Raw genomic sequence first — 72089 nt, forward strand, 5'->3', positions numbered from 1 at the left:
AAACATTTTAAAATAACAACTCGCAACAGAATATTAATTAAACAAACACTTTGATATAATTCTTCAATAATGAAGTGCTCTAATAAAATAACATGATTCAGCTCATAACTCAAACAAAATAAATCGCGTTGTTTCCGATGTTATAGACCAGAGCATTAAACCAGCTAGAAATAACGATAAACTAAATAAACAAAGATGTTCACTTCAACCATGTTCAGCAAGGCCTTTTGGCCTTCTCGTCAACTTCCATTCCAGTTTCTTGTGATACTTCAACCATGTTCACTTCTACACCGATATTCTCAGTAATGCCCAAATCTTGCAACTTAACTGCAAGGCCCTCAGTGACCTTGGCCATATTATCAACCTGCACGAAACCCTCAGTAGTTTATGTTGTTGTTAAAATTTAGGTGGAATCTTTAATGATTCCCTCAGCAAAGCCTTAAGCAGCTTCGACCATCACCACTTCTTTGGCGTAGTCTTTAGTGACTTCCACCATGTTAATCAAAGATGGCTCAGTATAGTGGGCTTCCGTCAATTGAAGAGGATCAGCATAAATTCTCACCTGAGGCTTCGATTTCTCCCCAAACTTGAGCCTTCCTTCTTTAATTGCATTCTGAACGAGATCCCTGAAATGAAAATATTGAGAAGTTTTATGGCCCAAAAAATTATGATACTTACAAAACCCCCTATTTTTCCATTGCTCTAAAGGGGGTATCTTAGCACCAGGAGGTAATATCATCTGGCCATCTTTGACTAATAAATCAAAATTTTTGTCACATTTGGTGACGTCGAAAGTCTAAGTTTTCTTAGGAAATTTATCGCCCTTATCAGGTTCGACTGGGTTTTTACCATTCGAAGGTGCCAAAACCTTACAAGAATAGGGTATCCTTGCTTCAGTTCAGCAAGGTCGATTTAGCTTTCGTCAAAATAAAGGATCATCATATAACCCTTGGCCGCCTTAATCGAATTCGACATAGGCTATTTTCTCCTTTCTATTACTCTTACTTGCCCTAGCATTTTCAATATTTAGGTGTTCTATTTCTCGAACCCTATAAGCCAACTGGGCCATATCCCTTAAGTGTTGGGTATCCAACTTCTTTCTAATGGAGTAGTCAAGGCCTCTAGCGGCCATTTCGACCAACTCATGTTCAGGCGCTTGAGTAAAGCATCTAACCTTGAGCAAATGGAATCTGTTTAAGTGATCATTTATTGGCTCTGTGAATTTTTTCTTGACACTTGCCAATTCCTTTAGACTAATCTTAGTCTGTCCCATGTAGAATTGTTCATGGAACAACCTTTCCAATTGAGCCCAACTATGTATCGAATTCGCTGGTAATATCGTGAACCATGTAAAGGCATTTTTTGTTAGTGAACTTGGGAAGTATTTTATCCTAAGATTTTAATTGCTGGCAATTTTGCCTGACTTTATTAGGTATCTAGCCATATGTTCGACAGTGAACTCGGTAGTGTCCCTAGAAAACTTGGTAAACTTGGGGAATTTCCACCTAGGGGGTACATCTGATTGTAAGATATACTCATTCAATGGCGAAGTGTAACTTGGCCTATGAAGTCCAACATTTACATCATTGCGTGTCGTGATTCTTTCGACCATGGCAGCTAGATTGTTATTTGCAGCCACATCATCACGTTAAATCTGATGTATGACTTCATCAGCATTTTGGTTCTTATTCACCATTATTATCCTAGATTCCCCCTCCTTTAGAATTTTTGGTTCCTACCTAAGAGGTTCGATTCTAGGTTGTTCAACTGCTGCACCCTGATTCGCCACATTCGTCTGAGGTGTATTTCTTTGATTTTGTTTGATTTGGTTAATTGTCCGGTCTTCTCCAAGGGTTACTCCTTGATTTTATCTTACCATTATCTCTGAGGATGTGGTGGGGGTTGTGGTACACCAATAAACTCAACAATACGCGTCATTTGCGCTGCCATTTGTTGGTTTGTTTGAGTGGTGTTTTGGATCAAATGGTTAAAGATGGTACCCGTACCCAGTGTGTGGGCAAGCATTTGACCATTTCATGGTTACTTTCGTCTATTTGCTGTCTTATTACCGCTGAGAATTATTGGTCAAATTGGGCATTTGGGAAGAAAATCCCGTCCCTAAAGGTTGGCTAATTCAACCCGTATTGTTAACAACAAACCCATATCCTTGTAACGGCGAAGTTATATTTATTATAGTTCTGAAAAAAGTTGACGTGGTATTGTGCAAACCTGCCATAAACGATGTTGGCATGCCATAAGGCTGTTCGCGACCACCTAAAGGCATAGTAAAACCAGGAGGATCGCAAGGCCTTTGTGAAACATTTCTCATTGGTGGGGGGTCACTGATGGACCCTGTGGCCCTATATAAGTTAAAATAGGTCCAGTTTGGGAATTCGAATACACTAGCGTCGAACTCGCTGTATTCGGTATAACATCAGACATAGGCGATGAAATTATAGTTCCCCCTGTCAAAGAGACTGGTAGTGGTACTTCAATATTGTTTAGTGGAGTTTGATTACTTTGCTGACTTTGACTAGCCATTTTCCTAACGTATCTTCTCTTAGGTATTTCCACGTTGTTTGTGGCTAATTTACCACTTTTTAGTCTCATGCAACGAACTCTAATCAAAGAAATAATGAAGAACTTTCTAAAAGATTTTCACAAGAACAAATATTGTAATAAAAAGCACTTGTCCCATTGGGCGTGCCAATTTGTTTACCGTGAATAATTGGTAAACAATCTCTGGTCTCCAACGAAATGGTTTACTCACAGGATCAACCATTGAATCCTAGGACATGTGCTTTCGTATTTAGATTATGTTCTTTGGAATTAAGAACACTTTGACAGCGTTCATGATCTTGAATATTGTTTGTTTTAATCTAAGTTATCACAATGTAACTTTGCAGAATTGTAAAGAAACGCAGTAAAAGCATTTGAAAGTAAATTGCAAGAAGTAATGAATTCTAGAAATGTAAAGTAAATTGCAAACTAAATAAAGTGTGGCGTTTACACGTACATTTCTCAATGACTCTTTCTCAATAACGTAGATACTTTGAGTATTTGTGGGATTTTGTACAAATGATGGAACACTTGGATTCCTAACACTAAGACTCCTATATATACTAAATCGAAATAACTATTATCAACGTTCTTTCTCTCAGAACACGACACGTTTCGCTCGACATGTCTTTCTTTCACCCTGAGGCTCCACGCGTCTTCTTTTGAAACTAGATAAGGACGAAATTCAGTTATTCCTTATTCAAATTCGAACCAAATTTGTCAAACACAGTGTGCTATTCGTCGAATTGCATCTTAAACTTAGAAAATATTTATAAGTTCCATCCAACAATTCCCTCTTGTGTAGAGAAGACTTCGATTGGCCTTTTCCAATAGACTTTCTCGTCGAAAGCTCATAACATCACTAAAGATGTCTCTTTTCTTCCTTAATACATTAAGATAACCTTGGCATCGAAAACTTCCAGCTAACACTATTATAATACTACCTATGTCCCTAATTATAAGACTCTCTTGATTTTTTTCTTGTTCCTTTTTATAAGACCCTCTTCAACTTTCAAAGTGCATTAATTATTTTTTTCCAAACACACCCCTAATTATATCACATCTTTTTCTGCAATCAATAATAAATACACATGTACGAAAATCAATTATTTCTCTCTCCTAAGAATAAATTTGTAAAATTATACAAATAGTCAATAAATTTAATACTTCAACCAACTTTCTTAATTAGCGTAATTTTGTCTACGGGATCTTATATTTAGGGACGGAGATAGTATTATACATTTATAATTTTAACCAAATTCATATCAAAGTTCGGTGTCCAATTAAATACACGAAGGGTACCAGAAGACAGAGTCTGCAACTCTACAGGCGAAACCTTCCTAAGATCGTCAATATATCTATCATATATATTAAAATAGACTCTAACATATTGGCCAAATAAAATCATTTTTTCCACATAATATTACTTTTGCCACATCAATCATAATCTTACGTAGCATCTTCTAAAATGTATCTTCACTTTTTTCAAAAGTCAAAATCACATAGAGACTTGAGGTCACGAGTTCGAATCCTAAGAAATGCATAGAATATATTAATCTAATATACTTACATGTTATCATAAAACTTATAAAGTAATTTTTCTATTTTTCTTACAATTTATTTTTAATTATAAAATTAAAAAGCAAAAATTATATTAACTTAATAAACTACTTACATATTCTCATAAAAGTTATAAAACAATATTTCTATTTTTCTTTCAAATATTTTTAATTAATAAATTTAAAATAAAAGAAATTTTACCTATGTCTTCCATATAGTATATCTTAAATAATTTTAATTTCTTTTATTTTCTTAAAAAAACAAATTGTTATACTACTCTTTCATCATAGCATGTACAACAACAAAAAAAAAAAAATAATCTTATGACAAGTCAATTGTTACTTTAACATTTGATATTAAAATTACTTTGCAATAACTTAAATACTGTATAATACATATATCATTTTCTTATATATCAAAAACATGTTCGGGATTCAACTCATTACAACATTTTATTCTAATTTTAAGAAATATTCTGAAAGATATAGATTTAAAACTCGTGTTGAACTAATGATTCTAACAACACAATAATCAATCCAACTAAATATACTTAGTTGATTGAGTATATTTTTTAAAATTCACCACTTATTAAAAGACAAAATCACTTATTGAGTTTCTATTTGAAGTCACAAGTTCAAATTCTAACAAAATGAAAAATTATATAAACTTAACAACTATTTACATATATATTATTTTCAAAAAACAAATCTAACACTATTTCTATTTTTATTGTAATTATTTTAAAATTATAAAAATAATAGAAAAGAAGTTTTAAGATATCATTTTAATATAATGTCATTAAAATAATTTTAAATTCTTTTTATTTAAAATATTAAAATTTATTATACTTTTTTATTATACTACTTACACCAAACAATATTTAATGAGAAGCCTATTGTTGTTGGTTTTAACATTTATTTTAAAATCACATTTTATATATATTAACACAAACTCTAAAGAGGGAAAAAGTGGTTTGGTTTGGTTAGCTATTTTGTGGACTTTGTGGTTAACTAGAAACGGTTTTTGCTTCCGGAATGAAGGATGGGTTGTTGATAACGTGATTTGGAATATCAAGTCCTTATTGTGGAAGTGGTCTTTTTTCGGAGAAATTACGCACCCAATTTATAGTTTTTATGAGTTTAGCAAAGAGCCCTTGTTTTACCTCTCTTAACTCTAGTTGGTTTGTAATTTTTCTTTGTTAGCAGGTTTTTTGTTTTATTCCTGCTCTCTTGTGTAATCAGGTTTTGAGAACCCTTTGTTCTCGTATTAATTCCATATTGCTTACACAAAAAAAACAATTATTTTTGCCACACCACTCTTATTCTTATATACCATCTTCTAAAATAATTATACCTTTGTGAAAGATAATTTAATTTTACACCAATAAAATCGCATCTAAAAAATCATTTTAATTATTTCAATTACATAAAATACGAAAAATAGATTAAACATATCCGCACAACGCGCATATCATATTCTAGTTAAAATAAAATAAAATAGAAAAAAACCCTCCCAATAAATGTGACATACAACTAAGGGTGGGAATAGGCTGAGCCCACTATGCCAAAAACGTGAATTAATAGCGCTTTTCTTGGCTTTCAATAGCGCTTTTAAGTGCTATTAAAGCTCTCAATATTATAGGTAGGTAACCTATAATAGCGCTTTTCTTGGCTTTCAATAGCGCTTTTAAGTGTTATTAAAGCTCTCAATATTATAGGTAGGTAACCTATAATAGCGCTTTTTAAGCGCTATTGAAAGTGTTAGAATGAGAAAATTTTGAATAGGATTTAATAGCACTTTTCATAGGTCGAGCTAGGTTTTGCCAAACTTGAGCTTGTCCTGCTAAAAAATTTAAAGCCTAAGTTTGGCCTGTAGTCTGTCATATGCTTATTTTATTACATGAGCTTGGCCTTTTTGAAAGCCTGATTGTTGTATTAGCCCACTTAAAAAGTCTATATCGTTTGAACATAAGTAAATAAACAATTAAACTAATATTTAACTAGACTAGAGAAAAAAAAATACAATGAAACAAAATGTTTATTTGCATTGATTTATCCGAGCTTATCTAGTAGCATAAATTTTGTGAGAAGATTTGTTTAAGAGAACTTATGAAAACACCATATGACATTATCTGTAGGATTTCTTTTAACTTATTTTCATAGGTTCTTCAAGATAACTAAATTTTACATTTGTATTTTAATATAAAGTATAAAATATAATATATATAAACAATAAATTCATTCATATTTATTAAAATAGGTCGGCCTGGTAGGCTTATAAAGCTTTTTGTATAGTCTTTGGCTTAACCTATTTAACTAAATAGACTTGTAAAAAAACCTAAATTTTTTCTATTAAAAAAAATCTGACCTGACCTTGACATGTATAAACTAGGCCGTACACCTCTGTTAGTTGGTCAGACTTATTCTCAACCTTACAGACAACCCAGCTATTTTCTCAAAACATTTCAAATAGCATTTAATTTTCCTTATTGTTGATCAATTTGTTGGAGAATATTATCATTTCTTTAACCTTATCTTTTCTTCAATAATATCCTTTCATAAATTATTTTTTATTGCAACTTATCAAAACCATCAACATAAAGTGTCAAACTCAATGGTTTGTTTAAAAGCATGTCACACGTATTCTTTAAAATTTGTTTGAATATCTTTAAAATCAAATCTGCTATTAAGTGCGAGATCTCACATTGGACCACCTCAAAACAAAAGAAATACAATTAAACTATAGCCTGATAGGATGATTAAAACTTTGAGAAGCAATTGCCGTTCCTAGAATTGAAAATAACCTAATGCAAAGGCCATGGAAATCCAAAACCTCGTTCCTTCGCAGTTAAGCCTGATAGATACCATGTTATTATCAAATAAATTATTTAATTAATTTTTTAAATTGAATTATTTTTCTTTAAACTAAAATTCATAGATACCATGTCATCAATTTGATACCATGTCATCAATTTGATAAGTATGATTGTGAGATCTTTCTTTAGTCTTTAATGATATACTGTAGATTTGTTGACAATTAATACTATTTTAAAAGTTTATCTTTGAAAAAAGTGAATTTATTTTTATTTTTATGTAATATATTCATTAATGCAATTAAGAAATAATTATGCTATTTAGAAAAAAAATAATGCAATTAAGAAAATAATTATGCTATTTAGCAAAAGAATCAATGCAATTAATAATTTAAAATTTATCCATACTAAAAAAAACTTACCTATAAAATATTACAACTTTATGCTAATTATTAAATTAAAAACTATTAGATTTGACCAATGAAACAAGGTTGAGGTGTCAACCATATCCACTATTCAACATAAAGTAATCAAACTTTTCACTCTAACTTATTCTTCTATAAAGCCAAAGCATAGTCAAGAAAATAATAAGAATTAAAAATGGCAGCATTTTATTTCAACGTGTTTCTGTTACTCTCTCTTTTAACCATCACCATTGTTACACCTATCAATGGTTTTAAACCTCTTGGTGTTCATGAAGTTTCTGATTTCAATAGGAGCAGTTTCCCAAAAGGCTTTGTTTTTGGAACAGCCTCTTCTGCATATCAGGTACCAACTCATTTTCTTCTATTATGGCTTTCAATTGTAGAAGTGTAATTATTAACTTATTAACATTAACCAGGTTGAAGGTGCAGCATTTGAAGATGGAAAAGGACCTAGTAATTGGGATAACTTCACTCATAAATACCCAGGTTGTTAGTATGATTTATAATCACACCGTAATTATGGCCTGATACGATTGCAGTTATTAGATTTCTCATAGTTATTAATGAAATGGTTTGCAGAAAAAATAAGAGATAGAAGTAATGGAGATGTAGTCGACGATTCCTATCATCGCTACAAGGAAGATATTGGACTCATGAAGGATTTGAATATGGATGCTTATAGATTCTCCATTTCTTGGTCTAGAGTTCTACCAAGTATGTCTTTTTTTGTTAATATTTCTCATTTGGACATTTGTGATTTATAGTAATGATTCTAAATTTCTTGTTAACTATTTGCAGAAGGAAAGCTTAGTGGAGGTGTAAACAAAGAGGGAATAAAATACTACAATAATCTCATCAACGAAGTATTGGCTAAGGGTAAAGATTCATCGATATTTATTTTATATTGTGTTTTATATTGTGTTTGAATCATATCCATGTCGTTGTTTATCATTGAGAATAATGCAGGTTTGCAACCATACGTTACACTTTTTCATTGGGATGTTCCGCAAGCTTTAGAAGATGAGTATGGCGGTTTTTTAAGTCGTCACATTGTGTGAGTGATGCCGATTTTCCATCTAGAACTATTTCTTTGTGATTATAGTTTTTTTTTGACTAAAATATGGAAAATTCGCAATCTTGCAGAGATGATTTTAGAGACTATGCTGAACTTTGCTTCAAGGAATTTGGTGATAGGGTTAAACATTGGATTACATTGAATGAACCATGGAGTGTGAGCATGAATGCTTATGCTTATGGAAAGTTTGCACCCGGTCGATGTTCAGATTGGATGAAACTGAATTGCACCGGAGGTAATTCAGGGACTGAACCATATTTGACTGCACACTACCAACTTCTTGCTCATTCTGCTGCTGCAAATTTGTACATGATCAAATATAAGGTCCTCTATTGTTAAAATCGAATTATTGGAACTGTTGGATAGTGCTTTTTTTAGTTTGAACTTATTGGAACTGTTACTAATTAAAATAGCAAAAAATGCAGTCATCTCAGCAAGGTATAATAGGAATTACCTTACTCTCGCACTGGTATGAGCCGGCCTCTAAAGCGAAAGAAGATGTTGATGCTGCAAAACGAGGTCTCGACTTCATGTTTGGATGGTAAAGATTAAACTCAACTACTAATAGGAAATCAGAGACGAGTATTTCATTATTTTGATTGCATTTGATTTTTGCTGTAGGTTTATGAATCCGCTCACAAGGGGAAAATATCCAAAAAGCATGCAAACTTTGGTGGGAAAAAGGCTACCAAAATTCACAAAAGAAGAATCAAGAGAACTTAAGGGGTCTTTTGATTTTCTAGGCCTAAACTATTACTCATCCTACTATGCCGCCCATGCACCTCACTTGCGCAATGACGCGCAACCAGCCATACAGACTGATTCTCTTATTAATGCTACATGTAAGTATCAATGAATTGCTAAACAGAATTAAAAGAAATGTAACTTTATATATTCTGAAATTTCTATCTAAGCATGGTTTATTGATTTTTAATGACAGTTGAACATAACGGCAAGCCCCTTGGCCCAATGGTATGTATTTCATCATTTGTAGTTTTTGTGTTCCAAAAGATTATTTCTAAAATATAAAGATAACTTTATTTATAATTTTATGTAGGCTGCTTCGAGTTGGTTATGCATTTATCCAAAAGGATTTCGCAATCTTTTGCTTTACGTCAAGAATACATATAGGGACCCCGTAATTTACATTACTGAAAATGGTAATACTTCTTATTTTCTAAGGTATATTGTATGCATAATATTAACAAAGCTAATGAGAGTCTGACAATATAAATTGATAGGTCGTGACGAGTTCAACGATCCAACATTATCTCTTGAAGAATCTCTCTTAGATACTTACAGGATCGATTACTATTATCGTCATCTTTACTATCTTGAAACTGCAATCAGGTAAGTTATATTTTATCAGAAGAATCTCTAAGCCTTTAGTTATTGTGAACAACATTCCTTAACTCTTGTTTTATTGACCTTTTTACATAACAGGGATGGTGTGAATGTAAAGGGATATTTTGCATGGTCATTGTTGGATAACTTTGAATGGGAATCTGGTTTGAGCTTGAGATTTGGACTCGTCTTCGTTGATTTTAAAAACGGCCAGAAAAGACACCCTAAACTTTCTGCCGAATGGTTCAAGAATTTCCTCGTTAAATCTTAGACATATATTACACATGGTTTCATGAAAAGAATATTTTTTTTTGTTGAACATAGGATTATCCCACTCCATTTAATGGGATAAGATTTAGTTGTTGTTGTTGAAGTTAGGATTACAAAAAAGTTAAATAAAGGTCACTCACATGTAGATCTTTGTGAAATAAAAGAATTGTCAATAAATGAATTCAAAGTTTGTTAAATAATTTCTTACTTGCGCTCTTTGACTCCAAAGAAATTATATATATTGCGATATAATGCCTTAATATGGTAATTACTAGTAGATGATGATAGAATACTTGTAACAGATTGAAGAAAGTACTGAGAAAAATATGAGACAATAAAAAAAGAGAATGATAGAAAGAAATAAATTATATTCAGTTATTTTATATAAATACTATGTATTTATATAAGGGGAATAAGAACTAACTTTTCATCACAAACAGCAAATACTTAGTTACTTGTCATACAAGTAACTCAACTAACATAACTGCTTTTTAACTAACTTGCACTAAATTATCGTATACATACAAGCTCTTTGTTATATATTGGTTGCGCGTGTCGAAGAAGGAATCGCGCGTCAGAAAACATTTTAATATATAAGAAATTGATGTTTTATTTGATTTATTTATATAATCCTGCTTTCGATTAAAGGTCTATAAGGCCTATTAGGATTTTTGTTTGTTTTATATATTTAAAAATCTTTGCCGTAACCATAAGGATTATCTTTTATTATAATAAAATTTAAAGTTTTCTTTTTCTGGTGGATTCTAGCTTATATGACAGGTTTTGCGCTTCCAACTCTGAGTTTTGTATATTTCTTTTGAGTTTTCGACTGCATCAAGTGGCATCAGAGCATGTTTTCTTATGTTCTTTTCATAGCTTAACAACCATGGGGGATCAACCGGTGACCAGAGCAGATCTTGAGAGAATTACCACAGTTTTTACCACGGATCTAACTGGTTTGACTGAACAAATGGCGACTTTAGGAAATTAGGTGAACAACGCCAACTAGGGATGACAACGGGGCGGGGCGGGAACAGTTATTACCTCCCCCAAACTCAAATCTGAATCCCCAAACAATCCCTGTTCCCCGCCCCAAACTCAAACGGTGATGGAGAATTAAAACTCAAACCTAATCCAAACGGATTCGGGTTGAGTTCAGGTATCCCCGTCCGCCATCATCCATTTAGTGAAATCAATTTTTTAATAAAAATACTTATTTTTTTCCAAAATTAAATTACTTAATAAATAATAAAATAAAACAATTTAAAAAAAAAGTCTTACATACATTTCAAATATTTTAAATAATAAATACAAATTAAAATATCAAACTTTGGCCACGTATTTAATATTCTAAATTATCAAAAATATATAATAATATACACAATGAAATAAACGGGACGGGTTCGGGGTGGGCACTAGTGTTCCCATTACCCAACCCGTACCCATATTTTGTAATCGGGAAAAACCCAAATCCAGTCAAAGCGGGTTTTCCCCGCCAACTTCAGGGTGGGTTCGGGTGGGAATCCTTGGGTACGGGTTTTGTTGCCATGCCTAACTCCAACAACAACGGGAATCAGCGAAAAGACAGGAGAGAGGAACCGATTATGGTTTCATAAGGGTGGAAACAACTGTGTTGAAGATTTGAGTTATGAAGAAGAATCCTACGAGGAAGAGTTTGATTGTGGAAATCGACAGAACAACCATGAATATCGAGTGAAAGATGATATTCCATTATTCTTCAGAACGATGGGAGTGGAGGAGTTCCTTGATTGGCAGATTGACATCGATGAATTCTTTGATGTTATGGGCGTCCCTGAGAACAAGCAAGTTAAGATGGTGGCAACCATGCTTAAAAATATTATAGTCGTCTAGTGGGATGAACTTGTTGTTCAAAGGCAATGGAAGATGTCATTAAGAACTTAGCGTAGAATGAAACAATTGATGTTGGAGCGGCTTTTACCGGAGGATTATGAACAGATTCTTTATAAGATGTACATTGAATGTGTTATGCGCAAGAGAACTGTGACATAACACATAGCGCAAAGAGAACCTCTTCAGAGTGTATCTTGACCACATGGTAGCAAATGATATATACTTCCAGGAGTACGTAGATCACTGACATACGTGTCTCTTGAACGACATAGTCTTGCACTCAGGATAGTTGGCTTGTATTAGGTATTATAAATATTATTATTGTATGTTACTTTGTTATTGTGACTAAATTATGGATTGATTTTTTCATATATGGCATTTTCATTTGTATAGTTTAATTTGTATAAATTTATTATGATAGTATAGTTTTAATCACAAAGTCTATTACATCGGTGTATTTCATAAAAATAAAAAATAAAATTAAAATTAAAATTTATCGTCAAGGAAGAATACGGAAGTGTTTCTCCGTAACCTGATACACAAATATATCTTTGGATCAATTTAAGGAAAAGTGAGTGTATCTAAAATATAAATGCATGGGGTGCGTACATGATTAATATGGAAGTGTATCTTCAGATCAATTTAAGGTACTCAATTAAGAATGTATGGGGTGCGTATATGACTAATACGGAAGCGTTTCTCCTTATCAATTTAGAGCAAAAATGAGAGTGTGGTTCTTATATGCATGTATATGGTGTACAATAGATGCGTCCGGAAATACATTTTCAAACAATATTTTAAAATTTCCATAGAAGTGGCAGAAACAATTTAGTTTTTTAACTTGTAGTCTTAGAAAGCAAGTTAACGAGGATCTAAAAATAGATAAAAATAAAGAATTACTAGACTTTTTTTTTAAGCAAGATGATATAAAAGGAAGAGAAAAATAAAGAATTACTAGACATCGTTGACATATCAACCTTCCTTCCTTCGTTGCATTTCTCTTAAAATAACTGTCGCAATATTAACTCAAGTTTGAAATGCGCACATCATCACTCTTCCCTCGGTTCTGAGATCCTTCGATTTACCTTAAAAGTTGATGACATTATCTCATCCCAACACTTTCTATTTCTTCTCCAACAAATCTTCCATAAAAACATCACAAAATTGTTCTGATCACGCTGATTCAAAATGTGAATATCTTCTTAAGGGAAACATTATTAGCTTACATTCAATTTTCCATTGTAAATAATCATAATTAAGACTTAGATTAAGATGGCAGCATTTGATCTCAAACTGTTTCTGTTACTCTCTCTTTTATCCATTACTACTTGTATCGATGCAACTTCCCGAAAGCCTTCGAGTTTGGAACCTCTTCTTCGCCGCTTTTCTGATTTGAATCGGAATAGTTTTCCCAAAGGATTTGTTTTTGGAACAGCCTCTTCTGCTTATCAGGCACCAACTCTATATCTTTCATTTTCTTCTATCATCTTTCAATTAATGTGCATTGTAGAATTGTAGCTGTTAGATGTTTAATTTTACGTACCGATCAGTTTCATGTTATTTGAATTTTTTTGTAGTCTGAAGGTGCAGCATTTGAAGGTGGAAAAGGACCTAGTAATTGGGATAACTTCACTCATAAATATCCAGGTTGTTAAAGCACTGTAGTGTGATTTATAATCACATCGCAATTATGGCCTGATGTGATTGCAGTTATTTCTAAATTGAATTGAATTTCCTATTTACATAGCATGGATGGATTTTTCCTAGATATTAATGACATGGGTTGCAGAGAAAATTAGAGATAGAAGTAATGGAGATGTAGCCGATGATTCCTATCATCGCTACAAGGAAGATATTGGACTCATGAAGGATTTGAATATGGATGCTTATAGATTCTCCATTTCTTGGTCTAGAGTTCTACCAAGTATGACATTTTTATGCACATTTGTGATTTGTAGTAAGCATTATAAATTTTGTGATTTGCACATTTGTGATTTGCAGAAGGAAAGCTTAGTGGAGGTTTAAATCCTGAAGGAATAAAATACTACAACAACCTCATCGACGAGCTATTAGCTAATGGTAAAGATTCATCAATGTTTATTTTATATTGCGTCTGAATCATATCCATGTGGTTGTTATTCGTTGAGAGTAATGCAGGTTTGCAACCATATGTGACACTTTTCCATTGGGACGTTCCCCAAGCTTTAGAGGATGAGTATGGCGGTTTATTAGGTCGTCGTATTGTGTGAGTGATGTTAATTTTCCATCTAGCTAGAACAATTTCTTTGTGACTATTTATGAAAATGTTGCAGAAAATATAATTTGTTGATTAACATATGGAATTCGCAATCTTGCAGAGATGATTTTAGGGATTATGCTGAACTTTGCTACAAGGAATTTGGTGATAGGGTTAAACATTGGATTACTTTGAATGAACCATATAGTGTGAGCACGAATGCTTATGTATATGGAAAGTTTGCACCGGGTCGATGTTCAGATTGGTTGAAACTGAATTGCACAGGAGGTGATTCAGGGACAGAACCTTATTTAGCTGCACACAACCTACTTCTTGCCCATTCTGCTGCAGCAAATTTGTACAAGACCAAATATAAGGTGGTAGATCATGCTTCTTTTTTTGTATGAACTTGTTGGAGCTGTTACTAACTAAATAAACAAAATGCAGTCATCTCAACATGGTATAGTAGGGATTACCTTAATCTCACACTGGCCTGTGCCGGCTACTACAGCGAAAGCAGATGTTGATGCTGCACAACGATTCCTCGACTTCATTTTTGGATGGTAAAGATTAAACTCAACTACTAATAGGAAATCAGAGACGAGTATTTCATTATTTTGATTGCATCTGATTTTTGCTGTAGGTTTATGGATCCACTCACACGAGGCGAATATCCAAGAAGCATGCGAAATTTGGTTGAAAAGAGGCTGCCAAAGTTCTCAAGAGAAGAATCAAGAGAACTTAAGGGGTCTTTTGATTTTTTAGGACTAAACTATTACACATCCTACTATGTTGCTGATGCACCTCACCTGCGCAATGCGCGACCAGCCAAACAAACTGATTCTCTTATTAATGTTACATGTAAGTACCAAGTTAATTAAATGCTTTCACTAGTATTTATATCTAAACATTGTTTGTTATTTTTTTTAATGACAGTTGAATATAATGGCAAGCCCCTTGGTCCAATGGTATGTATTTCATCATTTCATTAGCAGCTAACTTACATAAGAATGCTTTTCATTTGTAGTTTTTGTGTTCCAAGAGATTATTTCTAAAATAGAAAATAACTTTATTTATAATTTTATGCAGTCTGCTTCGAGTTGGTTATGTATTTATCCACGCGGATTTAGACAGTTGTTGCTTTACGTCAAGAATAAGTACAACAATCCCTTAATTTATATTACTGAAAATGGTGATACTTCTATCGTACTTCTTATTTTCTAAGATATGATATGCATAATATTAATAAAGCTAAGGAAAGTCTAACAAAATAAATTGATAGGTCGTGACGAGTTCAACGATCCAACATTATCACTTGAAGAATCTCTTTTAGATACTGACAGAATTGATTACTATTTTCGTCATCTTTACTATCTTGCAACTGCAATCAAGTAAGTTATATTTTATCAGAAGAATCTGTAAGCCTCTAGTTATTATGGGCAACAAATTTTTGGAGCTTAACTCTTTTGCTTTTGTTGATCTTTCTGCATAACAGGGATGGTGTGAATGTAAAGGGATTTTTTGCATGGTCATTGTTGGATAACTTTGAATGGGAATCAGGCTTGAGCTTGAGATTTGGACTCGTCTTCGTGGATTTTAAAAACGGCCAGAAAAGACATCCAAAACTTTCCGCGGATTGGTTCAAAAATTTCCTCATAAAATCTTAGACATATATATTTTACATGCTTCAGAGTTAACCATGCGGCGAGCCTCCTTCAGAGTGTTGAAATGGGTTCTTTGTTTGTTGGTTTTAAGTTAATATGATTTTGTTTCCTATATTTTACAGTTTGTTTACACATTTGGCTTATTGAGCCTTCGAATATATTGTGATTTTCCTATTGTTGAGTTTACAGAATTTTCATAAATATTCTTTAGCAGTATACTACCCTCAAATATATACTGTTGCATCAATGTGAAAGAGCAAGAACTCAATCCTGTAATTTCATATTGTATTACGATTAACGATCAAATTCATATCATATTATTGGAGATCAACATGACATCAAGCTGTAACTCTAATGTTTTTTAAGAAAATTCTTAAACCAATGGGCAGAGAGTTTACGGTGTCTTTTAAGATTATCTTTGTAATCGACAAAGTTGATTCCAAATCGCACGGTGTATCCGGCAATCCATTCAAAGTTGTCTAAAAGTGACCATGCAAAATATCCTTGTACTTTCACGCCATGCCTTCACACATATAAGAAATTATAGTAGATAAAATAAATCAATATAAAATAAAATAAGAAGAGAGATGGTTCTACTTACTTGATTGCAGATGAGATATAATAAAGATGACGATAAAAGTAATCAATTCTATAAGTATCCATAAGTGCCTCTTCGAGTGATAGCGTTGGATCATTGAACTCGTCCATACCATTTTCTGTTATGTATATGACAGGATTGTTATACTTTGTCTTTGTGTACAGCAGTAGTTCCTGAATCCCCCTTGGATAAACAAATAGCCAAGGCGAAGCAGCCTGGACATAATGTTGTTTCTAAGTTATTCGTAAAACAAACAAATCATATAAACGAAGTATCTGATTGTATAAATGTCAATACGTGTGTACGCGCAAGTGTGCACACATTCGTATCCCAGAAGTAACGATAACTGAAATAAAGTCTTACTCACCTGTGGTCCAATTGGTATCCCATTTCGCTCAGCTGTCATAAGTCATAGTAGGATACATTTTACATCAAAGAAAGGAATTATCTTCTTTTCATTGAAAAATAAAATTCAAGTTGTGAACAAGGTATCCCTACTTGTTAAATTGACATGAGTATCCTTAAAATAGGTAGATTTGCTTGTGTCGTTATTTGAACGTGGTATATTGGCAGCATAATTTGAGGTGTAGTAATTGATTCCGATAAAATCAAATGAGCCGGTAAGCATCTTGGATTGCTCTTGAGTGAACTTTGGTAAACGATTTCCCACAAAAGACACCATGCATAGTGGATACTCTCCTGTTGTCATTGGCTGCATAAACCTGCAACATAAAACTATTAAGAAGCTCGAAACATAACATAAACATACATATAAATGTCGTGATTCGTGATTTTGCAGACAATTATGAACAAATGCAGTATTACGGTTGCAGGGTCAAGACAAAACTTGATAGGAAATGATAGGCATTACCATCCAAACATGAAATCAAGAGCACGTTGAGCAGCTTGATGATCTAGCGTGTCATTTGAGAACGGCAAAAACCAGTGACAATTTAAGGTGATGCCTATTGAACCATTTTGAGAAGCCTGCTTCCATTATTCCGAGTAAGATGATTTTATGGACAATCATAACAAAATTTCGATTTACGGCTCTGTACCTGATAATTGGTTCTATAAATTTTGACAGCGGCTGCATGAGCAAGAAGTTGGTGGTGTGAGGCCATGTAGGGCTCTGTACCCATACTGTAAGAATGTGGCTCATTAAGAGTAATCCAATGCTTCACTCTGTCTCCGAATTCCTTGAAGCATACCTCCGCATAGTCCCGAAAATCATTTCTGCATATAGAATTCAACAGCAAAGAAAACATGAAAAATCAAACGATGTCATAATGCTCTAACATGGATCATGCATATAGAAATTTGTTCTGTGAAACTTACACAATATTCGGGCTCAAGAAACCTTCATACTCGTCTTGTAAGGCTTGGGGAAGATCCCAATGGAAAAGGGTTACAAATGGTACTAGACCTGTATCAACAAGTCCATCAATCAATAATATGGCATATACTAACATAGTATTCCCTCCTAATGTAGTATGCTTTATGCATTACCGTTATTGAGTAGCTCATCGATCAAACTGTTGTAATATTTGATTCCTTCTCGGTTGATACCTGCGCTTACTTTTCCTTCTGCATATTTGTTCAGAGTTGTTAATGTAAACGAAAGATTCAACCATATGAAACTCTTTAAGGATGTGATTAAATTCAAACATTTGGTATTACTTGGCAATATCCTTGGCCAAGAGATGGAGAATCTGTATGCATCTGTGTTCATATACTTCATGATTGCAACATCATCCTATTAACATGTAAAAATTGTAAGCACGTATACTGGACACAAAATTCAAACATAATTTTATAATTTGCAAATTGGTCCCTATTTTTGAAACTTTAAATTTAGTACAGAAGTTTTAAAATTTATAAAAATGACCCCAAAATTTTAACAAATAATTATCACAATCTATTGGATGTAGCAGTACCTTATAACGATGATACTGATCAACAGCTACATCTCCATTGCTTCTATCCAATATGTTTTCTGTATGCAATTACACCCATTACTAAATACAAAAAAAACAAAAAAAACAAAAAGACAATTGACTGCCAGCATTACTGTAATCAAATTAATATAAAATATTAATTTGAATTTTAATGTATTATTTGAGTTGAGCACAATTTTGTAGAAAATTATTAGTTATGTTAGTTATAATGATAAAGTAAATGTTATTATTAAAATATTTTTATTAGTAGTAGTTAATGAAATAAGAAGATAAATTAAAATCTAATAAGTATTTTTTTATATTCTAAATGGAAAAACATTTTAAGATAGATATTGCAAAAGGATAGTGTATCTCAAATCTCATTATAGACTTTTCCCTTTCACAAAATGACAAATAGAACATGTGCAGTTTATTTACCCAAAAAAAAGAACATGTCCAATATTAGTGACAAAAGAGGAGTTCCATTATGCATGTTTAGTTCAGATTAGAAAAACATCTATTGATGTTTGGCTTTTACCCTTTTGGTTTCACCAATGACTTTGATGCACTCTGACAGACACATCCAATTTCAGTAACCACCCACTATTTTATTTTATTTTAATATTTAGTTTAAAAATCTGTTAAATCCAATTGCAATAAAAACAATTCCATAGCAACAATTTGACCACATTAGGAATCATATTAAGTATTTTTAAACAGTATTATTTTGGTCTTACATGCTAAAACCATTTGTTTTATTTTATTTTGAAATTAAAGAGGTTTATATACCAAAAATTATTGATTTAAGAGAAAATAGGAGTTGCACTAACTATGTAAAGTAGTTTTACACAGTCATTTGGTTGAATTGGCATAATAGTAATTTGTATTAAAGGACCGTGTAAAATTTCTTTTGTACACTAATTCCATTAAAATTTATGATAGTCATATATAAATAAAATTTAAAATTACATTCCTTCCTATTTTAAAGACTTGTTTTTTAAGTATCAAAAAAAAAATAAAGACTTGTTTTTAGAAAAATGTTTTTTGCATTTTATTTATTTGTAGTTTCCAAAGTACAAAATAGCATTATCATGTTTTATAAAAAATATTCCTAACTATTTATTTTTGATAGTTTAATTGTAAATTGAGAACATTAATAGTATATAGCTAAATGACTAAATGTACTAAAAAATAATAAATTATTTTGTTAAAAATAATAAAATTTAATAGTTTTTTTATGTGGATAAATAATCTTAACACAAGAATAAAAAAAATCTATTTAATATTATCAACCACATAAACGTCTTTAACAAAAATAACACAAAGTTTTCTCATCAATAATATTAAAAGAGAACAATTTTATATTTTGTTTTTTAATGTGTTATTGTTCAAGAGATAATTAAGAAAAGAAAGTACTAAGGAATAAAGAAATATATCTTCATACAAAAAAATATTATACCTGGATATTTATGAGTATAGTTATCCCATATACTTTGTCCTCTACCACCTTCATTTGCAGCACCTTCATACTACATTATCAACACAGAAAGCCATACCTTACAAAATAAATAACCTCCATTTCTCAAGCTTCAACACTATTACCTATACACAATCTATAGTACTCACTACATTCCCAAGTTTTTGTTCGAAATTTTTTAATGATCGAGCGTGTTTATCTTTTGGATAATCTTAGAAAACGTACCTGATAGGAGGAGGAGGCAGTACCAAAAATGAAACCTGTGGGAAAACTACTCCGATTTAGAGAAGTCCGGTCAACGAGTGTAGTAGGAGTAACAGCTGCCGCCATTATAATAAGAGTCGAGACACCAAGGTTGAAGAGATTTAGATAGCCATTAAATGCCATGCCCTTGTGAAACTGATTCTGTTCAATCACAATTACAGTTGCAGAGAATGAATATGAACTTGATTGTTTTTCAAGATATATGAAAGGGATATATAGGAAAACTGTGACTTGTACAAGAAAAAAAACAAGACATGTGTGAGAGAGTTGAAAATTTTAGTATGCTAATGACCACTAATTTGGAGTATGTTAGGTTTTTTTTAAGAGTAAATATTTGTATCCAATTAGGTAGATACAGAATGTAAGATGCAAAAACTATATTAAAAATATTTTAAAATAATTTCTAAAATTGAATAAATGTTATTTATATTTATCTGTTTGTTGGTATATGCAGAAAGATTGTCAGGGGTTGCAACTGATAACAAAATCCAGACTTAGAGACAAACCTGATAAACATTTTGGAATACTAAAAATGTAGAAGATCAGATTGATACACCCTTACAAGTTCAGAGAGAAAATTGTTATAAATAATATAGTTTCCTCTCTATTCTCTGTTAGTCTCATTGTAAAAAATAATTAGTCTCGTAAAAAATAAAATAAAAATTGAATGTGAAAATGAGAATATGTTTACATGACTGCGATTTACCGTTTACATTTGACATTAAATAATTTATATATAAAACAGATCTAAGTAAAACATTTTTTATGATTTATAACTTGTCTTGCTACATTAATACTATATTAATAAAAGAAAGTGACAGTTCTGTTATTAGTAATAACAGTTAAAATCCCATGTTACAAAATATCATAAAAAGAATGTTTAAGTACACTTTTGATCCTCGTGTCACGAAAATGATCATGTCTTTTTTAAATCTACGAATTTGGTCCTTACCTCCACTTACGCCCTCCAGAAATGCATATTCTCTAGGCATAACTGGGTTAAGATCTTCCAACAATAAATCAATAAACCACTTCCAACAGTACTCTTTTTGTTTCTTTAAAGTACTTCTAAGGGCATTTCGATTTAAAAGTGCTTTTAGATTTTTGGATATTCTTTTATTAATTACAAGTTTTTTTAGTAATTTTATATTTGTGTTATTTATTTAAATATTTTGTTTTAATTTTGTTAATAGTTATAATTTACTAAGAAATTAAAAACATATTAATTAATTCTCTTAATATATGGAATGGTATATTGAAAGGTTTGCATAAAAATAAATAGAATAAGAATATGAAAAATCAAGTTTAACAATAAAATTTGAATGACTGTAATTAACGGAAAGATATCTCTAAAATCTTTCATAACTATTGTATTTTTAATATTTTGGATGTTTCCAATTATTGTATTTATCAATTAAAATCTTACAATTAAATAATACATTAATTTAATTTTAAAATCTTCAAATTATTATTTTGAATCGTAAAAAATGTTGATAGTAAATTTAAAAATTTATTTCTTAAATTGGAAAATATATGGAACATTTAATTAGAAAGAGTATTACCCAACAAAAATTATTGCAAAATCCCAATTATAATTACTTTAGTTTACAATATCATAATTAATTTGACAAAATAAAATGTGAAACCTTTAGATAGATAGATTATTATTTGTAACAAATAGTGAAAAATGACGTTTCAAATTTGTTAATATAACACTAATTTTAAGGTAAAAATATAAATCGATAAATAAAATAACATAAATAAAATTTCAATTTTTTTTAATATGCATGTGATAATTTTTTATTAATCGATTATAAATGACTCAATTGTAACTTTTTCAGTTACAAATATAAAAATTAAACCTAGAGAAGTTTTAAATGAGTTTTAATATGTAATCTGACAATTATAATATATTATTCTATCTAATCAAAGAGTTTTAATATCTAATTTTGACAATTATAATTATATATTACTCTTTCTAATCAAAGAGCTTTAATAAATAATGGTTTATAATAATACAATTGCACCCTATATGTCGTGTCTCTTTTTAAAAAAATTGTATTAAATTATTATTAATGAATTGAAAATAAATCATATTATGATAATTTCACACTTATTTTTTATGCAAATCAATCATTTTATGATGTTTGTACATAGACTTTATTACTATAAAATAAATATTTCAGTCATTTACTAAATTTTTATTTAAGTTTTTCTTTTTAAAATTTAATAATAAATTAACTATAATTAAAACTACTATTAAAATGTAACAAATTATATCAAAATTTCAATTTATCAAAAAACTTTAATGTTTTTTTATGATAAAACGGTATCATTTATACTTATTAAAATGTTATATATGTTTGTATATAATAAAAGAACATGAGACAATTATGATAGAAATATACATAAATTTTTTATGAAAAATATAAATATATCATTCTTTTTACATTTCTACAATTATATATTATCATTTTATTTAATTAGTACACATAATATAAAGTTTTATCACCGCATCAAAAGTAAATTTTGCCTCTTTATATAAATGTAAAAAATAAAATACATTAATTGAAATAATTTTAATTATTATAATAATATACATTAAACGTAGAAACTTTTAAGCATTTGATGGGAGCTGTCTTACATTTTAGGTTTGAAAAAATGAGTTAATATCTCGAATAGGTTTAATAAATTTTATTTTTAAGTATGTTTAATTTCTTAATTAAAATTATATTTTTTATATTATATTAATATACATTAAATGTAGAAACTTTTAAGCATTTGACGGGAGCGGTCATACATTTTAGGTTTGGGAAAATAGGCTAATATCTCAAATAAGTTTAACTCATTTGAATTCATTTGGAGTTTGTTAACTCATCTGAATTGATGGGTAGATGTGAACGTATATATGAGATACCATGTATTGACTAATCATTTTAATGTCTATCTTTTAACTATTTTTTTTTACTGTTTTATAAAATTGAAGCAGGCACATGTTAGAACAGAAGCGTACTTGCAAAATTTTGAAGCGTAAACAATAGTTTAGTTTTTCAATTTAAAATATTGTTACTATAAAAGTAATTTGAGAGTTGTCTTTTTAACTTAATGTAATAATACTTATTATCATTTTTAAACAAATTTTATTCCAAGGTTAAATATTTAATTATTTAGATCCTTATTTGAGATATAGTATATTTTGAAATTATTTAGATTTTTATAGAAAGGTTAATAAAACAAAATCAATTGAAATTTTATAATTTTTATAAACTTAAGAAATAATTAAAACTTATCATAGTCTTTTCAAATTGATTTTATAATTGTAATCATGATAAAAATATTTTAAATGGTAGTCATGAAAATTTAATGATAAATGGTAATCATGAAAAATAATGATAAAAGATAAAAAATTATTAATATAGTCAATTTTATTTACTGAATAAGCTACAATTATTTTTATAAACGCGAATAAGTTATAAATAATTTTATGAAAGTAATAAATTTAACTATTTATACAATTATTTGTATAAATGAGAATAAAAAGCAGAATATGAAATTTTCATAATTTTTTATTTTAGAATTAATTTGAAAAAGCATTTTAAATTTGAGATTCATATATTTATTACACTATCCAATGGAGATTACTTAATACGATTATTTTAAATATATGAGAATAAATATATATTATTTACCATATGTTTTAATTTCTATTTTTTTATAATTGTACTTATTCAAATCTAATTACTCTATTAACATATTCATATTTTCATATTTGTTTAATTTTTAAATATTTTATCTTTTGCTCTTGAATCTTTTGGAGGGATATTTTCTTATATTTTAGATTTGTAAAATTTGAAATTTTACGGGAAGCTGTCATAAAAATAGAATAATAACTAAAATAGGTTTAATAAATTTTTAAAATTAACTCATTTGGATTCAACTGAGATTTATTAACTCATCTGAATTACAGGTAGATGTAAACGTATCTATGAGATACAAGCTATTACATAAATGCTTGATATATATATATATAAAAACTTTGCAAGTAAGAATTAGATACATGTAATATGAAATCCCGACCAGACGCGTGCGACATCACGTACTAGTTTATATATAAAACAGATCAAAGTAAAACATCTAGATTAATAAAAGAAAGTGACAGTTCTGTTATTAGTAATATGTTATTAGTAATAACAGTTAAAATTCCCTGGCTTCAAAGTATATAACTTTACTCATGTTAAAAATGTTTAGGAAAACTAGATATGCACTATGCAGTTACAAAATATCATAAAAGAAAGTTTAAATACACTTTTGGTTCTCGTGTTTTGATCAAGTTACGAAAATGGTTCTACCTTTTTCAAATCCACGAATTTGGTCCTTACCTCCACTTACGCCCTCCAGAAATGCATATTCTATGGTTGAATCTGAGACAAGGGATTCTTGGAAGTGGTTTATTGACCTACTATTAAAAGATCTTAACCCAATTATGCCTAGAGAATATGCATTTCTGAAGGGCGTAAGTGGAGGTAAGGACCAAATTCGTGGAATTGAAAAAGGTAAGACCATTTTCATTACTTGATCAAAACACGAGGACCAAAAGTGTATTTAAGCCTAAAAAAGAATTCAAATTATAAAAACAAATGGTAAAAGAGGATAAATAAGAGGTGCTTAGCTAAATCTGAATTCTTTTATTGACAAAAGATCTATATAAGAGTGAATTTCATATCACTTTCTTTTAATCCAAAATTCAGTAAGACAGAAAACTTTTTCTAGGAACTTTGCTGAAAATATACAAGTCCTAAGATTTTTTGAGGAAATTCTTGAACCAATGCGCCGAGAGTTTTGGATATCTTTTCAAGCCGTTTTTAAAATCCACAAAGACGAGTCCGAATCGCACCGTGTAGCCAGAGTCCCATTCCATGTTATCCAACAATGACCATGCAAAATATCCCTTTACATTCACACCATCCCTTCTATGCATAAAGGTCAATAAAAGTAGAAGAATTAACCCAAAACAAATAAATAACTAGTAGGTGAGAGACCATTCTGATAACACATTACTTACTTGATTGCGGTCTGAAGATAATAAAGATGACGATAAAAGTAATCAATCCTGTAAGTGTCTATAAGGGATTCTTCAAGAGATAATGTTGGATCGTTGAACTCATCATAACCTATAAATTGATTTTATCAGATTTTCGTCGGCTTTGTCAACATTGCAATATTCATATATTAAAAACAATATTACACTATACATAATATCTTAGAAATTAAGAAGTACAATAGTTGTATTACCATTTTCAGTAATGTAAATTACAGGGTTGTTGTATTGCTTCTTTATATAAAGCAATAGTTCTCGAAACCCTCGCGGATAAATGCACAACCAACTGGAAGCAGCCTACAAATAATCATAAATAAAGCTATCTTTATATTTTAGACATAATCTTTAGGAGCACAAAACATTCAAATGAAAAGAAATGATATGTAATATAACTGCCAATGCAATGATGAAATACATACCATTGGACCAAGGAGCTTTCCATCATGCTGATCTGTCATTCAAAAATAAAGTTCAGAAGATTCGATATTATTAGTTTTATTTTAATTCTGTTTGGTGATTTTTTAGAACTGAATTAACTAGTGAAAGCATATAATTGACTGATTATTACTTGTAACATTAACAAGAGCATCGGTTTGTTGGGCTGGTTTAGCCCCGCGTATGTGAGGTGCATTAGCAGCATAAAAGGACGAGTAATAGTTTAGGCCTAGAAAATCGAAGGACCCTTTAAGTTGCTCTGATTCTTTTTCGGAGAACTTTGGTAGCCGCTTTCCCACCATGGATTGCATGCTTTTGGGATACTCACCTTTTGTGAGTGGCTCCATATACCTGATGCAAAATGCAAAGTGCAGATAGAATCAAGGAAATACTCATCTGATTTCCTAATACTTTGCAGTTTGCAGAAATGGCACATAGCTGCATTTGAGCTAGAAATAGTCAAGTTTAATCTTTACCATCCAAACATGAAGTCGAGGGCTCGTTGTGCTGCATCACGATCTGATATCTCTTTAGAGACCGGCACAAACCAATCAGAGTTTAAGGTAATCCCTAGTAAACCCTTTTGAGATTCCTGCATTTTATAAAATAAAATAAAAAGTTATTTAGTTAGCAACAGCTTCAATAAGTTCACACTAAAAAAATAAGCGTGATCTACCAACATTAAGCAATTGTGCATGGTTTTGTAATGCTTGACCCTTCTATAAGAGATGTTCAAATCTCATGTATTTTAAAACCTAAAGATTCACCACAGAATTGAAAGATATTTTTCTTCTTTTAAAACAAACAAAGGACCTGATACTTGGTCTTGTACAGTTTTGCAGCAGCGGCATGAGCAAGAAGCTGGTAGTGCGAAGTCAAATATGGTTCTGTCCCGGAATCACCTCCTGTGCAATTCATTTTCAACCAATCAGAACATCGCCCTGGTGCAAACCTTCCGTTTGCATAGCCATTCTTACTCACACTCCTTGGTTCATTCAAAGTAATCCAACGTTTCACCCTATCACCGAATTCCTTAAAGCAAAGTTCAGCATAGTCCCGGAAATCATCTCTGCAAGCTCATGAATTACATATGTTAATCAATTAGTTAGATTTACTGCAAACTTTCCCTCAATAGTTACACAAAAAAAACATCTCTAGATGGAAAATGGTGTCACTCACACAATGTGACGGCTTAAAAAACCTCCATACTCATCATCTAAGGCTTGTGGAACATCCCAATGGAAAATGGTCACATATGGTTGCAGACCTACATTATTCTCCGATGAATATTTATGACTAATAACCACATGGACATGATTCTAATGCAACGTGAAAACTTAAAATAAATAAACAAATAACTTCGAATCTCAACCATTAGCCAAAATTTCGTCGATGAGATTGTTGTAGTAATTTATCCCTTCACGATTTACACCTCCACTAAGCTTTCCTTCTGCAAATAGCCGATAAGAAATTTATAAAAGTTACTCTAAATCACCAATCTACAACGACAAATATTAACCAAAAAAAAACTTACTCGGTAGCACTCTAGACCATGAAATAGAAAATCTATAAGCATCCACATTCATATACTTCATGATCCTAATATCCTCCTAAAATACATAGAGCAGTCTATCAGTACCACAGCTCAAAATATGTCACATATTTTTATATACCTTTGCGAAACTAAAATTTCGAATATACCTTGTACCGATGATACGAGTCATCGGCTACATCTCCAGTACTTCCATCTTTGATTTTTTCTGCATGCAATTTCATTATAAACATGAGAAATCCTTTACATATCACATTTTCAATTTAAACCTAAAGCAAATAATAAGAACCTGGATATTTATGAGCGAAAGTATCCCAATTACTAGGTCCTTTTCCATCTTCAAATGCTGCACCTTCATACTGCACAAAATCAAACTCAAATTACGCAAAATTGAATCTCGAATAACGCGGATTGAAAGTATTAGCAACGAAATTGAAGATGGTTGATGTACCTGGAATGCGGAAGAGGCTGTTCCGAAAACGAAATCTGGCGGGAAACTGCTACGATTGAGATAAGGAACGTCGTGAAGAGGAAAAGGTTCAGCAGCATCGATAGGTTTGACAATGGTGATGGATAGAATGAAGAATAACGGAAAGACGTTGAAATGGAATGGTGTCATGTTAATTGTGATTATTCAAAAACTGAAATTGAGTTTAAGTGATTATTATTATTATTATCATTATCATTTCTCTTTGTGGGATGAGGGGATTTTGTTTCCTAAAAATGAACTAATGAGTGTTCGTTTATTTCGGGAAAGTTTGTCACACTTTCCAAATTTAATAGTAATAGGATAGGATTTCCTCTTCTTTCTTTTTTTTTTTAAATCAAAAATTGGAAAAGGAATTTAAATAAAGTAGAATTACTATTAATATTTGATTTATAACAAGAAATTTTATCATCATTAGCACTCTAGTGTCCGTCTGTCCGCATTTTTAATGTGTGTCTGAGAAAATATATGCAACATTTTTTTTTTTATTTAAATTTAATTTTAAAAAAACACATCGTGTAGAATTTAATAGTAGGGGCATTTGTTTCAAGGATAACAAATTTATTTCAATGTAGGTTGGAATATTTTTTATTCCAATGTTTATTTCAAGTTTTAAAAAATTATACCTAGAAATTTTTTATTCCAAGGAACTTATTTTACACATAGTTTTGTCTCTTTCTATTCCCATTTTATAGGGTGGGAATCTTATATTCTCATGGGAATAATAATTAACCACCTATAACTTCTCATTTTCAACTATTTTAATTCATTTATTTTTTAATTTAAAATATAAATTACATATATTTTATAAATATTCCTAGGAAATTAGATTACTCACCAAACACATAGACGGGAATAAAATTTCCAACAATATTGTTTCCGGGAATAATTTTCCCAGGATTACAATCTTAATCTTTGAAACAAACACACCCTAGGGAATTATAAGGAAGTTAATAATAGTAGTTTAAATGGAAGATATTATATAAATTACTCACTATAAGGGTAAAAGGGTGTAAAAAAATAGGTTACACCAAAACAAAGTATTCCCTTTATATATGTTATAGATTATAGATAAAATATGTGTGTAGTATGCCAATGAAGGCTATTCCGGTAAGAAGTTGATCACCTAAAAGTAGTGGTGGAAAACGGACATGTCCATCCCATAAAAGCCAACAAAAAAACGGGGCGGACATAGTTGAGGGCGCGTGCCAAAAATCTTACCCTGCCCCGCACAAAAGTGTGGGTGAGGCGGAGAATGTCCATGGGCACAACATCTTTTCGGCCTAAAAAACATTAAATTGTGTTAATTCACATGCGTACAAAAGCCCACAAAAAATGGAGCGGGGCGGGGCAGACACATTAAAGGATGAAGGCCTAAATCCTTGACCTGCCCTGCACTAAAATGCGGGTAAAACGGGAATGCCCAACGGGCCGGACACATTTTGCCACCCCTACCTAAAAGGTATATTCAACTATTTTGTTTCGATGAATTCTCCAAATCATTTAAATTTAAGGTCATAAAAAAGAAAACGAATGTGTGTGTGACGTTTATGTATAATTTAGTATTAATGTTGGAATTCCACTGAAATAGCATTAACATCCATGGGAAAATACATGTATAGGTTCAATATTCCCAGCCTATGTCGATTCACTCGTTGTTAACCCTCTTGTCGGATCATAAAGTATACCACGTTGGAGAATCTTTAATAAGCAACAAGATAAATAATTCAACTTAAAGTCTTGCATAAGAGATTTAATTTAAATTCACGAATGAGGGACTCAACTTAAAGTTTCTCCTGGGACACTCATTTTAAAGTCTCATCTAAGAGACTCAACTTAAAGTCTCGTTTGAGGGACTCAACTAAAAGTTTCATCTGTAAGAACCAAACAAAATGACTTCGCCCTTTATAAGACCTCGTGCTTGAGAGACCATGCACTCGTATAAATCCAAAGGCCTAAGAAAAGGTAAATTGAAAGGGTGCAAGACAAGCCAATTTCGGGTGATTACATAGCCTGTACTCCACGCCACCCAAATTTGGGGTTCAAGTCGCCCACTAATCACAACATGCGCTCATTGGTTGTAACACCTTCCTTTTTACCGCATAACTTGGCCCCATGTTGGGCTTGGGTTAAATAACCTATCACCTACTTATGAAACGCGAGATTTAACATGTTTTAGACACTAACGGTATGGATACTCAGTCATATAGGAAGCCACGTTCTCTATAAGAATAGGGGAATAAAAGTTTTGTGGATCTATGTGCTTGTAGGTATGAAGACTACATCAATTTTTTGATTTGGCTTTGATGTTGATAATACTCTTAAGAGAAGTAGTCATTAGTCTTGTTGTTCAAGGCTTTCAAGTAATGGTGCTTGAAGATTGTTCAAGTGATGGGGTTTGACATGTTGTTGATTAAGTGATGGTGTTTGATATGTTGATCAAGTGATGGTGCTTGATATGTTGATCAAGTGGTGGTGTTTAACAATTTGTTGTTCAAGTGATGGTGCTTGACAAGTTATTGATAAGATGGTTATTTATGTGTTGACCAAGTGATGATGTTTGATGTGTTAACCAAGTGACAATGATTGGTGCTTAAAGCTCACTTGTCTTTGTCGAGTTACCAGTGTTTGTAAAGGTGTAAGACAAACTCTCAATTTTACTAAGGAAAATCACACACACACACACTTAAACCTCATTAGAAGTCTCTCTTGATTTTGTAAAATCACCTAAAATAGCCAATTGATTAGGGAACTTTCATATCGATTAAAAACAAGTTTTGCAAAGGATAATCGATTAAGCCTTGGAAGTAGTTGATTATTTCACTTTGTGACGCCTAAAATAGATCGGAAAGGTTCCTTAAATGATTGGCAACGACTTGGAATCAAAACCTTTCATTTTTTTTGAGGCATAATCGATTATTCCTTTGACATAATCGATTAAGAGGCTTAATTAGCCCCATGGATTATTTCCAAATTTATACCACACAGTGTCCTATAAATAAATGGCTTGTCTATAATTTGAAATCATCCAGAAAATGGATTTTGGCCCTTCTTTCTTAGTCTCAACTTTTTTTTATAAATCTCTCAGTTCTCACTTTAGTTTAGCCTTAGTGCTTTAAGAGTGAGTTTCTGCTTTGTGAGGATTATTATTTCTAATGTGGGGGCAAAGTTGCAAATTACTCAATAGTGTATTATTTTCCTTGTAAGAAGTGGTGTTTGGTTGTGAGTTAAACCATTAAAAACTATTGTTTGGTTGTTAAGGTAAACCAAGTAAAACCTTTCTTTTGTTGGGGAGGTCTCCATAGTTAAAACTCTCGGTAGGTTCGTAATCTTAGCCATTTGTTAAAATTTCTCTCGTGGTTCGTGAGTTTAGCCTATGGTAAAAGCTCTTAGTTGGTTGTGGAGGTCTCCGTACTTAAAACTTTGTCCGTTGATGGTTGCGAAGTTAGCCATTGAAAAACTTCAATCCTTGTAAAAAGAGGTTCATGAGCATTTCTTGTTAAAAGCTTTCAAGATAGTGGAATCTCTCAAGATGAATTCTTGGGGAGAAGACTAGGTCACTTCATTAAGATCTAACTTCTATAATCCTGAAGTTTGCTCTTATCCCTCAACTCTTTATTTTCAATAAGTTATTTCTGATGCAAATATGTTTTCTTTATTTCCGCTGCTTTTACTCTGTTTGTTTCATAAAAGAGTTCTAAACTTTGTTATCGTAAAACATTTTTTTTTTGAAAATGGATTTTTTTAATCCAACAAAATTTACCCTCCACCCTCTAGTGTTTGGATTCTTATATCCAACAAGTGGCATCAAATCCTAAAACATCTTTAAAGTTTAATTGTTCCAGGAGGAAAAAGATGATGACTAAAAACACTTCTGATTTTAAAAGTAGTATTTTCATGAATACACCTCCACCTTTTGATGGTGATAGGTTTCACTTATGGAAAGTGAGTTTTGAAATTTTTATAAAAGTTAACGATTTTGAAATGTGGGATATTTTAAACAATGGTCCGTTTATTCCTATTTTCTCCTTTAATTATGAGGTAGTAAATAAACCAGATTTTGATTGGACCGGAGAGGATTTAAGAAAAGTAAATAATTGTTATCAATTTCATCAAGAAGCTCTTTTGAGGAAGAAGAAGTATAATCAACCCTAGTTGTCTCCTTTAAATGAATGATTTTGATAGATGAACAATCATCCAAAAAATCATCATCTAATAAGTATGATGAGGAAGCTACCTCCATAAGAAATGAAGAAGAAGCTTCTTCAAGTGGGATATTTGAAGTAGCTTCATCCAACGAAAGAAGAGACAATGAAATAGCTTCAGTCAGTAGAATCATTGAAAAAAGAAGTAATGAAAGAGCATCCTCAAGCATAATTTTTGGAGTTTCCTCAAATGAAGAGTACGAAGACTAGTGCAAGAATTACTTCAACAACATCCCGGACATTACTTTCTGAATATTCATATGAGGAATTTCCTAAGGAACTATTAAAGACGTCTAAAGAGGATGAACATGTTTGCTTAAAAGTCTCTGACAAGGAAGAAGACTCTAAGGTAATTTCTCTAACTTATAATAAATTATTTTGGCTTATTGTTAAGCTCACTAAATAAAATGAAAAGTTAGAGAAGAATATTGTTGATCTTGAGGATTACGTCGAGAAATAGATAATATGTAGGAAACCTTAAGTAAACTTACTACGGGTAAAGAAACCTTGATTTAATTCTATCAAATCAAAGATCTTTCTTTAATAAAAATGGAGTAGGATTTAACCCAGATGGATCACTTGAAAATATAACTAGAAATTCAATGAAATTGAATCATCCTATTTACAAATGTTCTTTCTGAAAGAATGTTGCGGCACGAAAAATATTCGAGTGTATCGCACGCTCGGAATACAACAAAGTCGCCATCGATATTTATTTATTCCTAAGAAATGGGAAAATTTCGAATAAAACCCACAAAGGAAAAGGAATGGTCGTCGCAACCATGGACAGGTTCGGGAGTCTGTTGTGCGAGGGGAAGGTATTAGCACCTCTCGCATCCGTTGTACTCAACGGTACCCATTTGGTTAGTCATGTGTTTTAGTGTTAGTGTGAAAAAATTTCAATCTTCTACTTAGTGAGTGAGAAAAAAGAAAATACGAAAGGATTTTTGACTTTTTGGTTTATTAGGCTCGCCAAGACATCGCATCATGTGCCTATGTATTCTTTTGTGCCATAGGAAAGTTAGAGTTTCGTAGTTCTTCTAAAAAACACAAGTTTGTTTCGTTGATTTTAAGAAGAATAATATGTTAGAAATTTCAACTATTTGAACTTTGACTTGAAAAGGTTTTCAGAAAGTTGCACAAGGGCGAAAAAAAGTTTTATGAATTGAAGTTATTTTTTTTTATGTGGGTAACAAGTATTGGATCACAAGTCTGGAAATAGTGAGGTGAAACAAGGTCCACTTATCAGGGTTTCTAATGCATGGAGGACAAGTATTAGACCACAAGTCTGGAACAACAAACACTCTAATACTTGGAATTGGAGGAGCAAGCGGTGCTCACCGAATCTTTTTCACACCAAGTTTATCATGAAACTTTGATTATGAAATTGGTTTGCTAAAATTAGACTCTAAATAAATTCCAAAGTATTATCATGATGGAAGATATGGAGGTAAAGGTACTCAAGATTTAAATGTTAAGGCAATGTTCCAAGATGTAGTTCTTCACGCACATTTGTATATATTGAATAATGTTGATGAAGTTTAACATTACTTATCCACTGACAAAAGACTTATCAAGAAAAAATTCTCCCTAATGAATAAAAAATGGATGTTGACAGAGCATAACAAATGTTTCATAAGTTGGTTTAATGAAAGAGTTTCTAAAGATATGAGTGCATCTGAGACAATTAAACGAATGTCTTATATGCCTAAGTTTAATTAAGTAACTTGGAGTGCATACGATATTAGTAAATTTAAATTTTATACAAAATCTAAGGATGATCATAGCATCATGCAAAATAGTGGGGTTATGGTTGAGGTTGATCCATGTACTTTTCTAGCTCTAAAGATAAGAATCATGTAATGGCATGTAGAACGTACTTTGGAGTCATGGAGAATATTTAGGAGATTGATTGTGTTATATTTAAAATGGTTTTACTTAAGTGCAAGTGGATTGACAATAACACAAATGTACAAACTGATGATTAGGATTTACACGCGCTAACCCTTACAAGGCAACTTATATGAATGACCCATTCATCATGCCATCTCAAGTAAAACAAGTTTTTCATGTCACAAATCCTTTTAACAATAGATGATTAATTGCTACAAAGAAAAGATATTCTTGATATTAATGAAAATCAAGATTTAACTCTTGATATTTCTGAGACACCTTCTTTTCCAACACATGTATATATCACATATGAAGAAAATGATTTGGATGATGTGCATGTTATTCGTTATATATATATATATATATATATATATATATATATATATATATATATATATATATATATATATATATATATATATATATATATATATATATATATATATATATATATATTGAGATTGAATGATTAATGTTGTTGTTGCTATTGAAAGTTTAATATATTGTTGTTGTTGTGTTATCCTAATTGTTTTCAATCGTTGTTTAAATTATAGGTGTTTAACGACCTGATACCATTCACAAAATAATCATTTGTATATGTTTCTAGTTTTTTGAAGAAAAAAATGTGTGTCATTTAAATTGCTATGGTACAAAAGGGTCGTTTGTTTTGTTTAAGTTTTATTCTGCTTTAAAAAAAACCATTTGTTCTATTTAAGTGTTTTAGGTTATGTCTTGTTTAAAAAATTACAAACAAGGGTTTTACCTTCGATTGTTTCTTCAATCAGAGATAAAAAGACAACATATAGTTTTTCAATTCTTAAATTCAATCGAAGGGAAAAACGGGGCGCCCTTTGCAGATTTAAAAATATACAAATATTTTATATTTTTTAAGATTGAAAACATGACTACTTTCAGTTTTCTCATCAGTTGGCAGTTAACCCAAGAAGAAAAATGACACATTTTCTATGACACGCTTTTAATTTCGCCCTTAAAACTGATGTAAAATTCATTTTCAACTGACTTATTTTTATTAATAATAGTCTAATTTGTGCAAAATAAGTTAATACAACATTAATTTTTAGAAAAGGAGTTGATTATATATCCAACAACAGGATGAAGATAAAACATGAATTATTTCTTTCTATTGTTTGCAAAATAAAAGAAAAATGAAATTACAATGTTACATAGAATAACTAAATAAGATCAATAATTAATGATATATATTACATATAATTACAACTGATATACTTGTCATATTCAAACAATGAAATATTTAATGAAGTAAATATATGGTGCTTAAAAAGAAACTTGTAGCCCTATATATTAAATGGAATCTATGTAACGTTTTGTATCTGGTGTGAGAAAATTCTTGAACCACGATCCTGAAAGCTTTTGATATCTTTTTAAATCATTTTTGTAATCTACAAATATCATTCCATATCTCATGCTATAACCCTTATGCCATTCAAAATTGTCCAATAAAGACCATGCGAAATATCCCTTTACATTTACACCAGCCCTGTAATATTTTACATATTGAAAGAAAAATATAGTTAAATTTCATGCAAGAAATCAAAATTATTAACTTTATATTTATATAGAAAATTACTTACTTAATTGATTCTCTAAGATAAAAGAGATGACGATAATGATAATCGATTCTATAAATATCCAGAAGAGATTCCTCAAGTGATAATGATGGATCGTCGTATTCATTTATACCTACAAACATTATGAAAAAAGTTAAATTATTATCCATATTTTTAATAGGAAATAAAAAAATTTACATAAGAATGAAATTATTTATACATAATAAATATTTTTTTACCATTTTCAGTAATATAAATTAAAGGGTTGTTGTATTTTTCTTTAGCATATATCAAAAAATCTCGAAGTCCTTTTGGATAAACATATAACCAATCTGAAGCAACCTGAAATTAAGTAAACAAAACCAACTAACGATTACTCATTAGAAAAGTCATATAACACCTGTAAAAATTTTGGAGTTTTTTAGAGTTAAAAACTTACATTTACACCAATAGATTTTCCATTACTTGAGACTGCATGCATTCAGACAAATAAAGTATATCATTATTTAAATTGATAATATTGCTTAAATAGTAATAAATACTTAATAAATAACATACACCTCTTTTTTATATTTTTGAAATTTAGTTAATAGCAGGTTTAACCACGACAAAAAAAATATCGGTTATATTTAATCACGTGATAAATATTTTATAATAATCTATTTAAGTAATCACGTTTAACTGTGACAAATTTCAAATTAAAAAAAAAATGTCCATCAAATATTTTTCTAATAAATAATTGTAAGTTTATGTTGTGCTTACATGAAATTTGAGAAAGGGAATCTGTTAGGTAGCTAGCATTGGCATTTCTTAATTGAGGTGCATCAGAAGCATAACCAGAAGAGTAATAATTTATGCCAATAAAATCAAATGAGCCATTGACTAATCTAGATTGATCTTTACTAAACTTTGGTAATCTTGTTTTGACCAAACCTCTCATGCTTTTTGGATAATCTCCATTTGTTAAGGGATCCATAAACCTATAATCAAACAAATAAATAAAATAAATTTTCATATAAATATATTTATATGTGTTTTGTAATGAAATCTTTATAATCTTTACCATCCAAACATAAAATCTGTAGCTCTTTCAGCGGCTTTTTGATCAAGTTTGTTATCAGAGAGTGGCACAAACCAAGTAATGAGCAATGAGATACCTATCAAACCATTTTGAGATTTTTGATATTTGGTTTTGTACACATTAACAGCTGCTGCATGAGCTAGAAGTTGATAATGTGCAGTTATATAAGGTTCGGTTCCGGAATCACCGCCGGTGCAATTCGGATTCAACCACGAAGAACATCGGCCCGGTGCCATTTCGCCGTTTGCGTAGCCATTTTGACTGTAACTCCATGGCTCATTCAATGTTATCCAATGTTTTACTCGGTCTCCAAATGTTTTAAAGCAAAGTTCTGCGTAGTCTTGGAAGTGCTTTCTGTAGTTGAAGGTGTGTAAAGATGAATGAGAAACATTTTTTTAAATATTTAGGTTAATTGTTAAGTGAAAATTTTAAGTTGTTGTACTCACATGATGAGAGGGCTTAAGAAGCCTCCATATTCATCTTCTAGAGATTGAGGAAGATCCCAATGAAAAAGAGTTACAAATGGTTGTAAACCTAAAATTATTTTCACATAAGATTGATATATTAGAATATTCTAAAACGCAAAAGAAAATGTTTCGTATACCCGAGCAACATCTAATTAAATATATACAATTTAATTCAGCTGATCAGTTATTTACTTCAATTCAACGTGAAAATTATGGTAAATTCAACTATACCAATCAACCACATTTTACAACATGAATTGAATTAACAATCTGTTCAACTGAATTAACCATATTTTTACACATGATTAGTCATGTGTCGAAAAATCCTAAAAGAAAATCCAATAATAGAAATAAAGTTTGTATTCTCACCATTTGCCAACAATTCATCGATGAGATTATTGTAATATTCGATTCCATCTTGATTAATTCCTCCACTTAGTTTTCCATCTAAATAAATCAATGAAACATATTTAATAAATAGTAACCTTCTATTTCTGTATAAACTTTATTATATTGATTAGAAAATATATAGAAACTTTCTGAATATGATAAAAAAAAACAAGTTGATGATTACTACAATTTGACTTACTTGGTAGTATTCTAGACCAAGATATAGAAAATCTATATGCATCCAAGTTCATATCTTTCATAATTCCAACATCTTCTTTATATCGATGATACGAATCAACCGCAACGTCTCCATTGTTTCCATCCATGATTTTTTCTGGATATGTATGAGTGAAATTATCCCATATACTTGTTCCTCTTCCACCTTCAGTTGCTGCACCTTCATATTGATATGCAGAAGATGCTGTACCAAATATGAAGTCATTAGGAAAATCATTTCTACTCAATGGACCTATTTGTGGTGAAGTGTTAATTATCAATGAAGAAACCAAAGGTAAAAAGAGAGAAAATAGGAGATATTTCATGTTTGATATCATATAAGTGCTTATTCAGATTAATTGTTTTTTTGTGGTTATGAAAACAATGCAAGTATGGTTATTTATATAAGAAATAATAAAACTTGAGTTGAAGGCTTGTATTGTAAAAAATTTCTAAGTCAAATTAAAACTCAAACGCGGTTAGTTGTTTTGTATGACACGTTAGTTTTTTATTTGGTGATGATAAAATCAATGACTCATTAGTTAATTAGCTAGATAAATAAAATTGATTAAATAATTCAAGTTACGGATATATGATTATTTTTCATGATAAAATCTATGATTTTTTCGTATCACCTATGATATGACTCATTACTTATGAATTATCTTTATCTTAATACAAATTATATTTTAAATTTAGAACTCATAAATTTGTATGATAAAAAAATTTATTTGTAACATTTTTTTTATGATAAAAAAATTTATTTGTAACATTCTTTTTATCACGGGCTTATAGTTTATTTTATTAGCTTGTAATTAATTTTTTAAACGCTATTATAAATAGCATTTTAGTTTATAGTTTATAATTTATTATTTTTTCTTTTATTATTTATTTTTAAATTTTTTAATTATTTTAAATATATATTTAATTATTAATTAATAAATATTTTTTATGTCATTTAATATTTATCAGCTAGTTAACCCATTAATTTTATCAAATACTTTAATTAGTTTATAAGCTATCAGTCATCAACTATAAGTTATAAGTTATTAGCCATAAGTCATAAAATATAAGCTATCAGCTAACTTATCACATAACCGCTAATTTTACCAAACAAAATTTAAGAGAGAATAATTGTTATACATATAAAAGTTTTATACTACGAATGCATCACAATGATTGATATTCGTTACTTTAAATATAATTAAAATAAAAGTAAAAAATAATTTAAAATCTGACGGTAAAAATTGACAATGTAATTTTTTTTAAAATTGTTGGTGTATTTTAATTAAATTCAAAATATAAATTGGTATGTATTTTTTTTTTACTTTTTTTACACGGACTACATCTCGATCATCAAATTTTTATTAATATTTAATTTTTATTTTAAACATATATAAAATAATATTTATAAATTATGGTAATACTTTAATTATATAAAAAAAATTACACTAGAATGCGTAAGAATTAATCTTTTACTTTAAAGAATATATATTTAAGCTTCAACCCTTTGTTTATATATATATATATATATATATATATATATATATATATATATATATATATATATATATATATATATATATATATATATATATATACATATATATATATATATATATATATATATATATATATATATATATATATATATATATATATATATATATATATATATATATTTGAACTACATTAATTATTCTCATATTATTATAAATTTTAATTTCTATTAAAAATGAAAAAGGTCAACCTTTAGATATGATTTGAAGTAGATATTAAACATATGACTAGAGCCATGTTAAGAAATGGAAAGTTTCCCTTTTAAATAATCGCTTTTCCATTATTTATTATTTCTTAAGTGAGCCTTAGTTTTATAATATACTACATGTTCGTATATGCTCGGAACATCGTGTACCTTCATAAATCATATTGGAGTATTGAGGGATAAGATCCAGAGACAAGAGACGTGGAGACAAGATGTGTAGCACGTTAAATACGTAACATGTGTTAAGGTCATATAAAAAGCAAGAACACTAAAAACGCTAACTTTCTAATATTCACTTTAATAATCATTTTCGAAATCTCATACTCCAGAATAGCATGTTCTATGAGTGCTATAATTGAAATAAAATCTAGTTCAAAAATATTTCTGTCACATTAAATATTACTAAAGTCAAGTAGTACTAAATTAGTATCTCATTAAGATCTGTCTAATTCAATCGATGAGAAGGAGGAAGCAGAATTTTTATCAAAAAGATATAAAAATGAGAGAAATTTTTATTTTATGTATATATATATATATATATATATATATATATATATATATATATATATATATATATATATATATATATATATATATATATATATATATAGGCGGAGCCAGGACCCTCGTTCAGGGGGTGCAAACCTTTAAAATTTAATTAATAATTATAATATTATATATTCAAAAAATTACATCGTACTCAAAGAAATTACATATTCTCTATAATTGTCCTCTATGCGGTCTCAAGTTTTGAAACCGTTGAATAATCAACTCATTATCAACTTTAGAGAACACATCTTTCTCAATATAAGTTACAAGACAATTGTTCATCCACTCATCTCCTATTCGGTTACGCAATCTAGTCTTCAAAATCTTCATAGCAGAAAAGGATTGTTCAACAGTTGCTGTGGCGACAGGTAAAATCAATGCTAACTTCAAAAGCTTATAAAGTAATGGATAAACAATATGCCTTTTAGTTGCAACCAACTTTTTCGAAAGATCACTTATTCCTTTCAAAGATGCAAATTCAGCACTCGTACGCATATCAATTATGTAAGTCTCAAGTTGATTATCAAGCATCACCAAACTAGTCGGACAAAATTCACTTGGATAAAACTTTGCAAATTCCATCAATTTTGCCTTGTCAAAAGTAGAGAACAAGTTACTTGGACACAAACAAACCATACAAATGAGCAATCGACTATTTGTCTCATTAAAACGATTGTTAAGTTCTTGAAGCTGCATGTCCACAACAGTATAAAATAATTCAATGCGATAGTGATTCCTTATTGTGATAGAATGAGAATCACTTCCGCGCTTTGATTTACCACTAAAGAATATATCATCCATATTCGGAATGTCAATATCATGTTCAATGCAAAATAAACATACCTCTTCCAATAAAGGTTCCCACCCATCATCTCTAAGATTTTGTAATCTTTTCTTTGTGATGTTAACCAAGTTCATGGCACTGATGATGCCTTGATCTTTCTTTTGCAATGCTTGAGACAACTCATTTGAAGTACCTAAGACATTTTTCATCAAATGCAAAGTGAGTGCAAAATTAAAATTATCCATTAAAAGTAAAAGACCATTTGCTTCGCCTCTTGCATCTTTAGCGGATACATCATCTCTCAAAGTTTCAAGAACACTTGTAACAGAACTATACATCAATATCAAATTCACCAAAGTGGCATAGTGAGAACTCCAACGAGTATCAGCAGGTCGCTTGAGGCTAGTTTCTTGATTCAAACCTTTTCCACTAACAATTTCTCCATTTTCCAAAGCATCTCGAACCTTCATCATTTGTCCTTCATGTAGCATGTCATTCCTTTTGCAAGATCCCTCAACAACATTTAATAAAGTGGATATTAAGCTAAAAAGAGAGCAAACTTGAAGGTGATCTTTAGCAATAGCAACTAATGTAAGTTGCAATTGATGAACAAAACAATGTACATAAAATGCACATGGACTTTCCTTTAATATCAAACTCTTAAGACCAAAAATCTTTCCTTGCATGTTACTCGCACCATCATAACCTTGTCCTCGAATTCTAGAAGTAGTAAGTCCATGTTTGCATAACAATTCATCTATGGCCATTTTCAATGACAAGGATGTTGTAGTTTTAACATGAGCAATACCCAAAAACCGTTCAACAATAATTCCATCTTTGTTAACATAACGCAAAACAACAGCCATTTGCTCCTTATCAGATATATCCCTGGATTCATCAACAAGAATAGAAAACAATTCATCTCCAAGGTCATTAATAATTGCTTTGGTAGTTTCCAAAGCCGCCGCTTTAATGATATCTCTTTGAATTGATGGAGAAGTCATTTTTAGATTTTTTGGAGCATTTTCTAATACAACTCGTCTCACTTTCTTTTTTTTGTCAGCATACCATCTAAGCATTTCAAGGAAGTTTCCTTGATTATAAGATTCTATTGATTCATCGTGACCGCGAAAAGCCAACCCTTGCTTCAATAGATAGCGAAGACAATCAAGTGATGCTGTCAACCGCCTTCGATACAAGTCACGAGTTTGTTTAGATTGTTTAGATATCACAACTTCAATATGTTGATTTTGATTCATCAAATCTTCACATTTCTTCCAAGCAATGTTATGAGCACAATTAGGGCCTCCAACATGTGATGCAAGTTTAGCTTTTTTATTCCAACTTGTGAATCCCTCTGTTACAAATGTATCACCACCCGATTGCTTTCCAAAATCGGGTCTAAAAAGATAACAACATAAACAAAATGCGGCATCTTTATCTATACTATACTCTAACCAATTTCCAAATTCGTTAAACCATGGGGAACAAAATCTTCTCATTAAATTTCCAATTCTTCTTTGGGGAAAATTGTGTTGAGTAGGTTGACATGGTTCTCTTTGTAAATATGTTCGACGTATTATCTCTTGATTATTCGGATGATATGCTGACATTTTAGGACGTTTTCCAGGATCCGACGGCAACTCTTCCAAATTACACGCAATATATTGCTGCTGAGAAATTGAGTCTTGTTCTTCTGATCGTAATTTTCTTTTATAAAACTTCTCCATAATCTTCTGCCAAAAATAAAACAACTAAAATATAAGGCAAAATAATTCTAAACATTAACAGAATGGTATTAATACTAACAATCACTAACAAACACTAATATTATGTAACTAATATAATATAACTAAAGACTAAATAAACAAACTATAATTTTTTCCAAATTGATTCCTAGATAATATCAAACATTATATTAGACAGAGAGCAAACATGTTCAATTTATGCTATAAAACAAACCAGGTTCTTTAAATACTATAAACATGTTCAATTTATCATATACAGCTTAATTTTTAAATATTATATAGCTTCTTTAATAGCTTTTTGATAAAGACAACCAAACATTTCTCTCTAAATGTGTACCAACAATCATTTCAAGTCTCCAACAGGTTCAATTTATCCTATAAAATAAATCAATTTTATCACATTTAACATGTTGAGACTTGAAAGTATCGAAAATAATTTAGACAGAGAGCAAACCCAAAAACTCAGAGAGCAAACCCAAAAACTCAGTAGTAGTAAAAATAAATTACAACAATGGAAAAAGTTGTTCCCCAAATGAAAAAATTAGCAAAATTGTTCCAAACATAATCTGAAATCTTATAAATGTGGTAGATTCAAAAAAGGGAAAAGAAAATTTTACAAAACCCTAAAATAAAATTTTAAAATTGATTATCTTAATAGATGTTTAAATGATGTTGAATGCTTGATTAGAGAGTAGGAAGATGAGAGTTAAGTCGTGGTGGTGGTGCGGTGGCGCCGCTGCTTCCGATGAGTAAGAGAAGAGAAGGAGAAGTTTTCACGTTTTTGGGATGAGAGACTTAGAGAGAGAAAGAAGTGAAAATTATTAAATGAAATAAATAAATTTAATTTAGATCATTTGAGTGAGTCAAGGGTGCAAAAGTTTTTTTTCAGGGGGTTCAAAATATAAAAGTAATAGGAATATTAGTGCAATTAATTTTTAAACCAGGGGGTTCAATTGAACCCCCTCATTATACACTGCCTCCGCCTCTATATATATATATATATATATATATATATATATATATATATATATATATATATATATATATATATATATATATATATATATATATATATATATATATATATATATATATATATATATATATATATATATATATATATATATATATATATATATATATATATATATATATATATATATATATATATATATATATATATATTTTGATTCAAAATATGAGTTTTGGTATTAACAAATTCAGGGGGAGCTGGTTAACTTTTCTGAATTTGAGTTCTAATGGTGAATGTCCTGTATAAATTGTTCTATCAAAATACATGATTTTGTCATCATTAAAAAGCGGATATTGTAAGAATAAGATTGGTTCTGCATCTACCCTTAAGTTTTGATGATAACTTTACATGTTATCTTAAAGAACAATTGTGTACTCTAATGGTTTTTGTTTAGTGTGTAGCTTTTGCTAAACAGGTTCTGACTCTGGTAAGAAGGCGTGTGATGTCATCGGATTCTGAACTCAACACTCTGAAAGAGTACCTATGTGTGTTACAAAGAAAATCAAGATTCTGGAATGCTACTTCTGCAAAGGTTATAAGGAACACTAGTACGAGAGCTTCTGATCGGACTTTAGAAAGGAGGCTTTGGAGGCCTTCTAAAGGTTTGTTTCTGTGTCGCATGTTCTGAAGATGATGAAGACAAGGTTCTTCTAAACAAGTTCTGAAGATCTGAAGACATCTCTTCTTAAGACCAACTGCTGAAGACTCTGAAGACAAGGTTCTGCTGAACATGTTCTGAAGACTTAAAGACTTAGGCTCTAAAGATTCAAGTTCTAATGTTTCTACATCATGCTTCAATCAACATACATTCAGAAGCATCTGATGACTTAGAAAATCAAGAACGGTATGCGTGTGATGGTGAGCATAAAAGTACTAACGTTAATTGTGACATCTACTCTTATTGGGTGGCGTAAGGACAATTATAGCTGTACTTGTTATCTACCATTCCCACCATGACCGTTGGGGACTTTATAGTTGTACTTTGTATTTCATATTCTACCCTCAAACAGATCTATCCTTCTCTATAAAGGAAGCCATTGGAAGAATTTAAAATCAACAAATTAGTTCTACAAAACTACACCAAAGCATTGCAAAAACTCTGTTAGAGAAAATATTTGTATAGTTTTGTATTTTTAGCAAGGATCTTTTGTTCGTATCTTGCTTTCAACACTTTTGTGTTGTTGTACTTAAACATTGCGTAATCATCTTATTAGAAGCAAATTTGTAATACACATCTTTGTAAATCAACATTGGTTGATAGATACCTTGGGGGACTAACTGCTAGTCAGAATTCTCAAGAAGACTTTGGCTACGGTCATTGTGGTTTCATGATAAGGATCAACTGAACTTGTTGGAGTTGTCAATCAACAAGGTTGATCGGGCTTATTATGGTTGATTCCTTGGGGGACTAGTGTTAGTCAGAATTCTCAAGAAGACATTGGTTGCATTCATTGTGGTTATCTGTAATTGGTTTGATTATAGTGAATTAAGTCCTTATTGAGAAGGCAAAATTACCTTCGTGGATGGACTGGAGTAACTTCATTAACAGTGAACCAGGATAAAAGTAATTGTGTTCATCTATTTTTATTTACCTATTAACCTTGTGTTTTAATTTACGAAAAGATTATATTTGGTGCAACCCAATTCAAACTCCCCTTTTTTATGTTTCTCGCACCTTCAATTGACATCAGAGCTCCAGTTCTAGTTTCATACACTTAACTGTGTCAGATAAAGATTTAGACGAGTTTTATAAACACTATGGTTAATTCTACACCACAACCACCTGCTCCAGTTTCAAATGAAAGTTGCAATTCTAAACCTCTCATCTTTAATGGTGAAAAGTTTAAATATTGGAAATATAGACTAGAATGTTTCTTTCAAGGTCATGATGTTGATCTTTAGGATATGGTAGTTGATGGCTATATCTCTCCCATAGATAGAAATGGAAAGCATCTTGTAAGGAGAGCTATGACTTATCAACAAATGAAAGATTATAATAATCATCATAAAACAAGAATCATCTTGTTGAATGCTATTTCTTATATCGAGTATCAGAACATCACAAATAGAGACTTAGCTAAGTCTATATTTTATTCTCTTAAAATGACTCATGAAGGAAATGATCAAGTCAAAGAGACCAAAGCTTTGGCCTTGATTTAGAAATACGAAGCCTTCAAGATGGAAGATGATGAAACAGTCGAGACCATATTCTTAAGGTTTCAAACCTTAGTTGCACGACTGAGAGTTCTGAACAAAGGGTATTCAACGTCAGATCACGTGAAGAAAATTCTCAGAAGCTTTCCATCCAAATGGAGGCATATGGTAATTGCACTCAAGCTTGCAAAGGATCTGAACAACACTTTCCTAGAAGAACTAGTAAGTTCTTTGAGCAGTCATGAGATTGAGCTAGAACATGATGAATCTCAGAAGAGAGGAAAATTTGTTACGCTCAAATTCGTTAGAAGATATGAGATATCCAAAGCTCTTCAAGATGAAGATATCGAGGATTCAGAAGAAGATTTTGATGAATTTCAAGATAATTTGTCTCTGTTGTCCAGAAGGGTTAACCGTCTCTAGAAGAGAAACCAAGGCAACAAGTTCAGAGGTAATAGAAAGACTCACGGTCGCTTCAAGTCTACTTCTGGTCAGAGGAGGTCTAGTGGCAAAGAAGTCATTTGTTACGAATGAAACGAGCCAAGACACCTCAAATACGAATATCCGGAACTCCAGAAGGACAAGCCCAAGAAGAAAGCTCTCAAGATTGGTACTTTGATAATAGATGCTCTAGACATATGGTAATGGCTCAAATGTTATTGGTGGATATCATATCTTAGCCCACAGGTTATGTCAGATTTGGTGATGGATCTAAAGGTGAAATTAAAGGAGTTGGAAAATTAGTATGTGTTGGATCTCCTAACCTAGAAGATGTTCTTCTTGTGAAAGGAATAACTACTATTCTTATTAGAATTAGTCCGTTGTGGACCAAGGAATGTTAGCCAATTTCTCAAAGTCAGAATGTTTAGTCAAAGATGAGAAGGATGATATTCTGATGAAGGGTATTAGGTCTAAAGACAACTGTTATATGTGGGAACCTCACATAACTGCTTATTCTTCCACATGTTCAATAACCAAGGAGGATGAAGTGAATTTTTGGCACCAGAAGCTTGGACACCTTCATCTCAGAAGAATGAAGGAAGTCATATATGAAGGAGCTATTAAATGAATTCTAGAACTCAAGAATTAGGAAAGGAAAGTCTGTGGTGAGTGTGATATTAGGAAGAAAACTGAGATGTCAAACCTAATTGCAACATCAGACCACTTCCAAAGTGCTGGAACTTCTTCATATGAATTTAATGGGACTAATGTAGATAGAGAGCTTGGGTGGAAAGAGGTATGTCTATGTGGTTATAGATTATTTTTCGGGGTTTACATGGGTGAACTTTCATAAAGAAAAATCAGACACCTTTGAAGACTTCAAAGATCTATGTCAAAATATTCAAAAGAAGAAAAATAGTGTGATTGTTAAGGTTAGGAGTGACCATGACAAAGAGTTTGAGAATGCAAAATTCTCTGAATTTTGTGTTTCTAAAGATATCACTCATGAATTTTCCTTGTCCATCACTTCTCAGCAAGATGAAATTGTTAAGCAAAAGACTAGGGCTATACAAGAATCAGCTAAAGCCATGCTTCATGCTAAGAAATTTCCATTGCAGCTTTGGAATAAGGCTATGAATATTGCATGCTATATTCATAATAGAATCTCGGGGAATGGTTTGGGTGAATCCGAACTAATGCATCACCCGCTCGGGCATATAAGCATCCGTCTTGCGAATCCCGCATGTCAACCAACCCGTAAACAATGCAACCTCATCAAATGGTATCGTCACGGGGTGGTCGACGTATGCACTAGCCAGTCAATGTACACCCGGAACAGCTCTATTGCCTGGTTCCCTTAGAGCGGGTCGTATGTGCAGGCACGCGACTTATCTTCAGTATAACCCATAGCAAGTGACCAATCCGAGATGTGGGAGAAGTGCTACATGATCCATCTCTAAAATAGGAAAATTAAATAGTTAGTTCCGAAATCAAAATAATTAACAAAGGCCACAAAGACAAAGAAGTTATATCGTCATGAGTGACATGCTGCTGGTCATCTACTTCATATTCACTTAATTCCTTTATCCAACTTTGTATACAAGTAAACCCTGCAAGCAGCCCCCCAGTTCTACTGGTGGATCGTCTCAAAATCATCAAAATACCGCAGGTACATGATATTAGTGTAAGTGGCACTAGTGTCCCCAAAAAATATGTGTGCCAACAGTATACAAAAGGTATGCTCTCATAGCAAACCTCCTATGAATTGTAACCTGCTCAGGATCACCATCAGCCTCTCGTGCACACCTTATCTTATTCGTGAACACCTTACCCAGATAACTATACCTGACGTGGCAACCACTGGTTTTATCAATCTCTCTCAAGGCACTCTGAGGGGTAACTCTCAACTTCTCAACCAACATATCCAACGCCTCCTCTTTATCAATCCTATAATGATCCAAAAATGTCCCTATAATCGGAAGATGGAGCAGACACGCGACGTCGTTGAGTGTAATCGTCATCTCACCATGTGGTAGATGAAACAACAATGTCTCATGGTGCCACCTCTCAACGAAAGCGTTGATCATACCCCGGCTGACCATGCTGTATCAACAATGGGCCAAATCCTTCAACCATGTAAGCTATAAAAGCTCATCAAACCATGGCTCAATAGAGGGTACGAGTCTACTGATTTTCTGGCTATGGTTAATGACCTTGAGCTTATCACATTCTTGCATAAATATTTTGACGAATTTAATCAACAAACCAAAATTCAAAATTCATAATAAAATTCATAACCAAAATGTAATAGAAATCAAAATTAAAAATTCATACCTGTCTATCCCAGATATATCTAGCAACATAGTCATGGTAAAGAGGGAGAAGAGATATCCAAAAGCTTGAGCTGCCTCAGGTGTCGTCTGAGGTTGAGGTTGTGATGGAGGTTGTGGCTGGGCATCTAGTGTCGCCTGAGAACCGGAAGTCTCTCCCGCCTCAAATGCACTCAGTCGAGTAGTGCGTCTGCGGGAGGATGGGGCGGAGACGGATAAATTGAGGAACCCCGCCTGTTGTGGGAGGACGACGTGACGACGTAGTAGGAGTAGAAGCAGGAACACCAAAGGCTAAAGTTGTATGAGATGCATCCGGTACGGCCTGTCCAGAAGCCGGAGGAGGCTGAGTTGTCTGAATCCTCTCTCTCTGCACAGAAGCATGTTGTGCAACCCTGCCGAGCCTTAATCGAGATGATCTCTCAGTCATTGCTCTTGTAGAAGTACGAAAAAATGTTAACTTAAGGACCAATGTTAAAAACAAACTTGAAAACAGATACTGATAAAAATCAGAAATGCACTTGCGATTTTGTTCTTGCTAAAATTGGAAATGCATTTTAGGTTCCTGCTGCGATTACAGAAATATGTTAGTGGCTTCCTTGCCCCCTAAATGAGCTCACAAAAAATCCATTGATCATGAAAATGAAATTGCCAACACCTTTCTAATGATTCCTAATAGTAATAACAAACTACAAAAAGCTCAATTTCTAACCTAAATCACACATTTAAGTGGATTTTACATAAACTCTAAAAAGTTCAAAAACAACTTAGTTGGTTGATTATGGTTGATTTTCCTTGATTGATTGTGGTTGGATGCTTGAGAGACTGATGCTTGATGATTTCTAACAACTTGGATTGCAAATGTGGTTGATTTGGTGAAAATGAGATTGAGAGAGTTTTGGTGTGTTTTGTTTTGAAACTGATATTGTAATGGGAGGGAAAGAGGCAGCGAGCCTTTTAGTTAGTCCACAAACCAGAGATATATTTACGGTTCTAAACTGTAGTTATATTTCCGGTTAGTACCCAACTCTTCTAACGTAATTCATGTCTAATATGGTGCGAATCGAAAATATATTTTTAGATTTTTAAAAATACTTTTATAATTTCGCGTGATTAGGGATGGCAACGGGTCGGGTACGGGTTTCACACTACCCAAACCCGCACCTGAAATATCGGGTGACACCCAAACCCAAACCCAAAGGCTATTCGGGTGGAAAAGTAACACCCACGCCCACACCCGTTGGGTTCGGGTTTTTTCGCCCAAACCCGAACCTGTAACAAAATACATAAAATATATTTTTCCTACAATTTTCTTACAACTTTTCACAATATATATATATATATATATATATATATATATATATATATAAAATATATATATATAATATATTTATATATATATAATATATTTATAAATATATATATATATATATATAAGCGGGTGTGATTTCGGGTTACGGGTGTGGGTTTTAGGCTACCCAAACCCGCACCCGAAATATCGGGTGGCACCCAAACTCAAATTCAGTCAATTCGGGTTTTCACCCGTTGACTCGGGTTCGGTGCGGATGGACCCCGCAGATTTAGGTCTGTCTGCCATCCCTACGCATGATGCGCTAGAAAAGAATGAGGTAGAATAAGAAATAGCCTAAAGTGGATACATAGTTGTGATAATCTGATTAAAAAGAAGAACTTTTAATTTTTTGTTTATGAGGCAAATGTAAACGTTGTAATTTATATATAAGTTTTATACTTATAAAAATAATATGACTTTTAATCAACTTTGTTAATTAAATTTTTGAAACAATAGTTCAGTCACTTAAATTTTTTTCAAAAATAAACAATTTAGTAATTTTCTCAAATTTTGCATTATAATATAAAAGTTTTATGTTTAATTTGACTAATCAAAATTCAAGAGGAGTTGAATAAAATGATAATAATCTCTTTCAACTAAGTTATATATATATATATATATATATATATATATATATTCAATTTTAAAAATATAATAATATTAAATTTTTTTAATAAGAATGTTATAGGCAAGTCCGCCAAGTAAAATAGACATAAAATTATGTCCGTCCCACCGAAATAGCGGGTTGGCAGGCGACTGACTTGCCCGCCTATTTTTTATTTATATTTTTTTCATTTAATAGACTTTTTTTTACCTTTTAATTAAAATTTTCACTTATTTTTAAAACAATTTTTTACAAAAGTATCTTTTAAACAAATTTTATTTAAAAAATTAATATATATATATATATATATATATATATATATATATATATATATATATATATAAAATAAAACCATCAAAAATTAAAAGGTATATATTGTTGGGGCGGGTTTTAGTGGGCGACGGACCCAAAATCCCAATTCAACTTGTCAATTTTTGACGAATACGCTACGGACCCGTCACGACTCAATTTGTCACCCCTATAGAAGAGTTTGATAAGCTACCGCCTGCAGAAAATATTTAATTCTTACTAATAAAACAACTTTCACTAATATATGTATGTCTTTATTTAGTTATTCGTTAATGAAAAATATTTTTGATTGACAGATTGAATTAATTGATTTTTTTATTTAATGAATTAAATTTCTATTTTATAAATTTAAGTGACGAGATTGACCACAATGACTTATCCACAAAAAAAAATTTGAATAAACAAATTATTGAAGTGACATTTAGAAAAAGAAAAATATTAGCACGTGCTTATAAGATAAATAGTTAAATACAGATGTTTTTAGGCATATGTGATAAATACAGACTGAATAGCTATATAGACTCATTAGGAAACTTGGTCAACGGTCAACCTATATCCTTTACTTATTTTTCAAATTCTACTCGAAGATCTGTGCGGTTACACGTGTAAGTTTTTACATAATAATTATAAATACTGTCAAAACCCCTGCTTCGCACTACTATATTAGAAATAATATATATATATATATATATATATATATATATATATATATATATATATATATATATATATATATATATATATATATATAAAATTTTTTATTTAGATATAAAATTATCTCCATTCAGGTTATATTAACAATTATATTATTAATATTTTAATGCAAAAGACTATAAATTAATTTTTTTTCTTTTTAGTTAATAATATGGAGATTAAATAACACATGTTTATGTTATAACTACTTACGTAGTCAAAAATATGTAGACCTTTACTTGTAAGAAATCGTAAAATTTATCTTATAAATTTATAAGATAATAGTATGGATTTTGTGCCTTGGCAAGTTCGGAACTGATAGGTCAACTGTGTTAATATCTTTAATAGTATAAATTTTTTGGCTTCTCATATTTTGAGAGAAGAGAATAGTTGTGTGGATTCTATGGTAAATATGGGACAAATGGTATCGGAATACACTAACTATAATTGCATCCCTATTTTCTTGCGGGTAGATTTTGTAAAGAATAGGCTTGGTCTTCCTTTTTTTTAGGTTCACTTCTTCTTGAGAAGATTTTGTTATTATTTTTAGAGACAATATAAATTTATTTTAAAAAATTAATTAAAAATTTATTTTATCGAGATTACAAAAAATTTATAAAGAAATAATTTTAATAATAATTATTATTCTAATTTAAATGGTTATCTAATTATTAATCGAAAACAAATATAAATTATAGAAACATCTAAACTATAATAACAAAAATTATATAAATGGACATGTTATTTTGTTATAATAATTAAAAAATATACAGACTTAAGATATAATTATCATCATCTAAATTTATGTAATAAAAATTAAATATTCAAATGACTTACCTATTATTATAATATCTTAATAGTTTCGATCCTAACACAATCACGTGAAAGAACATCACGCAAAGAAAACTTCAAAATTAGATATTCTAATAACATAACTATATTCAGCTATAAATTCTAAATTAGAATACTCCAAAGACTTATTACAGGCTTATTATTTTCAGAATGTTATGTGTTTAACCCCCACTAAATCAGAATTCTTCAAACACATTTTTAGCACGTAAAGTTTCTCAATATTACCTTAAGGAACATATGCACGATCAACTTTTAGATTGAGGTTAAAAGTATTATTAGTTTAATAATTTATACGTTAAAGGTAAATGAAAGAACAAATGGAACAATAGTAACAAATAATTTACAATAGAATAGTAACAAATAGAACAATAGTAACCATAACAATATGGTTAATAAAGATATTAGGGATAAAGATATATCTATTTATTTGAACAATTATTAAAAAATTACATCAATAAAAACATTCATAAGTGACCAATCTGCAGACTTTTCAAGCAGCAATGATCAAACACAAATTTATCATCTTCTCCAGATTCAAATAGAAAAAATAATATCAATAAAAAAGAGATATTAAATACTTCTAATAGAATAACTCAGTCTCTATTATGCCACACAAACTAAATGCAAGACATATATGTAAAGGGAAACAAAAACCATTATAAAAAAAAAATCACCATCAAAGATTTGTTTTGTAGAAAATGATGATAAACCTTGTTCACATATTTACATACACAATGATTTGGATATGAATAGAAAAATAACAAATAATAAAAATAATAACGTATTAATTAAATATAATATAATATAATAAATGAGTGAATGATCCTAATTAAACAGTTACAGAATTGAATTGAAAAAATAACGTTCAAATAGTTATGAAATATTTATAAAAACAAATTGTTATTTTTATATTAAAATATATTGCAAACTAATGTCTTAATATATGATATGATAAATTTGAGTTAAATAAATATATTATTTGAATAGAAACATGTTACTATTTAATTATATTTATAAAAATATCAATTTTATATAATATAATAAATGTATGAATAACAATAGCAGTTACAGAATTGAATTGAAAAAAAAAACGTTTAAATAGTTATGAAATATTTATAAAAACAAATTGTTATTTTTTTATATTAAAATATATTGCAAACTAATGTATTAATATATGATATGATAAATTTGAGTTAAATAAAGATATTATTTGAATAGAAACATGTAACTATTTTATTATATTTATAAAAATATCAAATTTATATAATATAATAAATGAGTGAATGATTCTAAATAAATAATAGCAGTTACAGAATTGAATTGAAGAAAAAAATGTTCAAATAGTTATGAAATATTTATAAAAACAAATTTTTATTTCTTTTCTATTAAAGAATATTGCAAACTAATGTCTTAATATAAGATATGATAAATTTAAGTAAAATAAATATATTATTTGAATAGAAACATGTAACTATTTACCAATCGTTAGTTGGTCCAGTGGTGATTGGCGCTGGACTTGGTAGGGAGAACCACGGTTCGATCCCCCGCAACTGCGATCGGGAGGGGGCTTGACCCACTTGATGCCAGAGCTGTTCCCCCGAACCGGACTAAACCGGTGGTTATAAACCAAAAAAAAAAAAAAAAAACATGTAACTATTTTATTATACTTATAAAAATGTCAAATTTATATGAAAAACAAAATGAGAAAATATCCATCTTAATGTATAGTTTACTTTCTAATTAAAATGATATAGTCAAATATTTAGTTTTAATTAATTAATGTGACTACAAAAAATTAAATAAGTGAATTAAAGACATTTCTTATTATAACTTATTAATAAATATTTATATAAATACAATAATTAAATGAATGGTAATCAAACAATAGCAGTTACAGAATTGAAATGAAAGAAAAAAAATAATCAAATATTTATGTGATATATTTCTATATTTATTAAATTAAATTAATATTTTATGATATTTTATCTACTTGAGTATTTTAGTTTTCACTATCCTTACTATTTATTATCTATATTTTCTATTGATTTCAATTTATTAATTAATTTTGGGCATCACTATTTATTCATTATTATCAATATAAAATATATTTAAAAATATTTTTATTAATTTAATCACAAAATAAATTCAATAAAACATATTACTTAAGTAATTTATTTATATAGTATATCTGTCGTTAATTGAGTAAACGTTATTAAATATTTGTCTAGATTATATTTTACAAAACTATTAAGATAAAATAATTTAAAAAATAATTATTTTCTATTATTTTTATTATTAGTATTAGTGGAAAAATACTTTATTATATTATTTTAATTATAATTACTGTATTTATTATTATCATGATAATATTATTTATTCGTAAGGTAGTGTCAATAAGCGTTACTTTTTAATCAATTATATATATATATATATATATATATATATATATATATATATATGTATATATATATATAATTAATAATAATTAAAATATTTTTTAAATATATTTTGAATACCACAATTTATATTAAAATATTATTTATGTATATTTAGTTTTACTCAATTTTAAATTATTATTTATTTGTATTATTTATTACTATGGCTCAATATTATTATTGTATATTTATTTTTCATCAATTATTAAATAATATTTTTATTATTACTATTATTTTAATTATTAATATTGTGTAAATTATTAAATAGTATTAATTGTTACTTATTATTTACATTATTAAGGTTAATATTATTATTATATTTATAACTATTACTTATTCTATTATTATTATAATTATTATTTATTTTAATTTTGAGTTTGTATAATTAGGGTGTGTATTTAGAATTATTTCCAAATGACATGTGGCAATTATTGTTATGAAGATGACATGTGGCTAGGGTTGCCATCATGACTTCTTTACATTTATATTAAGTAGATTTTTATTATTAATATTTCATCAATTATTAAATAATATTTTTATTATTACTATTATTTTTATTATTAATATTGTGTAAATTATTAAATAGTATTAATTGTTACTTGTTATTTACATTATTAAGGTTAATATTATTATTATTATATTTATAATTATTACTTATTCTATTATTGTTATAATTATTATTTATTTTAATTTTGAGTTTGTATAATTAGGGTGTGTATTTAGGATTATTTCCAAATGACATGTGGCAATTATTGTTATGAAGATGACATGTGGCTAGGGTTGCCATCATGACTTCTTTACATTTATATTAAGTAGATTACTTATAACTATAAATATGTACGAATATTTTGTTGAATAAAATAAAAAAAATATGTATTGTGATGATAGTGACCCATGAAAATAGTGAGTTTCAGTGATTAAATTAACGTTAGTAAATGTTACATCAAGTCTAGTACCTAAGGATTTGCTGCAAAATTTATAAGTTTTCAAATACAGAGTTGGTAAAAATTTAAAACTTAAAACTCTAGCATCTTTTATAAGTTAAAGGTTATAAATGTATTGTGGTACTAGTGAGGACCCGTGAAAATAGTAAATTTCGGTGACTAAATTCACAAGAGTTGATAAAATTTACAAATATCATTCTCATGTAAATTTATTTGATACCGTAAAAATTATATTTAAATTTACATGTAAATTTAAAATGAATTATTTAATTAAAAATAAACAATGATCATATAAACTCAATTATAATAAATAATTAAACAAAAAGTGTAAAAAAAATATTGGTGAAATGAAGAAAAAAAAGAAATTTTGACATGTAAAAAATAAAATTTTACATCTCAATAAAAATAATTTTTAATTTAAATAAAAAATATAGCATTGATAATGACTTATGAACGGGTATATTCTCAATAATCTAGTATGTTTGCATAATGTGGTGCATTGTTTGATTTGTAATTAACCTAATATTTAATTACAGTTCAATCAATTTAATTACTAATGAGATTTTCATAGCCATACCAAAAAGAACATAGATGACTTGGTCTGCATTAAGAAAAAGCAATGAAATTTGTCCATTATTATCTTTTTTATTATTGCCTTAAAGAGAACTGATATATAATGTTTTATTGTCTTCTAGTTAGAGAGATATTCAAGGAGCCTTACAGCCATTATTCAAGTCAATAAGTTTTTTTTATTACAATGCTATTAATAAACTCGTGTATTAAAAATTGGTCTTGTAAATAATAAATTTGACGACATAAATATATAATCAAATAACCATATAACTTGTAATAGTATGAATATATAAACTCGGGCATAAGAGGTTCAGGGTCGTCTTTGAGGGCATGCAAGACCGACTACTGCACATGACTTCAAATTTTGTATGATTAAACTATAACTAAATAGGGTCTCATAAATATTTGTCACTATTAAAATGGGATTAAATATAGTCTCTAATTATTTTGTCATGGTTGAACCATGACTAACCTACACAAAACCTCCAAAAATTAAGACGGCCTTGTATAAGGCAATAAAAGATGTTCATATAATGAAAGAGTCTAGTGTAATAATCAGGAAGTAAAAGTTTCAACATTCATTGAATATCATAAGTAACAACGGCTTAGTAGTTTTTAGATTGAAATTCAATTAATTATGAGTCATACCAAGAAGATAATGAGAACACAAAAACTTGTGAACAATTGATGAGAGGTGAAGGTTAATATGGTGAACTAAATTTATTGGTCTATCATGGTGAACTAGAAATGACTTATTATTACAAGTTAAACAAGTTTTCCTTTTTAATTTATATAAAGGATCAATATTACTTTAATTACTTTCCAGTTTTTACATAAACACCTCAAAAAAAATATTATTTATTGACAAAAATAAATATTTTATTTATAAATTATAAAATATTTAATTAATAAAAAAAATTATATTAATATTATTTTTATTTTTTATTAATTAAATATTTTATAATTTATAAATAAAATATTTATTTTTGTCAATACATAATATTATTTTTTTGAGGTGTTTAAGTAAAAACTGGAAAGTAATTAAAGTAATATTGATCCCTTTATTTAAATTAAAAAGGAAAACTTGTTTAACTTGTAATAATAAGTCATTTTTAGTTCACCATGATAGACCAATAAATTTAATTCACCGTATTAACCTTCACCTATATTTTGTTTAACTATTCATTATCTCTTATTTAATTTTTTTAATCATGCATTTATCTTAACAATTTAGTCTATCGGTTGTGAACCAGCAAACAACAATCGTAGTAGTAATCTTGCTACGGATGGCTGTCTAACAGCAGTGACACACAAAATATTGATAAGAGTGATATACCTGCAACTTTTAATTTTCTAATAAGTTAAATACAAAAGAAACAAAAGTTTGTAGTAATAAAAAATTTCATAGTTAAACATGAATATAAGTACGAAAGTGACTATGTCGATACAATCATTTTTGTAAAGGCAAGAAGTCTATAGAAATATTTGCATTTATTTTTATTAACGTATTCAATAACAACTGTAGTTGACAAAGTAAAACATTATTTGTAAGAGCATCAAAGCACATAAGTATAATGAAGCATGAAACCATTAAGTGCTAACAGAAGGTTGCCTAAAACTTGTAAAGGTACTATTATGCAGGTATTGCCACCGAAATCAAAGCGCATGAAATTTCAAGGTACCAATTCTTAAATCTTGTCAAGCTTCTCATCCTTGACAACTGGGTTTGCTTAGTTATGGCACGTGCAACAGTGCGATAATCAAACTAGAAATCATGCGTGTCTGAGTAACGATGCACATCGCAGAAAAGGTTACCATATCGACACTGGAACCCTGTAAAACCAACTTGCTTATTGCAGTTAATGCAACTCTTCGAACCATCCTCAGACTTTGCATCACCACTCTCCTCTGAAGCTGAGCCAAATAAAATGGCTTGGAGATAGTTTTTGGTTCCACTGAAACGGATGGGATATCAATGTTGGCAACAACAGGTTCTTTTTCAGTTTTAGTTGTAGACCCATTTATAATACTTCCAATGGACAATGTTGCAAGCTAGGCCTTCTCATGTTTCAGCATCATGTATTTATGGCACTTGGAACAAATGTTCATAGTAGCTGAACTTCAAAAAAAAATCCACAATTGTTAATGCATAATATAGGACGTTCGGGGGGAGCTTGACATTCGTTCTTTTCATAATTCATTTTTTCAAATTTCCTGCACCAAGGAGCCAAAGATTAAATTATCACTAGTATACTTGATATAAAATGACATAAATAAGAGATGAGGTGTCAGGGGAACTCAAATCACACTACAAACACTTAACTTTGACTCAGACTCATTCGCAGTTGAAGAGGCAAACATAATAACTTAAGCCAAGAAAAAAATAAACTGAACCAACATTCAATTTCACCACTATAGGATTCCTTCAACCTCTCAAGTGCAAGGATAAGCAAATATGTATCATGTTTGTATGATAGAGGTGGAAATGGAATAGGTGAGAACTTCTTAGATTCCAACCAATGGACTGTCGTTGTATAGATAGCAACATCTTCTTCAGGAGTAATATATGGGCCATATTTCAAATAATTATGTTGGCGCTCTTGCAAACAGGGATAAATTATCAGAAGGATGTAACTTTGTGAAAATAATAATTTCTATTAGAACAATTATTCAAAAGTAGTTAGGGAAATTTTTGTTATTGAATCCCAAAAAAAATAGTGAACAAACCTGCTTTGCCTTCAGCTAAAGACGTGTCAATCTTCCAAGATTATTGCGACAAACAGTCTTATCAACAGTTGCACCTCTTCTTATACGCTTACGGTTATAATAACAAACATTTGTCCACCTTTAATTTCACATATTGAAGGATCATGTTCTTTACGGGAACAGGCAGACAAGGAACCTACACATTGCCAATGTAAGTAAATAAAAAAATAAAACCATGAACGAACCAAAGTAACAATGACTGAATTTAATTTCACCACATCAGTCAGATGGTTTACCTCTTCTAAAGGAGATTGAATTTTAGGAGGCACTTTTGAATGTTCTTTAGTGTACACTGCAACATGGCTCAGTGCAAACAAGAGAGTTTGATTATTAATGTTCAAGTCATTCTAGAAAACATAGCCAAGAAGTAATTAACAAAGTAACAAACACCCACCAGATTATTATGTCAATAAAAGTACAAATGCATAGAGGTAATTAACAAACACCCACCTTCAGCAAACAGTATAGATATACAAGTTCATTGTCAGTTGCAACAAAATGAAGTGACTTTATACGATTCTTTCTCTTCTCTTAATTGTTTTCTCTTATATGAAGTTACTTTTGCTTTCTAAACTTTTTATCTACCTACAGCCAACAGAAAGAGAGGATTATTGATTTTCCAATCAGCCATAAAACAACTTATTCACATAAGTCTCAAAACTTAAATTAACTTATTTATGGTAAACTCAAAAAAACTTATTTATATAAGTCCTAAAACAACTTGTTCACACAAGTCTCAAAACCGAAATTAACTTATTTATGGTATACTCAAAACAACTTATTCGTACCAGCCCCAAAACAGCTTATTCATATAAGCGATAACAAAAAGTAAGAAAACAAGTGGTCAAGAAAGTGAAAAACTAACAAAACAAAAGAAGCTATAATAGAAAGTGATAAACACAAATATATAACCAGGAAGACAAAGAAAGCGCTGGAAGGTGTAACACCCCTTTCTATAACCCCAAATATTATAAATATAATCAAAATATAATCAAAGTAATTAAAATGCATAAGCAAAATGGCGTCACATGTTGTTTCCATATAAATGAAAACCCAAATTAAATCATACAAACATGCACTTGATCATTTCATAACACAATTTGAAACTTCATGCTTTCATAAATTATACATATCGCACGCGGAAGAATTATAACTCAAGAATATTTCAATGAATATATCACATACTATATCCATCTACCAAACCATATAACATAAGCAACTCATATATATATATATATATATATATATATATATATATATATATATATATATATATATATATATATATATATATATATATATCATATGAATTCAACATTTGGCACCATAGCCATCAACACGTATATCCAAAACATCAAATCAAATACAACAAAATAACAATATTCAAACAGTAAAAACATGAGTTCGAAACCCCCCTGTGTTACATGATCAGAGCATCTGACTCACTACCTAATCAAAACGATAAAACCGAAAGACTCTTCGGCTAAATCCTCGTATAATCTCATTAATTGTCGGAACCTGCACGATGTCACCATGGACATCATTCAAACAGAAGGGTGAGAATTCACATCATAATGAATACATAATATATGTACAATGAATATAGCATACCATAGCATAATCATTCATCACACTTCATAATTTGAACAAGTTTCATACGTATTGCACATATCACAAATACAATTATCACACAAGCAAGTACATCAATTCAAACATTCATATATCAACAATGTGACTCGAAATGCAAATTAATGTGACTCATGCATATGGTACCATGTGAGTATCAAGCTCACCGCTCTCGATTGAAAACCAGAGCCACGCTTCAGATCCGGACAAGACCAAAGCCCTCAAGATATGAACATATAGTTCTCCGCTTCCGAATCCACAAAGGGAACAAAGCCGCCTCTACTTCCACACAAGGATCAAAGCCAACCGGAGTATCATCTCCCCATGAATGCATGTGCAACAAGACTCACAATATATGCAATTAAGATTATTACACAACCTTAATTATCCAAGCATATCACAATAATTCACACAATTCGAATTATCCACCAAAACATTGCATAACATGCATACATCATCGATAAAGCATTCACAAAACATTTATCAATCACAATGACATATTGCATACAAGACAATCAATGTCATTTTCAACAATCACCAAAAACAACATATACATTTGATAAATTTAAGCATCATGTATACATACAATTACCAAAACATATGCAATTAAGAATTATTCTTACAATCTTAACATTCTAGCATATCACCATAATTCAACATATTGAATTATCCACCAATTGTACAACATGCATTCATCATGTAAACAACATCAACAATGAATTCAAATAACATTCATCAATTTCATTCATCACAATTAACACAAGGTAAACAATTTCAATACATGTTATTCGCATATAACATCAATTCATGACATATGTATACATAAATACATGTCATTTACACAGCCACACAATGATTAAATCATCCAATGCCAAAAAAAACTAGTTCCATCATAAAGTTTATTGCATTAGCTTTCTAAAGATTCAAACGGTGTGTTAAACGGACACCCGAGTCAAAAGTTATGGCTTTTTGAAGTTTTAGAAAAATTCAGTCCAACTCAGTTGGAACGGGTTCCCCTATTTGGGGAACCGGTTCCCGCTGAACCAGAACCCAAATTTTGTCATTTTTTTCTGCTACGAGTTCCTCCATTCAAAACCCAAACATTCCAACTTTCACAACCAACTAAAAGCATTTATTTGGTGAATTATGCACATATTATAACCTCCAATCCAACACAACTCCCATCATCAATTTCACCCAACCAACATCATCAGTTCATCAATTTGGATAAAACCCCATGAAACCAAACCCTATAATCATAATCATGCATATAAGGTTTCTATCATAGTTCTATCATGGTGTATGAACATAGCAACATAGAACATGATTATTCACACAAATTTCATAGGTTCATACATAAATCCTAACATAGAAAATTATGAAATAGAGAGAGATGAGGAACCCATTGCATACATATATACCCATAATAATGAAGATTCTCCCCCTTACCTTAGGTTCAATCTTCCTCTTTCTCTTTTCTCTTTTCCCCTCTTTCTTTCTCTTTCTCTTCCATTAAGCTTTCTATGTCTTCTTTCACCAATGAGATGTTATGAGAATATCCTAATTCTCATTCTTACTATCTTATTTCACTAATGAGCTAAGTCTCTCTCTCTCTCTCTCTCTCTATCTCTCTCTCTCTCTATCTCTCTCTCTCCCTCCCTCTCTCTCTCTCTCTCCCTTATTACTATTACATCTAGTAGTTAGGCCCAATAGCTAAATAACTCATTATTCCACCAATAACTCAAATAGCCCAATTATCATATTAACACATAATTAAACAATTATCACACAAAATAATAATTAAATAAATAACTACTAATAAAATAATTATTTAAATAAATAAATAATAAAAATCGGGATGTTACAGAAAGCCTTTTTGGCGGAGTCCTTTCATCGAACTACAGTCTAAGCATCAGTCAATAATAACAAATCAACACAATAACAAATTCATAATAGAAATCAGATGAAAAAATAAGAAGAAGACGACTTACCAAAATAGCTAAATACGCCAACAAAAGAAATTTTTCGACACAACCACTACCTCCAGCCACGATTTTTTTTCATCCACCACCCTCCGACGCTAATTTTTGAAACACATTGAAATAAAAAAACTAATTGGTTCATTAAGAAGCACGTGAGATGAGAAATACGAATATGGAATTGGTTTTTTCATTGAAGGTGGTGGTGGGCATAGATATGAGGGAGAAAGAGGGTGATGAATTTGTTAGGTTTGAGGGGGGGAGAGAGGGAAGAAAGAAAATAAGAGAGAGAGAGAGAGAGAGAGGGAGAGAGAGAGAGAGAGAGAGAGAGAGAGAGAGAGAGAGAGAGAGTTGGAAAAAGTGTGGAAAGACAAGATATTTGAAATTTGAATAAAATGGGACGCTGGTAGCTTTGGTTTTTCCACTTGTACAAACTTTAAATTATAATTGGTCAAGAATTGTGTATTAGTCAATTACGAAAAAATGCATGAGGTAGTGTAAATTAATTTTGTTACGAAGGATAAATTAGAGAGTTAATACGCATGTTTTAATGATAGGTATGTAGTTGATAATTGAACTATCGGTTCAACCTTTTGTTTTATTTAGAGTAAGAATTAGGAAAAATATTAAATACTCTTAAATTTTTGTGGATATCAATTAGTTATAAGAAAAATAATTTAAAATTTAAATTTAATAAATATATAAAAATAATAAAATATAACAAAATTTAATAAAATTTAATTAGTACAAATAAGAATCACAATAACATTTAATAAAATACAATCACATTAAAATGACTATATCATCATTGAACTTCACATGTAACATTAGAGTTTTAGTTCTTGGTGAGCTTAACAATAACAACAACTAAGATCTTAGATTATACATGTGTAAAACAATTATAATTGGAATAGTAAACCTAAGTAATTAATACAATCACAAGCGATCTTCCAAATGCATGTGACATTTGGTTTACTGACTCTTAGCTGCAACTTGTAATAATCGAAGTGGGTAAGGAAATTAGGGTGACACAACTGATTCTTCAGGATTTGTCTCTAAGGAAAAATGTTTCTTTTTTCCTTATATAGAAGCTTCTTGGGTAATTGGGTCAACCCTAATTATTAAATTGAAGGCCAAAGAATAAGCCATGCTCATTTGTATACATTATGATGGTACAAATATACAAATTATGTGACAGTTTGCTAGTCCTTTTCAGGGTAACGTTTATTCTTATCATTATCTGTCAACGAAGAAACAAAATCATTCTTATAAAATTCCTTAAGGTATGCATTCAACTATATGAGACTATAACTCGTATTAATGGAATTATCACACCCAAACCTTAAATCATTACTTGTCTTTGGTCGATGACTTAGTGGTTGGAAAAATTATCTTATTTTAATGATATAAACACGTGGTAATTGGATCAAACTCTAGTCTTGACAATGGTAACTTCCTGCTTCGATAGAGGTTAAGCATGCAGTCGAAGTCTGTTTACATGCTGATCTCGAAGTCTCGTATGTTGTAGCCGAAGTACATTCAAGCATGTTGGTGTCAAAATATGCTAGGTTGTTAGTATGTCGAATTGGGCTAGTCTGTTAGCATAATTTTTTAAGTTAGCTTGTTGTTTAAGTTAGCTTAGTAGTCTATAAATAAACGGGTTCTCTCAGGTAGTCTATAACTAGCCAGGTTAGTCAGCTGTAAGTGGATTTTTAAGGTTAAGGAAGGAATCGAAGGAGTGATGTCGAAGAGATACAAGGCAATATTGGTTGCTAGGGGGTTCACTCTGAAAGAAGGAGTCAACTTTAATGGTGTGTTTCCTCATGTTATGAAGCACATGTCCATTCAAATGTTTGTTACTATAGTGGCAAAGTTTGACCTAGAACTGGAACAAATGGATGTGAATACTGCTTTGTATGGTGATCTAAATGAAACAATCCTCATAAAACAACTTAAAGGGTATGAAGAAAAAGGCAAGGAGTATTATGTGTGCAAACTGAATAGGTCTTTGTATGGCCTGAAACAATCTCCTCAACAATGGAATAGAAGATTCAACAAGTTCATGGAACACATAGGTTTCACTAGAAACCAGTTCGACCACTACGTTTACTTCAGATTTTGACTTGGAAGTTCACTTGTAATTTTGTTGCTTTGTTTGGATGATATCCTCATAGCGAGCGACGGTGACGAAGAAGCATCGAGGGTAAATGCTGAACTTGGAAAGGAGTTTGAGATGAAGGATCTTGGTACCGACCAGAATCCTTGAGATTGACATCCAGAGAGATAGAAAGTAGTCGAGATTATGCTTATCTCAAGAGACATAACTCCGGAAGATTCTTGACAAGTTTGGTATGTTGAATTTAAAGCATGTTGTGACACCAACAAATCCTCAACTCAATCTGAGTAAAACTCAAAGTCCAAGTACTGAAGCTGAAAGAGTTTATACAAATAGCATTCCATACGCTAGTATAGTATGTTCTTTGATGTATGTTATGGTATGTACGAGGCCATATATAGCCTACGGAGTGAGACTTGTAAGCAGGTGTCGCGGGGAAAAATCGTTGTCTTTTTTCGGGATGAGACACCTGATGCCTTCTTTGGGCTCGAGTGCTCAAAAAATGATTTTTCTTTTGTACGGACCAAACTTTTTATTATTTCCAAAGGAGGAAAAGGGAAAAAGCTGCAATAACCTAAAAGTGGGGGGAGAGATCTTGGGTAAGAGGGTTGGTTATACGAAGGGAAGGTATTAGCACCCAACGTATCTATAGTATTCTATAGGTTTCTTTGCTTTGTTTTTCATTCATGTTATTGAGAGGTTCTTGTGAGAAAGAGGTGGGACCTAAGGTGTTTGTTTGATTATGCTCGCAAAGATCATCGCGATCCTCTGCATACATATCCCCTAGAGGGAATCAGAGCATCTGTAGCTCGGGGTCTACGGGTGCTAAGGTTTGAATGGTTTTTTTTTTGTTTTGTTTTGCTCGCCAAGGATCGACCTTGTGCCTACGTATTCTCAAAGGGATGTTGAGAAAGTCAGAGCAATCGTAGTTCCCACTTATGCTAGTGGAAGCAAAGGATAAGAGACAAATGTCATCTAAATGTTCGATGTATCTAATCTATATCATCACATACATCTGTTTGATTTTGTTTGAAAATCTTTTCATTATAAGCCCGGGGCCATGCCACTTAGGGTGCTTAGAATGATAAAGATGTTTTTGTTGTTTAACCAGCCTTGTGGCAAAAACTTTCAATGAAGTCAGCCTTGTGACAAAAAGTTTTGATTAATCAGCCAGCCTCGTGGCAAAAGTTTCAATGAAGTCAGCCTTGTGACAAAAACTTTGATTAATCAGCCAGTATGGTGGCAAAACGGTTTGATTGATTAGCCAGCCTTGTGGCAAAAAATGTTTGATTGATTAGCCAGCCTTGTGGCAAAAAAGTTTGATAAATTAATTGTTTGTGATGATATAGAAGAGATACTCCTATCATAGAGATGATAAATGTCTAATCTCCTAGGTTTTTGATTTGGATATTGGGGATGCTTATAAGAAGCCCGTGGGTCCTTGTACGAAGCCCAAGAGGAGGCTATCCGAGGGTCCTTGCATTGTAAGCCCAAGAGGAGGCTATGGGAGGGACAATCCAGGGTCCTTGCATTATAAGCCCAAGAGGAGGCTATGGGAGGGTCACTCGTTTGTACAAAGCCCAAGGGGAGGCATGGTATAGTTGGTCTGAGCTCTTAGAGCGATTTCACCGGGAAACCATACTCTATGTCCTAACCTAAACTAGTGGAGATTCTTTGCACGAAGTCCAATAGGAGGCTATGGGGAACCTAGTGTTGTACTAAGTTGAACAAGCACACATATCACACATATGAACAAACATGAACAAGTATGAACAAACATGAACAGGTATGAACAATTATATATATGACAAAGTGTGTGTATATAATGGAGTTTATGAAGGAAATATACCTGTAAGCATGATCCATTTGCATACACGGGGCTCGGGACTCACACTCGGGGAGAGGTCCACTTGAATTTACTCAAATCTATGTAAACAGGTTTTTACAAGGGCTTGGGACTTATACCTACATGGAGGCCCATGGTATATTTTGGGAAGATTTAAAGAAAAACCTTCATTTTTGATTAGTTATTCAAAGTTAAAAATCAAATTGATCGAGATATGTACAAAACGGTGTGTGTACAATGAAATACCTAATTTCATGTACTGGAGTGGGTATGTACAAAAGAGGCTTGGGACTTATACCTACGTGGAAGCCCGTGTTTTATTTACAAAACATGGTTGATTGTTTTTTACAGACGCGAGGTTTCGCTTTTGTTTGAAGATTTGTTTGAAAAGTTTATTTGTTTTGAAGACTATATAAAAAGAAAAGAAATGGGACTTACACTCTCTAATATTCGAGAGGCCCCTGTTTTATTTTCATAAAACAGGGTGGATGGTTTTGAAAAAAAGATGTGAGATTTATTGTTTTGAAAAACAGTTTGAAAAGTATTGTTTTGAAAAAGTTTTCTGTACAAAGGAAAACTGTAAAAAGAAGGAAAAAGAGTGGGTCTTATACTCTCTAATATTCGAGAGGCCCCACTTCATTTTGAAAATCATTTGATTAGTCAAAAAGATTTAATCAAAAAGGAATGGTTTATCGTTTTTGAAAAGAATCGCGATCGCTTGTTTTAAAACGATTTGAATATGAAAGAAATCAACTTAATTAAGTTTAAAACAAGTTTTAATGCTTAATTAAGACCTAAGTGATTAGGGTTTGATCACAAAAATATTTACAAGTAATTAAGTTTGAAAAAAAATCAAATAAAACAATATTTAAAGTATTTGAAAATACCTAAAAACATGTCATTTTAAACCTAATTAAAAGTATATTAAATAAATCTTTTTTTGTGATTTTTTTTTATATTGTCAAAATATGTATATTAAATAAGAAGTGTTTAAAAAATGAAGAAAAAATAAGTTGATTTGATTGGTTAAATTAATTGTTGAAGTTTGTTAAAAAAATGAAAGAAAAATAGTGTCAAAAAATTGGTTTTGTCTTCCAAAGGGCTTGAACCCACGCCCTCTCTCTCACATGCCAAAACCTGGACCAACTGAGCCACGCTTGTGGCTTGTTAAACATACGCGTTCAATAAAATATATTTTGAAATTGATATTTGAAATTTCTGAACCAAAAAACGTGCCAAGAACACACCCCAATTTTGATTTTGAAAATTCTTGAAACTGGATTGTTTTGATCAAGTGAATAACCTATCTTGCTCGATTTTGGACGAGGAACATGATGGTACCATTTAATTTCATTTATTTTCACTCTAAGATCATTAATTCTCTGATGAACACGAAGAACCCTAATATGACAAATCTTTGTGAAATCGTGTATGATCATGATATGATGCAATTGATTGAGGGTTATTATTCAGTGATGGTGCAGAAACAAGATGGTAACTCAGTTTTTCATTTATGATGCATGTATGATAGAGTTTGAAGTTCATGAGCTCTTACCTCAAAAACGGCCAAGCTGGAGATTGAATCTTGCAAAGGAGGTGTTACAGATGCTTTGTATCAATCTGAATAGCTTCTATGATGATTATGGAAGGTGTCTGGATGCTTGGAACCATCTGAATTCATCTGGGCATGGCTATGGTACCCGACCTGCATAAGCTTCAAGAGTGAATCGAATTTGAAGATGGAGGTGTTTCAGATCATGAATGATGGTTGGGATAGTTCACATATGGTATATGGAATGTGTTTGGATGGTTAGATTGGACAGAATTGGCCTGGATTTGATTTTGGCATGATAAGGCTAGTGTTATGCATATTTGGAAAGTGAGGTAGTGATTCTGAGTTTTATGTGTTTTTGGGGTGTATGGATGGATCAGACACATCCCATATGATGTTTATGAGTTGTGGGAAGCATCACTTGGCTCAGAACTTGCAAGGGATGGAACTTGCACTTTCTCCTCTTTGAAACTCATGAAACTTGCAATTCAAGAAAGAAGAGAGAAAACCTATGATTATGAGGTTTTGGTGTGATTTGAAGAGTGTTTTGAACCTCTATTTATAGGCCATGAGTTCTGAATGCAGAGCCTTTGCAAGTTGCCCAAAGTTTGATGACTTGGCTTAAGAGATAAACTAGCATCTTTTACATTTAATGCAAAATGGTTAAAGTGACCAAACCATGGTTAAAACTCAAGCTTCTTATCTCTTTCCCTTCTGATCTCAAATCAGAAAATATCTCCTAATCATTGCATTGATGCATCATTGTTTGCATTATAAACCATATAGTATTGAAACTTAGTGAAAAATGGCTTGAAATTTCAAGTGAAAAGTTCACTAATGTCAAAATTCAAAACCATGGCTACACTCCATATTTTTTCATGCTCTTGGACATTTTGGAAAGCTCATATTACACACTTCAAAACCCTAGTTGAAAGTCTCTTCAAGACCTTTAAGGAAATGGGTGAAAAAGATCCATGAACTTTGAAGAAAATGAAGTTTTAAGTGAAATTTTCAAAAGATACCAACTTTGAAGCTCCATATCTCTTAAATGGTTGATCTTATGGAAAAAATTTATATGTGTCAAAGTTGTTTATTGGATCAAAATCTACAACTTTCATGTTGGAAGTTTTTTTCAGTTTGTAGGTGAAATTTTGAGAAATTCCCTTCCAAAGTTTGGAAAAAACCATTGAAAAACACTTAGAAATTTTTCTAAGTATGAAAAGTCAAACTTTTGACTTTTGATTCTTGATTGATTTTTCTTGATTTTCCTTGATCAAATGACTTATCATATCATATATTGATGATTCAAAACTTCAAAAGTCATGGTTGACCACAATTCCCCAAAAGTCAATGGTGATCTTGTACAGTTGACTTTTTCAGACGAATCGCGTTTCTGGAGATTTCAAATGAAACAGGTTATCCTCATCAAATGAATGGTATGAATGGATCATATTGAGGTATTAGAGGATATTGAGCCATGGTTTGAGTTGTGGCACCATGTCCTGATTAAAAAGTCAGTTGTTCAGTGAATTAGGTCAAAAACCCTAATTGTCGACCTGATGAAATTGATGACTGTGGATCTTGAATTGAGATACAATTTCCATTGTATATTGTCATAGGGATTATTTGAGGATGATTGAAACCTTTGATTGACTCCCTGGGGATTTTTAGGGTTTCCCAAATGTGATCCCTGATTTCAGTCCCTGATAGTTCAAAACCCTAATCTGAGGATTTGTCTGATCAATCTTTGTATAGGAGATGTTCTGAGCCAATGGATTAGGTCAAAATGATTCACTTGGGGCCTTGAGGTCATGTCCCAAGTCATTAGGTCAAATTCTGAGCAAAAGTCAGGAGTATGCTATCTTCAGTCAAAACCCTAATTCAGTCGATTCAAAGCTGTTGAGCTTGTTGAAATGAATCTCTGAGGACCAAATGTTGATTGTTGATGAAGGTAGTTCTTTTGAGATGAAGGGAGAACAAAACCCTAATTGATTGTTACTTGTACTGATGAGTGATTTCCTGATTAAATCCTGCTGAGTCACAAGTAGCAAACACAAGCTATGCAATTTGTTAGAGATGCAAATGATGCATATGCTATGATATGAGGTGGTATCTTAGGTCAAAAATTGGGGTATGACAGATGCCCCTATTTAAGTTTCTTCAACCTGAGACATGAAGATTGAAAATCTTCGTTTTGATAGGGTGGAAGAGACTTAAATATCAGAAGACGCGAATTTTGGACCTGAGATACCAAAATTGCGAATGATGCAAGGATATCTCTACCGAGGGGATATCAAGAACTGACTCCGCTGGGGAAAGGAGTTTGGGAAGGATGCCTCAATCCGTTTTTAGGAAGAGAATCCATTTTTGTTTTTCGGGAAAGCAAGTGTATGCTTCGCCGGGGAATGTTAGCTTTGTAAGAAAAGCTTACCTATCGACATTATCGACTATCAGCACAGGGATAGACTTGTTTAATAATGCGAAGGTGAAAGGTATGAAACTGTGTTACCGACTATCAGCATGGTGATAGACTTGACAAGGTAAAAAGAGTTTCAACGGTTCGGTTAATATTACCGACTATCAGCATGGTGATAGACATGTTTAATAATATAACCAGAACAAAAGGATTACCGACTACCAGCCTTGTGATAGTGGTTCTGAAGACATGATCAATTATCAGCCAAGTGATAAAATGATCCTGGAGACTTTGCTAGGGAGATTACTGGTTATTCAGCCTTGTGAACAGTAATAAGGCCCTGATTGTCAAGTGGTCTTCACGATTGATTTCCTAGAGAGGAAAAAGCTTTTGAAAGAGACAGAAGCTGCTCAGATGATGAGGCTATTGCTTATGGTTCAATTTTTTTCTTGACTCTATTTGGAGAATCGGAATTTGAATTTTTGACAAAGACAAGGTTCTATCCATGAATGAATTGGAAAGAAACAGTCAAACAAGACTTTGTACCCATGAGGAATGAACTCGAATGAGGATTTCCTCCTTTGATTTTGAAAGGAGAAACTAAAGCAACCTTCTTCCACGAGGAATGATCTCAGTGGGGAACTGGAGAAAGAATATGTTTTTTTTTTTGCTTATGGGTGACGACCTACTTGGAGAGATGACATGCCCATACCTGCTTCTTTTCTTCCTTTTTCTTTTTTCTTTTTTTTTTTCTTCTCTTTTTTTTTTTGGGATAGATATATCCTAAACAAGTGATTTTAAATCAAACATTGAAAAATGCAAGAATGCATAAATGATGCAAATATGTATGAATGATGAATGTCATGAATGTAGCATGCATGCTGAAGATACTGACATACAAAGAAGTATATACTGGAGATGGACCAACGTCGCAATACAACCAGATACTTGGCAAATGTTCTTCAACACGGTGTAGATAACACGAGTGATGAATGGTGCTGCGTGCTTTAAACTTCTCTGGGGAAGATAAGCATCTTTACTGGAATGGAAGAGCTTCTTCACTGGAGATGGAAAATCTTCGTCACTGGGGATAAAAGACCTTCTTCACTGGGGATAGAAGAGCTTCTTTACCTCAAGGGGTAATTGCTTCAAGAATTCTTTTATGGGACCAGAATACCGTTGTCTCAACAATTTTTTCAGGGAGAACCCTTTTGTTCATCCTACGGAGACAACTGCTGATGTTCCTTCAGTTGTTCACCATTTAAAGGAAAGTTTCGCTTTTATTTTGAAAAAGAAAAGTAAATTCATTTAAAACTTATTTTTTTCTCTTTTTTTTTTCTTTTCAAAAGTGAATAACACAATTAAAGCGTCATTTTGCAAGCTAAAAGAAATTAGAATTGCAAACAAATGGGCACAAGGCTCAAATTTATTTAATAGGATGGAAATCAGCTAAAGGCATGATTCCATAGAGTATTTACAAAAGTTGGAAATGGTAATTATGCGGAAAAGGCTACATTGAAAGCAATAACCACTATTCCCTCTAATAACTTTGAGTTCCAACTGTGCTTGTCGCTTCAGATTGGCGATGATTTGATTGAAGATCCTTTGATGAGGTACAGACTCTTCAGGTGACGAAGCACGGACTGATGCAGTTACTTTGTCATAAATCCCTAATTTTTGCCTAGATTGCCCTTTCAGGTTTTCAATCTACCAGGATGAA

At 31.0% G+C, this 72089-nt stretch overlaps 6 protein-coding genes and 1 pseudogene across 7 annotated transcripts; 2 read left to right on the forward strand and 5 right to left on the reverse strand.

Annotated features, from left to right (window-relative positions):
- The first annotated feature begins 7508 nt into the window (after window positions 1–7508).
- On the forward strand, window positions 7509–10238 carry LOC131602037 (cyanogenic beta-glucosidase-like). Its single transcript, XM_058873983.1, has 12 exons — window positions 7509–7699; window positions 7773–7842; window positions 7936–8070; window positions 8155–8232; window positions 8323–8410; window positions 8500–8755; window positions 8857–8972; window positions 9053–9273; window positions 9372–9403; window positions 9489–9591; window positions 9673–9781; window positions 9875–10238. Exons 1-12 carry the CDS (start codon window positions 7532–7534, stop codon window positions 10044–10046), a joined length of 1548 nt encoding a protein of 515 aa, XP_058729966.1. The 5' UTR covers window positions 7509–7531; the 3' UTR covers window positions 10047–10238.
- Window positions 10239–13498: 3260 nt separating this feature from the next.
- On the forward strand, window positions 13499–15837 carry LOC131602040 (cyanogenic beta-glucosidase-like). Its single transcript, XM_058873988.1, has 12 exons — window positions 13499–13564; window positions 13707–13841; window positions 13919–13996; window positions 14075–14155; window positions 14230–14241; window positions 14277–14530; window positions 14601–14716; window positions 14797–15014; window positions 15090–15121; window positions 15243–15345; window positions 15436–15544; window positions 15649–15837. Exons 2-12 carry the CDS (start codon window positions 13781–13783, stop codon window positions 15818–15820), a joined length of 1236 nt encoding a protein of 411 aa, XP_058729971.1. The 5' UTR covers window positions 13499–13564; window positions 13707–13780; the 3' UTR covers window positions 15821–15837.
- Window positions 15838–16068: 231 nt separating this feature from the next.
- Window positions 16069–20322, reverse strand: LOC131602039 (beta-glucosidase 12-like). The gene is made up of 12 exons (XM_058873987.1): window positions 20055–20322; window positions 19812–19881; window positions 18353–18411; window positions 18096–18171; window positions 17925–18002; window positions 17754–17841; window positions 17474–17651; window positions 17287–17402; window positions 16914–17137; window positions 16783–16814; window positions 16419–16630; window positions 16069–16340 (listed from the first exon to the last, which is right to left on the reverse strand). The coding sequence occupies exons 1-12, from the start codon at window positions 20214–20216 to the stop codon at window positions 16169–16171; spliced, it is 1467 nt and encodes a 488-aa protein (XP_058729970.1). The 5' UTR covers window positions 20217–20322; the 3' UTR covers window positions 16069–16168.
- Window positions 20323–24778: 4456 nt separating this feature from the next.
- On the reverse strand, window positions 24779–27881 carry LOC131602038 (cyanogenic beta-glucosidase-like). 2 transcript variants are annotated; one of them, XM_058873984.1, is made up of 13 exons: window positions 27630–27881; window positions 27468–27537; window positions 27328–27386; window positions 27161–27236; window positions 26999–27076; window positions 26806–26893; window positions 26440–26695; window positions 26103–26218; window positions 25760–25977; window positions 25611–25642; window positions 25386–25488; window positions 25156–25264; window positions 24779–25063 (listed from the first exon to the last, which is right to left on the reverse strand). In XM_058873984.1, the coding sequence occupies exons 1-13, from the start codon at window positions 27795–27797 to the stop codon at window positions 24889–24891; spliced, it is 1548 nt and encodes a 515-aa protein (XP_058729967.1). In that variant the 5' UTR covers window positions 27798–27881; the 3' UTR covers window positions 24779–24888. The 2 variants fall into 2 exon arrangements, with proteins under 2 accessions (XP_058729967.1, XP_058729968.1); XM_058873985.1 differs by having other exon boundaries at window positions 24781–25060.
- A 7138-nt stretch (window positions 27882–35019) lies between these two features.
- LOC131607068 (cyanogenic beta-glucosidase-like) lies at window positions 35020–37857 on the reverse strand. The gene is made up of 9 exons (XM_058879113.1): window positions 37490–37857; window positions 37270–37347; window positions 36880–36967; window positions 36416–36787; window positions 36115–36332; window positions 35792–35823; window positions 35592–35694; window positions 35377–35485; window positions 35020–35282 (listed from the first exon to the last, which is right to left on the reverse strand). Exons 1-9 carry the CDS (start codon window positions 37842–37844, stop codon window positions 35087–35089), a joined length of 1551 nt encoding a protein of 516 aa, XP_058735096.1. The 5' UTR covers window positions 37845–37857; the 3' UTR covers window positions 35020–35086.
- A 2134-nt stretch (window positions 37858–39991) lies between these two features.
- LOC131605187 (uncharacterized) lies at window positions 39992–42334 on the reverse strand. Its single transcript, XM_058877574.1, has one exon. The coding sequence runs from the start codon at window positions 42332–42334 to the stop codon at window positions 39992–39994; it is 2343 nt and encodes a 780-aa protein (XP_058733557.1).
- A 15422-nt stretch (window positions 42335–57756) lies between these two features.
- LOC131607069 (zinc finger A20 and AN1 domain-containing stress-associated protein 8-like) lies at window positions 57757–58269 on the reverse strand (annotated as a pseudogene).
- Window positions 58270–72089: the final 13820 nt, after the last annotated feature.

The sequence above is a fragment of the Vicia villosa genome, linkage group LG5 (genome assembly GCF_029867415.1).
Source record: "Vicia villosa cultivar HV-30 ecotype Madison, WI linkage group LG5, Vvil1.0, whole genome shotgun sequence".
NCBI lineage: Eukaryota > Viridiplantae > Streptophyta > Magnoliopsida > Fabales > Fabaceae > Vicia > Vicia villosa.

Excerpts from the sequence above, each read along its gene's own strand:
- LOC131602037 (XM_058873983.1), top strand. The coding sequence starts at position 7,532 with ATGGCAGCATTTTATTTCAACGTGTTTCTGTTACTCTCTCTTTTAACC. Across the intron at positions 8,233-8,322 it reads CAACGAAGTATTGGCTAAGG|GTTTGCAACCATACGTTACA; the intron begins GTAAAGATTCAT and ends AGAATAATGCAG. Across the intron at positions 9,404-9,488 it reads GCAAGCCCCTTGGCCCAATG|GCTGCTTCGAGTTGGTTATG; the intron begins GTATGTATTTCA and ends AATTTTATGTAG.
- LOC131602040 (XM_058873988.1), top strand. The coding sequence starts at position 13,781 with ATGAAGGATTTGAATATGGATGCTTATAGATTCTCCATTTCTTGGTCT. Across the intron at positions 13,842-13,918 it reads TTGGTCTAGAGTTCTACCAA|AAGGAAAGCTTAGTGGAGGT; the intron begins GTATGACATTTT and ends TGTGATTTGCAG. Across the intron at positions 13,997-14,074 it reads CGACGAGCTATTAGCTAATG|GTTTGCAACCATATGTGACA; the intron begins GTAAAGATTCAT and ends AGAGTAATGCAG.
- LOC131602039 (XM_058873987.1), bottom strand. The coding sequence starts at position 20,216 with ATGGCATTTAATGGCTATCTAAATCTCTTCAACCTTGGTGTCTCGACT. Across the intron at positions 19,882-20,054 it reads CTGCCTCCTCCTCCTATCAG|TATGAAGGTGCTGCAAATGA; the intron begins GTACGTTTTCTA and ends TTGATAATGTAG. Across the intron at positions 16,631-16,782 it reads GGATACCAATTGGACCACAG|GCTGCTTCGCCTTGGCTATT; the intron begins GTGAGTAAGACT and ends CATTATGTCCAG.
- LOC131602038 (XM_058873984.1), bottom strand. The coding sequence starts at position 27,797 with ATGACACCATTCCATTTCAACGTCTTTCCGTTATTCTTCATTCTATCC. Across the intron at positions 27,538-27,629 it reads CAGCCTCTTCCGCATTCCAG|TATGAAGGTGCAGCATTTGA; the intron begins GTACATCAACCA and ends GATTTTGTGCAG. Across the intron at positions 27,387-27,467 it reads TTTCGCTCATAAATATCCAG|AAAAAATCAAAGATGGAAGT; the intron begins GTTCTTATTATT and ends AATTGCATGCAG.
- LOC131607068 (XM_058879113.1), bottom strand. The coding sequence starts at position 37,844 with ATGATATCAAACATGAAATATCTCCTATTTTCTCTCTTTTTACCTTTG. Across the intron at positions 36,968-37,269 it reads CGATGAATTGTTGGCAAATG|GTTTACAACCATTTGTAACT; the intron begins GTGAGAATACAA and ends AAATAATTTTAG. Across the intron at positions 35,695-35,791 it reads GAAAATCTATTGGTGTAAAT|GTTGCTTCAGATTGGTTATA; the intron begins GTAAGTTTTTAA and ends ACTTAATTTCAG.
- LOC131605187 (XM_058877574.1), bottom strand. The coding sequence starts at position 42,334 with ATGGAGAAGTTTTATAAAAGAAAATTACGATCAGAAGAACAAGACTCA.